At 39.4% G+C, this 72,089-nt stretch overlaps 1 protein-coding gene, 1 long non-coding RNA gene and 2 pseudogenes across 3 annotated transcripts; all 4 read left to right on the top strand.

Annotated features, from left to right (window-relative positions):
• Positions 1-6,664: 6,664 nt before the first annotated feature.
• On the top strand, positions 6,665-9,985 carry LOC145133952 (uncharacterized). Its single transcript, XR_013718841.1, has 6 exons — positions 6,665-7,103; positions 7,504-7,575; positions 7,887-8,718; positions 8,838-8,918; positions 9,369-9,437; positions 9,529-9,985. It is a non-coding gene; the product is annotated as an uncharacterized LOC145133952 (long non-coding RNA).
• Positions 9,986-10,662: 677 nt separating this feature from the next.
• On the top strand, positions 10,663-10,992 carry LOC145130145 (G-type lectin S-receptor-like serine/threonine-protein kinase At4g27290 pseudogene; annotated as a pseudogene).
• A 42-nt stretch (positions 10,993-11,034) lies between these two features.
• On the top strand, positions 11,035-20,120 carry LOC145130144 (G-type lectin S-receptor-like serine/threonine-protein kinase At4g27290; annotated as a pseudogene).
• A 15,617-nt stretch (positions 20,121-35,737) lies between these two features.
• Positions 35,738-39,666, top strand: LOC145129803 (G-type lectin S-receptor-like serine/threonine-protein kinase At4g27290). Of its 2 annotated transcripts, XM_079064616.1 has the most exons (7): positions 35,759-37,101; positions 37,842-37,979; positions 38,091-38,248; positions 38,337-38,547; positions 38,624-38,861; positions 38,951-39,101; positions 39,195-39,666. In XM_079064616.1, exons 1-7 carry the CDS (start codon positions 35,820-35,822, stop codon positions 39,480-39,482), a joined length of 2,466 nt encoding a protein of 821 aa, XP_078920742.1. In that variant the 5' UTR covers positions 35,759-35,819; the 3' UTR covers positions 39,483-39,666. The 2 variants fall into 2 exon arrangements, with proteins under 2 accessions (XP_078920743.1, XP_078920742.1); XM_079064617.1 differs by lacking the exon at positions 39,195-39,666 and having other exon boundaries at positions 35,738-37,101; positions 38,624-38,847; positions 38,951-39,100.
• Positions 39,667-72,089: the final 32,423 nt, after the last annotated feature.

Genomic DNA, 72,089 nt, shown 5'->3' with positions numbered 1-72,089 from the left:
TTCGCCAAACCCATTGGTGTACTTAGACCCCGTAAAAACAAATGTACGTGATGTGGATTTTGGGGGATTTACGTATAAAGAGTTTCTTTTGTGGCTTACGAAATTAACCAATGGAGCCTGTGATAATGTCTACTACTGTATGAGAAAGGAAAGCTTGTGTGAGGGTATTAGAAGAATCGCATGTGATGCTGATTATTGGGAGTTTGTGGAAACTGTTTATAGTCTGGAGAGTGATAGTCTTCAGAGTGAGTTAGATGTGTACATTGACCACCGAAATGAACCAATTCTTGATTGGGCTGATAACGAGTTATTAGCAGATGGTAAAGGGTATCAGTCGGATTATATGGATGAAGAGGATGACAAGGATTCTGAAGTTTCAATGGCAATGGAATATGAACATGAATGGGATGATGAAGAGGAACATACTTTTGATAAAACTGTTGGAGACCCATTCTTGGACAAACTTTTAGGGCATATTAGTGATGATGATGAAGAGGAAGCAAACAATGGGAAGCTTAAGGATGTTGTGTTCCCTGTCCATAATGAGAATCAAGAATGGGAGCAAATGGTGCCAGTTTTGGGTATGAAGTTTTCTAATCCATTGGAATTGAAGTTGTGTATCACCAACTATGCAGTCAAAAATGGATATGATTTATGGTATGAGAAAAGTGATCATGAAAGGTTATTGGTAAAATGTTGTAAAGGTAAGACAAATAAACAGGGTAAAGGTTGTCCCTTTAGGTTGTGGGCAACCTGGATGAGCAGTGAAAAATCATTCCAGATTAAATCTCTAAATGATATGCATAATTGTGCAAGAGTGTTCAAATTTGGGTCCATTGTTACCTATAAATGGATAGCAAAGCATTTCATGAATCATATACTTCAGAAACCAAAGATGAGTATAAGGAAGTTGAAAGCTAAAGTCAGCAAGAAATTTAATTTGATTGCAAGTGTTGGTCAATGCAGAAATGCAAGGAAGTATGCATTTCAGGAGATAGAGGGTACTTTGAAAGAGCATTATGCAAAAACATGGAGCTATGGAGAAGAGATAAGAAGGACTAACCCTGGATCAACAGTGAAGATCGATGTAGATGTCATGCCTGATGGAACCACATATTTCTCAAAGTTTTATGTATGTTTCAAAGGATTGAAGGATGGATGGATTGAAGGTTGTAGGAGGGTAATTGGACTAGATGGTTGCTAATGGATGGATTAACTTTTGGCTTATTGTACTGTTGTTAATGTTTTTGGCATCTTTGACTGGCATCTTTTAACTTTGGAATCTTTTGGCACATCTTTTGAAAACTAGTTGGAATAGCTTAAATGCATGTTTAAGTGTGTAACTATGTTATGTAAAACTTTTGATACATCTTTTGAAGTCAATGTTCCCTGGAATGTTTATAATGTATTACCACCTTTTGCATATCTTTCTAATACCATTTGTATGGTTTATAATTTATTACCATCTTTTAGAATATCAATTGTAATCACAATTCCATTACAGTGTAATCACAATTCCATTACATTGTTTGAACAATGTAATTCCAATGATTCACAATAACATTACAAGTTTTGTACACTACCATTCCAATGATTCAATTCCAATGATTCAATTACAATGATTCAATTCCATTAAAATGTTTATTACTATCTTTTATACTATCAAGTTTAATAACAATTCCATTACAATGTACAATTCCATTCCAATGATTGAATATAACCTTTTTCATTGAAAACATCACAAAAGCATACATAATTTAGTCATACTACATCATAATACATAATTTAAAACAACATTTTGACATACAAGAGAAACAAGAAAATTAATGCAAGTCTATGTGTAAACAATTTCCAATTGACTTTGTCAAGTTCTTGTTTATTCTTGTTCTTCTCTTCTTCAATCTTCATCCTGCATATGCTGATTTCATTCTCCAAGGTACAAATTTTCAAGGTAAGATTGCAGCTTTCTTCTGCTTTCATCCTGTAATGCCCTCTTCCATCTTTCCTCCCTTCATCCTCATCCAACCATTGCCAAAATTTACAGCTTGGACTTTTTCCATTTTTCAAGAAATTTATAAAAACATGTTAAATTGGAGGATGAAGAAGAAGTAAAAAAATATGAATTACCAGTGAGTTTTGACAAACTCTGAATTTCCTTCCAGGATTGTCTGGGGTTCTTGATGTCTTCACACGAGATGGCAAGTCGCAATCACATGGATGATCTGGTTGCAATTCGTCTTGTCGTTTGGAAGAAAAGGATGAGGAAGAAGATGCCATCGATCGATCTAGGGTTTTAATTAATAAGCAGTCGTATCTCACCTTTCTTATAATGTAAACACTTCTCAATGCCACGTATGTGATGAGTATTGTAGCGTACAAGCCACGTAGATGCCACATCACCCAAAACCTACAATAGCCGGTAAAGTTGGTTATTTGTGAACGGGTGAAACAAGTTAGTTGGGTAAATGAGTACAAAAAAAACAATATTACCCATATGTGAACATTTGAAATACTTAATTACCTTAATAAGTCAAATTCCCATTTTATGTGGGTAAGATAACTTTTTAAGTCAGACACTCAACATATATGTAGTATTTGAGTTCTACCTACTAATCTATAATCATCATTATTTATTTTTAAATTAGACTAAGATAATAGATTATTTTAAAAGAAACTTACAAAAATAAATATGCTTGTATTATAGTTTATTATATAAGTTATTTGGCTAACCCAAAAAACATTATTTTTTAACAGCGACTTAAAAGTAAATTATTTATATTTTTAATTGAAAACATACAATTTTTTTTCATCTCACAAAAATAACTGATTGACATTTAAAAAATGAAACAATAACATATTTTTACTTTTAAATCAAAATAATAAGGTATATCTAATATTAACCCAAAAACCAACTACACAATTTGTATTTGAATTTGGATTACAAGTACAAAGGTAACAAATCATCAAACATGAAATTTACCATCTCGACCTATTATTTCAACTATTTGTATTACCCTCATTTTAAGTATATTTTAAAAACTAAAAACACATTTTTATTTCAAAACTAAAACAACAATGCATGTTTACTATTATGTGTTGCCTGTCGAAAGTAAACTGATTATACATAAGAATATATTCTAGAAATAAGTTTCCGAAACAAAACAAATTACGGAAAAAACTATTTTTCGTTCTAATTTATAATCGTGATTATTTAATACTTTGCCCAATTTAACGAAAAAGTCATTTTTCATATTTGAACAATAAACAACAGATTATGTGATTTTCTCAAAATAATAAGACTTTTTTTGTTAAAAAAATTAATTGAATCTTTTCTAAAAGTTTGAGACTTTTCTTTAGATTGGCCATCATAATAAAAGATGAGTCCCGGTACGAAAAAAACGAACGGTCGAGACAGCCTGTAATACATCGAAGGCATATTAATCGTTGTTCAGGAAAAATTTACTAATCTCCGGAATGAAATTATTCGCCGCCCGCTGCATCGCGCGGGTAGCCTACTAGTATATATATATATATATATATATATATATATATATATATATATATATATATATATATATATATATATATATATTAAAAATTGTTACCACAATTCACTTGTTTCCATCTATGGGATGAAGAATGAAAGAATCTAAATTTACCTCTTATAAATTTGAAATATCATTTTTTCAGATTCAACATTAATCGGCTTTTTCATATTACTTTTTTTTAAGGTTATAGATATGTATTATGAACATCTATACTAATATTATCACTAACAAGATGCGGTTGTAGGTCATGAGCATCTTTTTTCTTTTGAAAAAATGATTGTTAATGATTTACCCTATGATTATAAGAATTAAAAATCCAATCCGAATATTATTATTAAATGCAAATTATATTGTTCAACGAAAATATTAATCACAAATTTCAAAAAACTTAAATATGTAATAACTAATAAGAATTGGATATTACCTTCTCTTGAAATTGAAGTGGGTAAAAGAGAATGCCGATAAATTCAATTGAAGTAGCCTATTTGCTGATGATTTGTAATTGCCGTAGGTATGCAATTGTGTTTGTTACTGTATAGGGAAATTGTAATTGCACAATACATAAATAGGCTATAGAATGGGCTGTTGGGCTTATGATGGATTTCTTTTGGACTTAAACAATTAAATGGGGTTTATTAGTAAGAAAGTAATATATACAATACAACTAATATAAGCAACATAAGAGAACATTAGGGGGGGAGCACCTGCTAGTCCCCCTATTGACTCCGCCCCTAACCATCACCACCACCATTACCTTATCAGCCTCCTATGGCCACCACAATCATACACAATCATGCTCTACGCGCCAACTCACCCCCTTCTCCCCTGAACCATCTTCAACATACCCTAGCGAAACCCTAGCCTACACCATAACCACCATAGACAATACGCCTGCTTTCACCTACACCTCAATGAAGACTCTTACGCTTGATGAACAGTGATTTCCAACCTTGCGTAGGTTACTTGTACGAGGTATTGTATTAGAGGGAAGCGGTGGGTGTCATATGACCAATCGTAGAGGTTAGAATCAGAGCCATTATGAAGGATGAAGAAGGAAACACTCGTACAGTCGTACTTTTTGTAATATATCCTTATACTCTCTGTTATCAAACATCAAATTTATAGGTTTTTAGGATGTCTTGAACTACTTATCATTGATCTCATGTTGACCTCTTGCATCTTCAGTGACGTGTATTTAGAATTCGAGTTACAGTTTTTGTTCTATGAGTTTCAGTTTATTGCTATACTTGGTTTTATGCGTAAAAGTATATATGTCAATATCCCCACCAAGTGTTTGGTAAAATGCCTAATTGACAAAATTATTTTCTTGATGCTTCTTGCAATACTTTTGAATGGTCCAGATCGAAGTTCCTCTCTAGCCCATTGCATCTGAAATCTTATAAATGGTCTGATGGTCATATTAACTACAGGAATTAGGGCATTTTACATTTTTTCCAAATTCTTTGTAATGCTGATTACTTTTGCAACTAGTCATGTAACAACGTAAATTTTCAAACTAAAATTTTCAAATTTTAAAACACATTTTTCTCAATTCAAACATCTCAAAAGTATTATAGTATCAAATCATCCAACACATATCCCAAAAACTGTATATATAACAAATCCAGGATCCTCTCAAAACATGACTCAAATCTCCGACGTGTGTACAATCAAGCCGGCGCCTTCCCGTGATCCTGAGAAGTACCTGAAACACATAACACATAACACGGTAAGCACAAAGCTTAGTGAGTTCCCCAAAATACCACTCATATCTCATCAGCCTCTCATGGCTATGCTCAGATAAGACACTCTGGTCAAATGTGTCTTAGTGGGACCCTCTGGTCCTACAACTCAGCTGGACCCTTCGGTCCCTCAACTCAGCAACTCAATATAATACACATCATACATATCACAAAAACAAATAGCAGGATATCTCAATACACAGTATATGCACATAAGACCCTCTGGTCACACATAGGTTACCACTCAAGGTAAGTATAGTGAGAAGACTCACCTCGTAAGAACTCGGATAATCTCGAACTCGAATCACCAGTCTAGCCTCCGCTTAACACAACGATAATTATCCCTAATTAATAAAGGCTCTTACTGAAGCTAAACTAAACAAACTCATAGGAGGGAAAAAGACCATTTTACCCCTCCATGAGCTTAATAGTCCACAAATTGAACAAACCCTAAAAGTCAACCGAAAGTCAACGGCAGGGAGTACGCTGCGCGTACCAACTCTCTACGCTGGGCGTACTCGGCTGCCATGCAGGCATCGGGGATGCTCGACCCCTACGTTGCGCGTACTGGGATTACGCCCAACGTACGTCCCAGTTTCACCCTACTCACTCATTTGGTCTTAATCAGTTAAGACCTTGGCTCATATCACAGATCTGGACTCCCTAATAGCTTTTACTCCATAAAGTCATTGACTTTAAGCCTTTGCATGGCTGATTAGGTCACAAACACTCAAAACACTCATCCTCTTTCCTCATTAAGCTCATATATCATGCATGACTTTCTTCTAACGTCCAAGATTGGATTTTTATGACTTTACTCCACAAAATACACTAAAAGGGGGTTGATCAAGGTCTCTGGAGCTCATTGACTCATAAAGTCTCCATCTTTTGGGACAAAACCCTAAAATACTCCATATAAATGCACAAATCAAAAGAGTGAGAAAGCTTGAAGCTTTATACCTCTATGTGAAGCTTTCCACACAGCTAAGCTCAGATCCAAAAGCCTGGACTCTCACTCCTTCTCCAAGGCTTCTTCTCTACTTCAAGAATACAAGATTACACTCACAAGCTCTCAAATGCACTCACAAGCTATAAGAACGAAGATTTAGGGTTAGGAGGGTTTGGTGTCTGGGAATAGTGGCCAGGAATGAGGCCATCATATCCTTTATATAGGGGACTCACCAACAATTAGGGTTTTCATTCTGGGCCTAGTACGCCCAGCGTACCCTCTGGTACGCCCATCGTACTAGGTGGTCTCCGCGTCAAATGCACGCATATGAGTACGCTGAGCGTACACTCTAGTACGCCCCGCGTACTCATTTACCACCTTTTCTCTAAAAAAGGCCAAAATGGACAAGTTCTCAAAAGATCAAGGTTTACAAGGTATACCTGGACTTGGGATGTTACAAGTCAAACAGATACTTTAAGCTCAACACTTTCATAAAATAATAATATTTTGTGTAAAGTAGAGGATTGGAGCTGATGATGCCAATGCTCCATAATCAGTTTAATAGGTTTACTATATAAATTTGACTTTTGTTATTTTACACAGATAGTTATAAATATTGGATGTTGTGTAGTTTTTCCATTGTCTTCAATCAGAGGTCAGAGAAATTGTGGATGATCTATGTTCTTTGAGCCTTGGATTAATGATGAAGATGGTAACAAAGAAAGTGGAGAAATATGAGATTGGCCGAACAATTGGTGAAGGCACATTTACAGAGGTCAAGTTTGCAAAAAACAGACTGGTGAGGCTGTTGCTGTTAAGGTTCTGGCTAAAAGCACAAAACTGGAGCATTAAATGGTGGATCAGGTTTGATTTTAACTTACAGTTGTTCTCTTCTATACAAAACCTTACATAACGTATCCCAAAAACACACCTGTTAGATATATTGTAAACTAATCTAGTAATCTTGCTTGTATCTCATAGATGGTTCAGTCTTCCCTCTTTTCTGTTTTATGTATTTTCACCTGCATTATAACCATGGACTATGGTCTTTTAGCTTGATTTGCATATTAAAAGAGAGATCTCCATTATGAAGATAGTGAGACATCCTAATATTGTGAAACTGCATGAGGTTTAATTGACATCTTGAAATACATTTCAATTACAAAAGTTTCAGTTATGTTCTTATTACTATGATATCATAGCAAATACATATCCTGTTATGATATCTAATTTTTTTAATGACATGATCCTTTCCTTTTGTTAGGTTTTGTCAAGCCATACAAAAAGATATATGATACTGGAATTTGTCACGGAAGGAGAGCTCTTTGGCAGAATCGTAAGCTCTACTTTTGATAGAACAGTGATACACCTCAATATTCACTTACATTACAACATGAACCTAGTTTTTCTCTCACAAGCTATTAAGTAATAAGCAATTAAATTAATCTTTTGCTCATAAGAAATACCAATATTGCTAATGAAATACTCTTGTATTTTTATCAATCTCCTAATGACCTGATTAAACTTATGTAACAAATACCAAATCATTGAAGGTCATATTCCTTTAAATGTATTAAGTAATTTCCTAATACTAGTTTGATGCATAAACACCTAAACTACCCTTGTAACCCTTCCCTTGGTTGACAGGTTCACAAACAAAAGCTTGAAATACCCACACGCTGCTAATGGAGCATTGCTGTCATCAGTTCCAGTCCTCTACTTTTTAGGCCTCATTCCTGAAAAAGGATGTTCTTCCGTTGTATCAAAAAATATTAATGTAAGTAAAAGCCCAAAATATTTCCTTCAAGACCTTTTATGATGGCGTAAGTGTCACATATAATCTAAGTTTTGATGCACATTAACAGAATATGTTGTTGAACCAGTTCTATTTCATTTGATATATGTTAAAATCTTGGTGTAGGTTTCTTTTAATACAAAGTCGATCAGACAAGAATTGCATTTTTTTGCCATATCTCGTCTATAAAGATTCATTTTTCGCTTGTAAAGGGTGATTCCAACCATTCTAGGAACAAAACCAAAGGCATTCAATGGCCATTCTACCATACTCTTGAATAAAGATATATAATCTTGATTATTAAAATCAATTTCAAAAGACAATGCTGCAATACAAAGAAATGACATAATACACAAATAATGAAAGTATGTTGTCATTTCTTGCATTTAGCATTAAATATAATGAAATTCGCTTGCAGGTTTTAGTAGATGAAACAACAGGTAGTTCCAGATGTTTGGCTTGTTCTATATTATATCTTACGGATCCATTATAACGTGCAATCACACATTAAAGTTAATGAATATTGTGATTTCGGTGAGAATGATATGGTTTTATTTTATGATTACTTCACCATTTTAGATGCTGATTTTTAATTGTTGAAGTCATTATAGCCGGCTGCAAGAAAAAAGAATGGGAAAATATATAGGCAAGTGTGTGAAGGTTTTAGATATGAACCAAATAAAGGTATATCTTATTGCCAAACTTATTAGTTTAAGCACATATATTAAAGTTAAATATCGTATTATTAAATGAAAATAGGGTTAAATGCAAGAAATATCAGCATTAATCTTTTGCTACTGCAGCTGCCGACAACAATCTCAACTATTGATGATCTTAACTACCCAGAGAAGACAATTACATATGTATTCTTGGCTTGTTAGAAGGTATTCTCTCCCACTATTGATATCTATTACAACATTCTACTTTTAAGTATCAAAAAAATATTAAAATATGATTTCAGTTTTTTTGGTATTGGCTATTTGCGTTGTACTTCCATTTTTCTTATTACAACATTGTACTTTTCTAAACTATTTCTTATTAGGGCATATTACATTGTACTTTTCTAAATTATTTCTTATTACGACATATTGTACTTTGAAATTTTTACACCCATTTTAGCAATTGGTTATCGGTTTAAAAGTAGTAGGTTCTCCATTGCTATAATTTGATAGATATTATAAGTACAATGCCCAAATAAGAAATAACAAAGAATTGTAAAGTACATTGCTATTTCTTGCATCTGCCCTTTCATTCTTAAGCAAATGAATAATTTTTCACTTTTGTCATCTATAATGCCATAATAAGAATTAGTAAACGCTATGCTATGCATGCAGGTTCTGCAAGAACGAACAAAGTTAAAAGTTCAAGTGTTGCAAGGCAATGGTTGTGATGAGCTGTTGAAGGTAAATCCTTTTACCATAAGGGCATTTTTGAAAAAAAAAAATCATGAAAATCAATAACTCCAAATAATGTTTGGTGGTATATGTTGTGCAGATAATGGACTATCCTTCCCTGCCTCATTTCTGCAGAAGATCAGGGTCAGACACTACTCATTAGACCATCCTTTTCATCAAGAATTTTACAGCTACATAAAGCAGCTATCTGGAGTCCATGAACCAATTGAACCAACAAAACAAGGGTCAATGCATCATGTTGAAGTACCCTTGGGAGACAAAACACTGGAATCCAAATTGAAGAAGCTTCGAAACCATAAGAGTCTCTCTGGGTCCTTTCAGAATTTCAACATTGGCGATTAAGGTCCCTCAATCTCTATGTTAGTGTTTGGTGTGGTTCAGTCCTTAGTAGCTTAAAGTATATTGTTGCAGTATTCTTCAAAACATATCAGATACAATTATCTCTATTTATACCCAAGAAGGTAAATTATTTCTACATTTCATATTTGTTTCAATAAAAAAATCAATTAATTGGGTTACTTGTTTTTTATAACCGGTTTGGTTTAGTCCCGATAAGTTTTCTTTTGAATTAATGTAAAAAGGAAAGAGGCAATTTATACCCAAGAAGGATCCATGTTCATTTTAATGTCGTCCCATTTAACATATCTTCCTGGCTGATTAGGCTTGGTTGGAATGGAATTATATAACAGGGTTTGTAATTGGCTGCTGAATAGGGTTGGAATGAAATCATGTGAACAAGGGTGGAATGGCTGGAACGAAATCTTGTGAATGGAATAGAAAAAATATGGTGGAATAAGTGACATCAAGTACGGTTTTATGGTGTAGTAGATAGTTGTATGTCATATTGGATGACTTTGATAGGATTCATATAGAGTACGGTTAAATAACCGTACTCTATTAGGCATGTAATCCAATACACCCCTCTACTAATATGGGCTCAAACTATGTACTATATTCATAATTTCAACCGTATTACATTAACCTTTTTTCTAGTAGTGTGTGTTTAAAGTCACCAAAGAAGGAATCCTGCAGATTCACAGTGGTGCTAATAATGTCATCTGGTCATCAAATGTGACATCGGTCTTTGCCAGGAATATGAATCCTGTGGCACAGCTTTTGGACAGCGGAAATCTTGTGGTGTGGGATGACTATAGAAACAAAGAAAAACTGATCTGGCAACATTTTGACTATCCGTGTGGCACTTTGCTACAGAATGAAATTTGGAAAGGATTTGATAACAGGAATAGAGAGGTACTTCACGTCTTGGAAGAGCCCTGATGATCCTTCTACAAGTTTGTATAAATTCTGGGTAGACACAAATGGATATCCACAAATTTTTCTGGGAGAAGGTCAAGGTGAAACCTTGAGGCTTGGACCATGGAACGGTGTTAGCTTTCAAGGCATTCCTGAGGAAAGCATGAATGCAATTTACTCCACAGAATTTGTTGTGAATCAGAAAGAAATATATTATATCCATAAACTTAAGAGTACAACTGTTCAGAGGCTTCTTTTGGCGTGGGACGGCATGGCACAACGGTTGTAGTGGATCAAGCGAACCAAATAATGGGTCGTGTATGAAAATGTAATGGTTGATGCTTGTAGTTGTTATGGACCATGTGGTCCTTTTGGAAGCTACAGCATGAAAAGTTCTCTCCCTTGCAGTTGTTTGGAAGGTTTTGAACCAAAAGTCCTAGAAGAATCGAATGCAGGGGATTGGTCGAGTGGCTGTCAACATAAAATGCCATTGGATTGTAGGACTCCGGATGTCTTCCATAAAATTTCAGGAGTGATTTTTCCGGACACACGACGTTCATGGTACAACAATAGCATGTCCCTTGAAGAATGTGAGATGACGTGCAGAAAGGATTGTGCCTGTACTGCTTATGCTAAATTAGATATCGCAAAGGGTAGAAGTTGATGCTTGCTATGGTTGGATGACCTGAGGAACATTAGAGAATATGATGATCATCAAGAACGGTACATACGAATGTCAACCTCTGAGTTAGCAGGCACACAAATTTTATTCTATATATAACAGTGAAAGTCGTTTGTGAGTTGTGGAGTGTGATGGTTGGGCCTCTAGTAGCATTGTCCTCTGAATTATCGTGTTATATTATATTTTTATGTCAATACATACCGACGGAAGGCAAACGGGCAACAAGCTGCTCCGCTAGCCCTTTTTGGATGGCAAAACTAATTCTTTTGAAGAAACCGTTTGTAGATCTATGGGATATATATCATTACTATGCATGACCTGTTGGACTCTGTTGAGGAGCTTTACACAGTCAGTACTATAATTAGCATGGATTAGACTATCCTGTAGGTTGAATGCATTTGGTTTTGAATTGTAATCTACTAAGCTTACTAATTATTTTATTCATTAGCAAAAGAAGAATTCAGCTTCCACAAGAAGGAGGTACTTGCGGTGGTGCTCTTAGTTGCGTCAGCTGCACTGCTTCTGTCTGCACTAACATATGAATGTAGAAAAAAAAAAGAAAAGGCTTCATAAAAAAGAACAAGGTCAAATAAGTCATTCATTATACTTCCAGAAATGAAACATTAAATGTTTTCCAGACTGTGAGTTTTGGCAGATTCTTGTAAAAAAGAAAAATTGGAAATGAACTTTTTCTTAAGAAGTAGTACACCTGTGATAATGTAACATCCGGATTTTCAGGGACATTATTGTGTATGTTAATCTTGAGATTTAAGGAGGGGCTCGACGAGTTGAGGGACCAACTCGCCGAGTCGAGTCGAGATTGCCGCGTGGATTTAATGAATGGACTCGACGAGTCAGAGGAGGGACTCGTCGAGTAGGTGCTGGGCAGAGAAACCCTAATTTCCCGGGTTTGGGACCTATTTAAAGGCATTTATAGCCTCAATTGCAGCTACCTTCCCCTGAGAGCAAACCCTATTTACTATTGTAGCTAGAGAGTGAGAGAGAAGCTCATATTGTGGTTCTTGGTGCATTTCTATGGAGAAGGATGAAGAGCTTCTTGACGGGGAACAAAGGAAGGCAGTGGATCTGTGGTATTGAGTGTTTCAGCTGCTAAGAGAAGGTACAAAGTTCTCATCTTGTTCATTCCTTGTACTAGATCTCATTTTGGGAGTTTTAGGGCTTTGCTTCCATTCTTTTGAATCTGAGTCGAATGAGACCTGGTTGTGGTTGGAAACCTCAGATCTGGACCTCCTAAGGTCGTTAGAGTCTAGATGTCTTAGCTTTAGTGGTCCAAATGAGGGTTGATGAGCAAAAACCTTCATGAAGAGCATGTATTGGCGTTTTGAAGCAATAGCATCATGTATGAACGTAAAGATCTAAGCTTTACGTAATTATTGAGCGTTGGGATGATAGATCTATAGTTTAGAGTGATAGATCTGGTTGAAATCATCTGAATGAGAAATCAGATCAAAGGGACTCGCCGAGTCCATGACCTGACTCGACGAGTCGGCAAAGGTTTGTCTCGATGGATTGATTGTGCGATAACTCGGCGAGTTGGGGGTCAACTCGACGAGTTGAGCTGGACTTTTGAGGCTTCTGAGGATACGAGGGGACTCGACGAGTCGCAGGAGTGCACTCGACGAGTCGGGTCAAACTTGGACTATTGACTCGAGTTTGACTTCTGTTGACCATGGGGTTTTGGTCAACATATGTGATGGAGACCTTGGAGGGGGTAAAATGGTCTTTTACCCACTTTAATGAGTTAGAAAGAGAAAGACCCGCCTTCGATTATCTGAGTTGTGAGAAGAGTATTAATAAGAGATATTCATCCTTTGTGTTAGGAGGAGACTAGTTCGAGATCCGAGCGCGAGGTTATTTGCTCACCTGCTAGCCGAGGTGAGTCTTCTCACTATACATTACCTAGAGTGGTATCTATGTGTAGACCGAAGGGTCTTGTGTGCTATGTGTATGTATGAGATTATGTGCATTGTGATATATGTATGCAATGTGTTGTATAGACCGGACCGGAGGGTCCAACGATATAGACCGGACCGACGGGTCCAACGATATAGACCGGACCGAAGGGTCCAACGATACAGACCGGACCGAAGGGTCCAACGAGCTATGACCGAACCAGAGGGTTCAACGAGCTACGGGACTGGAGGGTCCCGCTGAGACACATCGACCGGAGGGTCGTACTGTAGCCTCGAGTGGCGTATGTGTTGTATGTGGTATTTTGGGGAACTCACTAAGCATTTATGCTTACCGTGTTATGTGATATGTGTTTCAGGTATCAGTGAGGGTCGTGGGAAGGCGCCGACATGATTTGTACACACTGGCAGAAGATTCTGTGTTGAGATACTGGGATATGTTTTATTGTGATGACATTGATACATGAGATTTTGAGAATATTATATGAGATTTATTATGTTTGAAAAATGAAAAATTGTTTTAAAATTTACGTCGTTACAGATAAAGATCTTACGAGTGATCAGATGGAAAACCTTGATCAGATTCCATTTTTTAGCCTTCATAAAATAGTTGAGGCTACTAATAACTTTGATTGGAGAAGGTGGTTTTGGTCCCGTTTACAAGGTAACTTGTTGATTCTTTAGAAATAAAACGCAATACATGTTTATTAACAAGGGAATATCTTAATCGTAAGATCCAATAATTATTTGTATGGTGTGTTGGAAAACGGGCGAGTAATCGTTGTAAAGTGTCTCCCAGAAACATCCCAACATGGATTTGATGAGTTCCAAAATGAAGTCATTTGTATTGCCAAACTTCAGCATCGGAATCTTGTGAAGCTCCTTGGATACTGCATTCATGGAAATTAAAGGATTTTAATTTATGAATACTTGGATAACAAAAGCCTGGACTCATATTTCTATTTGGTTTGTGTCCCTCCGATGCCTTACTTTCACATTTGTAGAAACGCATGGATTAAATATTAAATTGTTCACATTTGGCAGATGAAACCAAAGGTTCAATGATGGACTGGCCTCAGCGCTTTTGCATTATCCATGGTATGTTGGTGATCAAGCCAATGGAACAGTAAACAACAAAAACAAAGCAGGGGTAAAACTGGAAATAGGCAGCCGAATGATTCACTTTTATTGAATGAAGACTAGCAACCTAATGATTGAGTTGCTGTACAAGGAAATTTCGACTGATAGATTGTAACTTCTAATTGATGCTATTTATACTACTAAACATGAACTAAAAATGAGAAATAATAGGAACAGTCAATTTTCCAACGGTCATGACTTCCCATGTGTTTTATTCCTTCCTAATTAACAGGTCAACCTTTGACCAACATTTCTCCCCCTCAAGGTTGACCTTTCTCCTTCAGATTTTCTATGCCAATTTGTGCTCTCATCTCCGCAAACTTTATCCTTGGCATTGCCTTTGTCAGAACATCAGCCTTCTGTTGATCTCCACTCACATGCTCTACTTGAATATGTTCCCTTTCAACACACATATGAATAAAGTGGAACTTTGTGTTTATGTGATTGCTTCTGCCATGGGATACCGGATTTCTTATGAGTGCTATGGTGGATTGGTTGTCAATTAACAGCTTCACCTTCTGTTCTTTCTTTCCCATCAGCTCACTGAACGGGTTCCTTAATCACAGTCCTTGACATGCAACTGCAGTTGCAGCCATATACTCGGCTTCACATGAGCTAAGTGCCACAGTTTTCTGTTTCTGTGATGCCCATGTTATGAGGTTTCCTGAGTAGTAGAAAGCTATTCCAGTGGTTCCTCTTCTATCTTCACAATCACTGCTGTCACTGTAACCCACGAGTCTTCCGTCACCTCCCCTGTGGTACATCAGTCCATACTCTGTTGTACCCTTCATATATCTCAGGATATGTTTTATAGCAGTATAATGGCTTTGTTTGGGATTTTGCATAAACTTGCTCACCACTCCAATATTGTAGTTAAGGTCTGGTCTTGTGTGGACCAGGTACCTTAAACTTCCAACAAGCTTCCTTGTTGCATTCACAGGTTCACCATCTTCATCTTTGGTTAAATGGAGTTTTGGCTCCATTGGGTACTGAGAATTGTTGCAGCCTTCCATGCCCGAAACCTTTAGGATCTTTTCAGCATACCCCTTCTGTGTGAGTATTATACCATCCTTATCCTGTGATACTTCAATTCCCAGGTAATAAGATAGCACTCCCAGATCACTCATGTCAAACAAACATTTCATTTTATTCTTGAACTCATGGATTCCCTTCTCACTTGACCCAGTGACTATAAGGTCATCTACATATACACCCACTATAAGAATCAAGTTGGGTTTATGTACCTTATAGACGGCTTGCTCATGAACACATCTGGTGAATCCAAGTGACTTGAGTGATTGGTCGAGTTTTATGTTCCATGCCCTTGGCGCCTGTCGTAACCCATACAAGGCCTTATGAAGACGATACACCCAGCCTTCCTTGCCTTTGACCGTGAATCCAGTGGGCTGAGTTACGTAAACCTCCTCCTTAAGGTCTCCGTGTAGGAACGTTGACTTGACATCCAGGTGATGTACAAGCCAATTTTCTTTTGTCGCTACCGAGAGGATCAGTCTTATCGTCTCCAGCCTGGCCACTGGTGCAAATACTTCGTCAAAATCGACACCCCTTTCTTGAACATAACCCTTGGCGACCAGGCGAGCCTTGTGTTTGAGTACTTCTCCAGCTGCACTCCTTTTTAACTTGAATACCCATTTTTGCCCTATGGCCTTGCGATTTGGGGGCACTTTGGCTAAGGACCAGGTTTTGTTCCTTTCAATTGACTCCAATTCCAATTTCATTGCCTAATTCCAAGCCCTTTTAGCCACTGCTTCTTCATAGGTCGTAGGCTCATCATCAACCAACAGTAGCTCCTGGTCTCTCTCATACAACTCTTGTATTTCAGCCTCGTCTAATCTTCTTGTGTTCTCGTAAATTTCATTGAGTGATTGAAACCCTTTCGCTGGTGTGTCGTCATATGAGGCTACAGACCCATTTTCTGCCGATGCTTGACCTGGTGATGTTGATCGCGACTCCAATCTGTGCGCGCTTTGCTGTGGCGTATTTTCAAACGATGGACTGTGAGTTTCGTGGTTTAGGTGAGAGTCACCATGTAACGACGTCAGCGGGTCTTCAATCACGTTATCTGCTGAATCAACTTCTTGGGCTGGTTGGGATTAGGCTTCCATACCTGTCACAATATTGGTCCAATAAGGGGTTGTAAGAGGCTCCCCCATTGACTCGTTATTCCAGGCCCAAGGTTTTGCTTCGTTGAACATCACGTCTCTGGCTACTACAATCCGTCGACTACTGGGATTATACATACGGTATCCCTTAGTTCCTTCTTCAGTTCCCAAATACACCATAGCCTCACTCTGATCACTCAATTTTGTTAGACCACGCAATTTCTTGACGAACCCTACACACCCAAAGACCTTTAGGTGTGCTAAGGATGGCTTGGACCCCTTCCAGGCCTCGTATGGAGTTACATTTTTCAGAGCCTTCGTCCCAATTTTGTTCTGTAGGTTTACCGAGTGTCGTACTGCCTCGCCCCAAAACTGATCAGGCAGTCTCATGGCTTTGAGCAATGATCGAGTCATCTCGAATTGTTCTATTGCGCCTCTCCACAATGCCATTTTGCTGAGGCGTGTGTGGAGTCGTCAATTACCTGTGAATTCCAGCATGTTCACAAAAATTAGCGAACTGGGTGGAGTTAAACTCGCCTCCCTGGTCAGTTCGTAACATCTTGATCTTATACTAACTCTCTCCTTCAACTTGTGACTTGAATTTCTGGAACATGTTGAATGCCTTGTCTTTGGTTTTGATCAGATAGACCCACATGTAGCGTGAGTAGTCATCCACAATCAGCAGGAAGTATTGATTACCTCCTTTTGTTGCAGGTGTAATTGGCCCACAGAGGTCCGTGTGCAACAACTGGAGTGGGTCTTTTGCTCTCCACTGGGTTACCTTTGGGAAGCTCTGTCTTGCCTGCTTGCCTACCATACATGCTTCACACACTTGTGATGGATGAGTCAACTGGGGCATACCTGTCACCATTTCCTTACGTGTCATTTCTTCATGTAACTTGAAGTTTATGTGGCCCATACGTGCATGCCATAGCCATGAGTCATCGTCTATACTCATGGCTAAGCATACAGGCTTTCCAGGTGTAAGCTTTATTTTATAAAGTCTGTTCTTGGATCTCTGCACCTTCATAACTAAGCTTCCTACTTCATCATACATTCTCAAGAACTCCTTCTTTATCCCTATGTCATACCCCTCTTCAGTCATTTGTCCCAGACTTATTATATTACTGTGCAGGGCAGGAATATAATACACGTCTGGGATGACAAATTGGTCACCATTCTTGCAATCAAATATGAGAGCACCTTTTCCTTTGATCGGAACCTTGGACCCGTCTCCGAATCGAACCGGCCCCGTTACTTTCTCGTCAAGTTCATCAAATAAGGCCTTGCTTCCGGTCATATGGTTACTAGCTCCATTGTCTAGATACCATATGTTTTCTTCATTATTCTCCTTGAGTTGGCCTGGGTAGACTTTTTCTTCATTCAAAAGGACCACTTTGGCATTCTTTTCTCCACAAACAGTCAACAATAGAGTCGGTTCCTCTTCATCAGCAGCCAAGTTTACTTCTTGGTCCTGCTGTTTCTTTGCCTTGCACTCCGATGCATAATGATGCTCTTGGCATTCATAGCATCTTATGTTGCTCTTGTCACAAGGCTTCTTGTTGGAACTGCTTGCTTCCTGTCGTGAGTCACCATCCCAACGCTCACCTCTGCCACGTGACGAACCTCGCCCTCGTGAGCTGCCTCTTCCTCCCCGGTTGTTATTTCCGCCCCTTCCTCGACCACCTGGTGAGTTTGGCTTGCTTGGACTCCGATGGATTGTTGAGCCTTTTGCCTTGGCAAGTAGCAGGGCATTATCTGCCTGTGTGCTTGCTTTCCAGAGCCGGAGCCTGTCTTCATAAGCCTTCAAATGCCAAATTGCTTCTTCAAATGACATTGATTCCATGTCACAAGTTTGCTCAATTGATGCCACCAGGTTTATAAACCTTTCTGGGACTGTATCAAACAGCTTTCTTACCAATTCTTCATCTCCCAATATTGCCCCTGCACTCCCAAATTTAGAGATCATAGCTGAGATCTTCCCTGCATATTCATCTATAGATTTTGTTTCCTTCATTTGGAGTGCTTAAACTCACTCTTTAGTACCCGCAACCTTTCCTTTTGGACCCTTTATGCACCCACATACCGTGACTTGAGTGAGTCCCAAACCTCCTTGGATGTCTTCTTCTTGGCAGCCTGTGCAAGTATTTCCTCTAGTATAGACTGGAAGATGAAAGCTCGAGCCTGCTTGCTCTTCTTCTCATCCACAACCACACCGGTTGGTGGCTCAATGGCATCCCATAACCCATGGGCATCCATGATGGCTTCCATCTTTATTGACCGAGTATTGTAGTTTAGTGATGTCAACATTGGGCACTGTAGAGTGAAGGGGCTGTCCTTGGACTGATTGGATGATGATGGGGCTATCATATTGTTGAATCGAGGATACTTGGGCATACAAATGATCAGGATCTGTTGAGGCTCTGATACCAAATGTTGGTGATCAAGCAAATGGAACAGTAAACAACAAAAACAAAGCAGGGGTAAAACTAGAAATAGGCAGCCGAATGATTCACTTTTATTGAATGAAGACTAGAAACCTAATGATTGAGTTGTTGTACAAGGAAATTTCGACCGATGGATTGTAACTTCTAATCGATGCTATTTATACTACTAAACATGAATTGAAAATGAGAAATAATAGGAACAATCAATTTTCCAACGGTCATGACTTCCCATGTGTTTTATTCCTTCCTAATTACCAGGTCAACCTTTGACCAATATGGTATAGCTTGAGGTATTCTTTATCTACATCAATATTCCCGCCTTCAAATCATCCATAGAGATCGTAAGGTAGGTAATATATTGCTGGACAGTGAAACGAATCCAAAAATATCAGACTTTGGCCTTGCTCGAAAGTTTGTAGGACAAGATGCCATGGCTAAGACAAAGAAGGTGGTTGGAACACAGTAAGTTTCTGTAAAACATTGTCCGAAACAAGGGAACAAATACAAACAAATGCAAAATCCCACTAATCTTTTTTTATATTAAATAAACTTGGTTGCAGTGGTTACATTTCTCCTGAGTATGCAGTACATGGTCGTTTCTCTATGAAGTCGGATGTATTTAGCTTTGGTGTTGTTGTGCTGGAGATTGTGAGTGGGAAGAAAAACAGAGGGTTCTCTCATGAGGCTCACTGTGATAACCCTCTTGGACATGTAAGTTAATCTTGTAAACTAAAAAGGATTAGAAACTATTTATTCTTTAACATCATCCTTTAGTATATTTTTTTCTGAAATTTGGTTTCATTCAGGCGTGGAGACTATATAAAGAAGACAAGTCCATTGAACTCATGAGTGGATCTTTACGCAACTCTTGTGTCATGTCTGAACTACTACAATCAATACATGTTGGATTATTGTGTGTGCAACATCATACATAAGATAGACCAACTATGTTGTCAGTAGTTTTGATGCTGATTAGTGACGGGGCATTTCGTAAACCTAAACAACCAACTTTTTTTACTGAAGAAAGTTACCATGAACTTGACTCTGTTAATTCAGCCGATGAATACATGCTAACGCTATTGTATGCTCGATAGAAGCCATTTGCCCGTGCCAGATGTACAAATACCTGTTGTGAATTGCTAGCTCTTTTTATCTCCTTTTTCTTGCTTTAGTTTTGCTCTTTCCATATCATTCTCATGGATTGTGTTTTTTTAATGATCAAATTTTATTAACTAGCAAGGGGCTAGAAAAAAAAATTCTTAGAGGTGATGGGGTTATAATACCAATCAAGCAACGTAGTTTTAGAACTCCCAATTTACTATAAATCCATAAAAAAGCAAAGTTAACACCTCATCAACCAAAAATCTGTTGAGTTGTGAAGCCTACTCTTCCCTTTGACCTTAATTTCTTCCAAGGTCTATGTTGCAGTTGCAGTGTAATTCTGCAGTGCAACATATGCGGTTCAGAAAGCCTGTTCAGTTGATGAAGTTTTATGGGGTTGGTTTACAAGTAGGTTTTTACGTCAACTTATCATTATAAATAGATCTCCTTATACATATGTAAACTCAAGTAGAAAACATATGTTTGACGAATACAATTTACAAAATATATTTCTAGTTTGTCTATGGATTAGCCAATCACTCTGATGATTGTGTGAACCATGTTAAATGTTTTTGTTCTTTATTTTTTTCCACATCTTTATTTTGTATTGTTGTGTGTTTATCGATTCTTGATCCTAAAAAAGTCTAATAAAGAAAACTCTAGCGCCTAGTATAGAAAACTTTGCTAGAGTGAATCGTGTAAGGTCCTGAAAAGGATCTTTACCAATGATCAAGCAACAAACAATCACAGATAAAAGAATAAGAAGAAAAGAAATCGAGCTTGCACACGTTTATATTCAGAAAAACGTCAGGTACAACTCGATGGAACACTCTGTAAACGCAATGGCATCAACAACTGCACAATGACCTACACCTCTGCTATTTATACTAGACAGGACCGCAAACAGGGTTTACGACCGTAAACTGGGTTTACGGCCGTAAACGTGTTTACGGCCGTAAACTCTGTTTACGGTCGTAAACACACTTTCCAACAGTAAACACCTAAACAACTCACAAAATGTATTACAGACTCATACTGAACTATTACATTGAAAGCCGAGACCAAACCACATTAACTGGACCTTTCAATCTCCCCCTTGGTTTGGTGCTAGCTTGGACTCAGCTTTTGTCGACCACCAACACATCAGATTTTCCCATAGCTCCGTTCCACATCTCCTTCTCGATAATCTCAGCAACCATCGAAGTGTATTCCTTTGCAATGGGCTAAAAAATGTCTTCAGCCACCTTGATCTGATGAATGGAGAGCTGATGTATGTCCCACTTGCCAAATTGAAGCAAATCCCTCTTGTCATACAAGCGGATACAATTGTCTTTAAGCTTGATGACAGCAACAGCAACAAATTCGTCAAACACCCAGTATTGCATGGATGCAAGAGATCCATCTGGATAATTTTGAAGAACGGGGATCTGCTTTACTTGAGCAGTAGCGGGCCACATCACTGACCGAAGAGGCTGACTTGTTTTGGGATCAATAACGTTAGGGTAAATCTTGATAATAGACTCTGCAGTCTTCATTGAAGGGAAACCCTTAGCTACTTGATCTTCCAAAAAAGATTTGAACTGAGTCGCCCTAGGATTGTTTGATGGATTTGAGAAAGGAGCTTTAGACAGCTCCGTAAGATCAATCCTAGTAAAGGAATGAAAATCGTGAGCATCTTTGTATAATTCAGTATTGCCACTCTTTCTTCTCACCATAAACATATTCATAGTGTCATGAAATCCCCACGAGATGATTCCTGACCTATCACCATAAACGTCTCTGAAACGATGTTCGCCCAGATCCGTAATGGTGATCTGTGGTTGATCCCAGGGGGCATTATGATCTGCGCTCCTTGTGAATAGAAGTTGACCCTTTTCAGCTGACTTGGCCAATTTAGCGCGTTTTAATGCCATTACACTTGGAGCCTGAGCCGGTTCTTTTTCAAAACGGTTAACAATGGTGGTCGTCCTTGTAGGTTGTGGAACTATGGGAGTATCTTGATCAGGAAGATAGATCTTTGGCTCGTCAACAGATGACTTGAATTTGTCGCCAAAGTTTTCTTCCAGCTTCTTCTTAAGATCGTAGTAGCTGGCAGTCAACAGGCCGAAATGCGTCTGAAGGTCAGTAATTTGCTTCGACTTCAGAGCTTTGTCTTCGATAAGTTCGGCCACTTGAATATTGAGCTTTGTATTCTCAGTCTGAAGGTCTGCGACCTTGATATCCAGCTCAATGTTTCTCTGATCTAAATCAACATTTTTCTGATTCAGAGCATCGATCTCTTTCTGGAGTCCAAGAAGTGAAGGATTCTCTTCTCCTGAGCTGCCACCCCCAATAGAAATTCCTTTGCCATGTGAGGGAGGCGTTGTGAGTTGTTCTCTGGCCAAAAGCCTGGCTAACTTAACCGAGGCAGCATCATACTCTGGCCTGGGAGGAGAGAAATCCGTGGGGAAGGAAGAACCACCAGCTTCATAGAAGGTACTAGGACCTTCACTGACAGGTTCAGATGAAACGATAATAGGAGTTGTTGTTGGTGGAGCTGTAAAACTTTGAAGTGTATCAGAGTCAAGAATTCCCTGTCTAGGGTCAAGTCTTCGTCTTTTTGTTGGAGGTTGAGAGACCTGTGTAGTTGGGTGATCACTTTCCAATGGCTCAGATGTAGGTAAAACACTATCAAGGGGAGGAATCCCTAACACTGTTACCATAGGAATTGCTATTTCCGCCGTTGGATTGGTAGGAGGAGGCGTGACTTCGAGAACGTCTTCTTTTTCCCTTATCTCCGTTGTTGGATGAGCAACTTCATTGATATTTTCAAGCAGTGTGTTGAGGTTTACGCCGGTCATGAAATCTTCATTGCTACCGAAGTTGAGAGGAATTTCATCGTTATCGAATCCTGTGAGATCGAGGCCTTCGTACAAATCAGTCTCCGTTCCAGACCCCTCATTGTAATCTCCTTGTACCTGAACAGATGTCAATTCGTGTTCCTCAGCTACTTGAGCATTAGCAACTGGAGTTTCTTCTTCATCATGATCTGAAACTGTGATGACATCTTCAGAAACAACTCTCTCGGAGGAAGTGGGCTCAGAAGACATCTTGTCAGACGTTCCATGAGATTCGGAAGATTCATCTATTTCAGCAAATTTTCTGAATTTCACGAGAGGATGTAAGCCTTGGAAGACGACTTTGCCCTTTCGATTCTGCTTGATGAGACCAATCGTATGTGGGCCTAATGACTTTATATCTAGCTTGTCACCATTTTTGATCATCTCTGGGAATTGGTTGTCGATGAACATCTGAATAAATCTCGGATATAGCAAGAATGCATCTCTGGTCTCCCGGCTTATAGCATTGATATTTACCAAGAACTCATCCAAAATTAACTTCGAGAAGTTGAATTTGATGCCAGCAGCCAGTGAAACGATTGCCCCTGTGTTCCTGAGAGAGATTTCATTAGCTCCTAATCTCCTTCCCGAGATACAGCTCACGAACACATGCGCCAAAAATCTCCAGTAGGGAGGCAAAAGCTTCTTCACCGTGGGAGGGTAGATGCCCTCATATCCCATCCTTTTGAGAACCTTTTGAACATCATCAATCCCAATTTCAGTAGGAAAATCGGGTTGATCATTGATCAGCAATGTTTCTCTGATATACTGCTCAGTGATTATGATCTTGCATCCTTTAACCACAGCTTTAACAACGAACGCACCATTGTCTTTTGACATCTTGGCCGTCTGCCAGAACTCCATGACAATGTTCTGATAAATGATTGGATTCACAGTGATGGCACAAGCCAGGCAGCATTCTCTTAGTCTGTAGATCATAGATCTGAAATCTCCATGAGCAACAGGAGGTTCATCCAACACAATTGCCAGGTTATGCATGTCAGCAAACTTAAGACTCGCCATTGATCTGCACTAAACCAGGCCAAGTAAGAAAACAAAGTGTTTAAACAATTAAAGCTTTAACTTTTCTTAATTAAACAATTTTATTTTTGCCTTAAAAAAAATTATTTTGATCAAAAAAATTGGAGTTTACGGTCAATATTGGTCAAACATTGAGTTTACGGTCCAAAGTGGGTTTACGGCCGTAAACCCATTGCAATGGTCACCTGACCGTAAACTGAGTTTACGGTCGTAAACTCAGAGGAGTTTACGGTCGTAAGCCCAAAAGGAGTTTACGGTCGTAAGCCCAGAAGGAGTTTACGGTTCTTGAATCTCCCCAAACCGTAAACCCTCCCCAAACCGTAAACGCCGACGAACACATAAACGACGATTAATCCTCTAGTTTCAGTCGAATCGATGAACAAATAGCTTTTCCCCAGTCGGTTTTAGCATACCTTCGAAGTGAACTTACTGATTTTGCAAAATCTCACAGAAAATTTCGAGGATGAGAGAGAGTAGAGAGAGAAAGAGTTTGCGGCCGCAAGGAGAAAAGGAAGGTGAAAAGGGTTTACAGCAGTAAACCCAACCTTTTATACCTCCTTAGAGTTTATCTGTCTCCCACACAGTATTATGCACAGTCCAAATCCCGATTAAATTTTCAAAAATAAAACTTTTTGAGGGTATTAAAATAAAAGTAAAATTAAAATTAAACTAAAAAATAAAATAAACTAATTTCTAAAATTTAAGAATTAAAAGATTTAAAAATTAAATTTTTGATAATTATAAAAATAAAATTAAAATAAAATAAAAATAAAATTAGAATAAACACATACAAAATTTATCTCAAAATTCACTGAAAATTATCTTGCGACACTGGGATCAAAGTTGTTAGACAGCCTTACTCCACTTGTCGGTACCGTCTATCTTCACGTCTTTGTCTGGTTGATCGCCGGTATTGTGGTCCACTTAAACACGAAAAATTGTGACAAAATTAGGACATACTATTAATTATAAGACAAAGTGATCCTAAGTTCCTAGATACTATATCTTAAGGACCATTCAGCTGACGACGACCAGGGATATTGTTGTCCACCTAAATTGAGCAGCAAGATCTACAGACAATCTGTAAATGTTCAGTTTTAGTTGTACCAGAACATGTTTCCCGCTTCCTGATATGCTCCAGTAATCAAGGACTTCCAGAATACTCCTTACATCGGGTGAACAGACAATTATTAAGATAGAAGATAGATTTAGAATGCATATGCTATACACCCAGGTCAGATCTCTTCCAATCACGCAGAGGGTGGAACATATGACTAACTGAAGTTTTAGAGGGATTGAGAAGTAGAATGGTGCATATACTGTGTACCAGGTCGGATTGTGAGTCACGCAAAGGAGACAGTATATGGCTAACAGATAGAAAGAATTGCATAGATAGAAGATGCAGAGAAATAGAATTGCATATGTTACAGTCCAGGTCGGATTTTGAGTCACACAGAGGAGGTAACATATGACTAACAGACAGATAGAGAAAGAAAACAATTTCCTACAGACCTAATTCATCGGAATTCACCAGTCACCCCATCAATACCGGAATTAAGGACAGAATCCGCACATCGAGGAAAAGTTAATCCACGGTTCCAAGTACAAGTTCTTTAATGTAACCAGTAGATTCCCGTGTTTATCTCCCTGCTCAACCTATCCGAGCGTCGTATTGTCAGGCTAAACGGATCTAACTAGGTCAAGATTTGTCAAGTCTATGAATTCCTTAAGTTCAACTCTGCCTAGTCATGTCCATTTAGAATCTTTCGTGCCTACCAACGCATCAAACCCAGAGCATAGACCCTTCAACTTTGGGTACGTTACGCAGACTCAGATTGCCTGTTATCACTTGATAATATCACTTCCCAGTACTATATCAACAAGCAAAACTGAAAGCGACAATATTTTTGATTTTTCTGAATTTTTAATGTTTTTGGATTTTTGAATGTTTTCTGAAAAAAATAAAACAGAAACAAGATGTTTTTGGATTTTTTAATTTTTCAATTTTTTTTGGTTTTTGTTTATTTCTCCCCCTAAATTTGTGCATGGGTGAGAATGAAAACACTAAAATGCGCAAATTTAAACTAACCTAATGAATAAAAAAAATTTAATCCTCAAAACGAATCATTTTTAAAAATCCCACAAGCACATTAAATCGAGCTTTGTTAAAAGGCTTGGTGAACAGATCCGCCACATTATTGGCAGTGGGAACCTGTTCTAGCCTAATGAGCGAGCGCTCATAACAATCTCTGATAAAGTGAATTTTGATATCAATGTGCTTGGTCTTGGAGTGTTGGACAGGATTTTTAGTTATTTGAATTGCGGCCTCATTATCACAGTGAATTGGGGTTTCTAGATAATTCAAACCGTAGTCCAACAGCTGATGTTGGATCCAAATAACTTGAGAACAGCAGGCAGATGCAACAACGTATTCCGCTTCTGCTGTTGAGGTAGAGACGGTATGCTGTTTCTTGCACTGCCACGACACCAGCCTATCGCCAAGGAATTGGCACCCTCCTGATGTTGATTTCCTGTCAAGCTCACAGCCTCCATAATTACTGTCAGCAAAACCATATAAATCAAATTCAGAATTTTTTGGATACCAAAGACCCAATTTTGGGCTGCCTTTGATATACCGAAAAATTCTTTTGACAACAATAAGATGAGAGAGTTTAGGATTAGCCTGATAGCGAGCACATTGACAAACTGCAAACATGATATCGGGACGACTTGCAGTAAGATACATCAACGATCCGATCATCGATCTGTAGTGTGTCTGATCTACGGATTCGCCATAAATATCTGGATTCAGCAGGGGTCTTTCAGCCATTGGTGTCGATGCAGGTTTTGCGTCTTGAAACCCAAACTTCTCAAGAATATCCTCCACATACTTAGCTTGGTGTAGCAGGATTCCGGTTGAATTTTGTTTGACCTGAAGCCCCAGAAACATGGTCATTTCACCTAGTGAACTCATCTCAAACCGCTTTTTCATCACTCCTTCAAACTCTGTGCAAAGCTGTGGACAGGTAGACCCGAAGATAATGTCGTCAACGTAGATCTGGACTAGTATCTGATCATTACCAACATGCTTGATGAATAAAGTTTGATCAATAGTGCCGCGAGAGTATCCATGCTCGAGCAAATGCTTTGTTAGAGTCGCATACCATGCTCGAGGAGCTTGATGTAACCCATACAATGCCTTGTCCAACTTGTAGACATGATTAGGAAACTTGGAGTTAACGAACCCAGGGGGTTGATCAACATAAATTTCTTCCTTCACCTTGCCATACAAGAAGGTAGTCTTGACATCCATTTGGTAGACCATGAAGTTCATGTAGGAAGCATATGCGAGAAAGATACGAATAGCCTCCAATCGAGCCACGGGAGCATAAACCTCAGTATAGTCAAGACCCTCAACTTGTTGAAACCCGCGAACCACCAACCTTGCTTTATTGCGCACTATTACACCAGAGTCGTCTTGCTTGTTACGATAGACCCAACGCGTGTCAAGAGACCTTTTGCCCTTCGGTAACTCAACCAACTTCCAAACCCCGAGCTTTTCAAACTGATTTAGCTCTTCATGCATCGCATCTACCCAACTGGGCTCATTCAAAGCCATGTCAACGTTCTTGGGCTCTATTTGAGATATAAAGCAAGAATAGAGACATGCATTGACATCTCCACTCTGACTTCTGGTTTTAACTCCGTCACCCAGCTGGCCAATGACGTTATCGATCGGATGATCGCGTTGAATTCTTGAAGGAATGTCTTGGCTGATATCATTGAGTGAAACAGGAAGAGTGTGAATGTTGAAACCTCCATCATTTGCTGATTGATCCACATTGGATGCATCTGCTACAAACTCATTAGCAATTTATTCAGGAAAGAGTAGTTCCATAAAAGTTGGATTGACAGCGGAAGCATCTCTAGACATGAACTCTCTTTCAATAGGGGTAAGAGGTGTAGCATCAGCATCAGAAGTTCCATCTTGAACTTTAGACTCTGGACTATCAGGTTGGTCAGATGACTCCCCCTCAGGTGGAGTAGAGGACTCCCCCTCAACCGTTGGAGGTCTGTAAACAACTTCTTCGTCTTCGTCTTCAGAAACAATCTTCGAACCAGAAGAGGATCCATTTGAGCCATATGAAGACACATTTAAGGATTTGAAAAGCGATGTGTAATCAAATAACCAGTCAGGACCCACTCGAGCGTCTGTTTCATTCTCCTCCAACCAGCGCACGTCATAGGATTCAATAATCTGCTTAGTCTTCTTGTTGTAAACCCTATATGCGGTGCGCGCAGCATATCTTATAAAGTAACAATCATCGGCTTTGGCATTGAATTTAGGGTTGGATTCCAAGTGAAGAAGGGTGCAAGGGCAGCCAAATACACGGAAATGGCTGACTGAAGGCTTGTGTCCATAGAGAATCTCGTATGGTGTCTTCATATGTGCTTTGTTGATTAGAACACGATTCTGCACGTAGCAAGCAGTGTTAATCGCCTCGGCCCAAAAGAAAACAGGTAATTTTGAATCACAAAGCATTGTCCTTGCAGCGTCTTTTAAAGTTCTATTTCTCTTTTCAGCAACGCCATTTTGTTGAGGCGTGTGAGCAGAGCTGTATTGACGCACGATCCCCTTCTCTACGCAAAAATGGTCAAGAACCGCATTCTTGAACTCAGTTCCATTGTCAGTACGAAGCGCCTTCACCTGGTTGTTGGTTTGTTTCTCAATCATCACAATGAACTTCTTTATCAGATCAGCAACCCCCGCTTTGTTGGATAAGAAAAAGACCCACGTAAAACGAGAGAAATCATCGATCACAACTAGACAGTACGAGCTTCTGTTGATGCTCAGGACGTTGACCGGACCAAATAGGTCCATATGCAATAGTTGGAGCACCTGACTGATTGAGTTGACTTGCTTGGGCAGGTGTGGTTTTCTATGATGCTTTCCTTGGGCACAGGACACACACTTCTCAAATGTAATAAAGTCTCGGACAGGTAAGCCTCAGACCATCTCATTCTTAGCAAGGCGATTCAGGTTTTTCGCGTTAGCATGACCGAGTCGTCGGTGCCACAACATTGCGTTTTGTTCGGAGACTTTTGAAAATAGGCAAGTGACTTGTTCAGGGATGTTGCTGTTTAAGTCAATAATGTAAGCATTCTCATCCCGCTTAGATTTGACAAGAATCCACTCTTCCGGGATGACAATGCCTGGCTTGAGAATCATGCATTCTTTATCGGTAAAATGGGTAGAATAGCCTTTGTCGCAAATTTGGGAAACACTCAACAAGCTGTGCTTTAACTCGGGAGCAAAGTTGACATTCTCAAAGCTTAGCACTCCATTTGTAACAGTTCCTCTTTGAGTAATATTGCCACCATCTCCGCCCGCGAACGAAACATAACCCCCATTAAAAGATTGAATGTCGCTCAATTGGGAGATGTCTCCAGTCATATGCCGGGAGCAGCCGCTGTCGACGTACCAAGGACGGACGACATTCCTCCGCAACTGTCCCTGCAAAATGAGCGGGGTCATTTAGATTTGGGAACCCAGGTCATCACTGTCCTGGGTTTCCTTTTCGCTTTCTCTGATTTATCTTTTAAAGATTTCAAATTAGGATCCTCGTTCCTAATCACTTCAGAGGATGGAGATGATGGATTGGAAATTGATTTGGGCATCCAATGATATTTAGGTCTTATAACATTCTCAGGTGGTTTTGAAAAAGGTTTATTATGAGTTTGCACAGAGCCTCTGGATGTTCTACCCGAAGTGGTTGAAGATCCAGAATTGCTTTTTGACGAAACCGATCTTGGCGGAGCCTTGTTCGATTTTGGCAAACTATTTTGAGCTTTGTTAGGAAAAACCTTTTTATTCTTTTGAAAAACAACCCTTTTTCTGCTTCGATCATCTTTCCAATCATCATTTCGAGAACGAGATCTTGAGGATTTTCTAATTAAAGACCTTCCTCGAGATTCGTTCTCTCCTCTTGGTGACAAATAGTTCACAAAGATCCTATTTTGACAATTCCTAGCTATATGACCACCAACACCACAATTAAAACAAATCTGTTTATTATTTGAACTTGTACTACATTTCTCAGATTTATTTTCTTGACAGACACTCTTACTCTTCTCAGAAGAACATGCATGAGAAATAGGTTGTGAGATAAGTGAGGGTGCCTCAGATGGTGTGACTTGTGGAATTGATGGGTTTTCATGAGAATCACAAGCATCAGAATTACCAAACAATTCATCAAACATATCAAAGAAATTGAGTTCAACAGTAGCAGATGTGGAAACATCACATGAAACATTATCAGTCTTAACATCAGAACCACAAACATTTTCATTTGAAACAGAAATATCAGAATTAGAAACTGAAACAGAAACAAATTCTCCAGCTGCAAGCTTTGCCTGATCTAATGGTTGATCTGCAGGGGAAGTAGAAATGTCAGTACTTTCAACATTAATAAATCCTCCTGAAACGAAACCAGATGGCTTGCCATAAACCATAAACGGTTCATTGGCAATCTCATCCTTGGATAAGGGTTGATATTGATATGTATGATTATAAGGAGGAGGTACACTATCAAATCCTAAACCCTTTGACTGATTTCGTTTGAACTGCATGCAGTGATCGATCATGTTGGCAACTACCTCGCTTGATCCATCAAATTTTCTAAAATCAAAATTTGCAGTTTCAAATTGTCCTTTTAATGTATCAAGCTCGGTAATTAGCGCATCATTTTGTCTTGTAACATAATCATAAAGCTCACACTTTTCACTGTATTCTGTTTGAATTCTCTTAAAGTCCTTTATTTTTGTCTCTAACTGGGCCTTAAGGGGTTTCTGTCCTTTCCTAAGCTGATAACCCTCATATCTAAGGTCCTCTACTTCTCTACGTAATAATTGAATTTCATCATGAAGAAGTTTAACATATTCATTACAAGCCTAAGAACAAGACGATAGATTTACCTCACTTTTCCTGGGCTCGGAAGTAGAAGACACCATTAGAGCAAACTGCAACTCCATCATTTCTGCTTCGGGATCAACTGCATCATTCTTCAAGGAAGCATCATCAATCTGAGCTAGGTGAGCATTTTCTGGCCCTGAGATATTCAAAGCCTAAATCTGGTCCTCCTAGTCAAAAGACTGAGCGACCATAGCAGTTTCACCATTAACTGCACCACCTGCACGGTTGTTTCCCACTACAACCATCGTCCTGTTGTTGTTCGTCCTACGATCTGGTTTTGGACACTCACGAGCAAAATGACCCGGCTCGTGGCAGTTGAAACATCGCAGCATGTCCTTGTTGAATCCCACCTTCTTGTCAGCATTCATGCCCCAGTTGCTCTTCCCTGTCTTCTTAGCAAACTGCTTGCCCCTGAAAACAGCCATAGCAATCTGCCATGTAATGTCCATCTCTTCCACATCTTCAGGATGAATCTGATCCAGGTCGGCAAATGACAGTTGGGGTGGAAGCTCTCCAGCTACAAAGGCATTGTAGCAGTTAACAAGCCCAGTGGCTAGAGCCAGATTTTCATCAGTGTCTTTAGTGTTTGAGGAAGAGGCTACAACAGGCACATTTGGAGAGGGAACAACTTGTGGAGTGATAAATGGCTGACTTTGTGGAATGGATGATGCAGCAGCAAAGGTTTGAATCTGAGGTTGTTGAGCAGCGAACACTTGGCCTGAGGAAGTCATGATTGATGAGAGAGCATTGTTGGATAGATTCTAAGATTCGCAGTAGAGTACGAGTTCACATGGTTAATTTCTCTCTGTTTTTCATCAATATCACAAGCTTTGATGATCGCCATGATTTCAGCAAGAGTAAGGCGGTTTAGATCCTTGGTCTTCTTAATCACAGCAACATTCATATCCCATGATCTAGGAAGAGCATTTAGAAGCTTCTTGTTAATCTCTGACTTGTTCAAGAAAATCCCAGATATGTTCATGTCAGTGGTGAAAGTTGTGAACCGCTGCAGCTGAGCCTCAAGAGTCTCTCTTGGAATGTAGTTGAACATATTGAACTTTTGTCTCAACATGTCTTGGCCACTCTCCTTCATATCTTCATTGCCCTCATATACCTCAATTAGGGCTTCCCACAAATCTTTAGCTGAAGTGTACTCTCGGAACCCTTGAGCAATATCAGGAGATAATGCCATGGTTAGAGTGGCTAAAGCCCTTTCCTGCTCTTCAACTTTCTCAAACTCCTCATCAATGTAGTTTTCAACAGCCTTGTCAATCACTTGGCCTCCGACTGTCATAGTGATTCTAACAGGGCCTCTGAGAATGCTTCTCCAGACTTTGAAATCCTTCATTTTAATGTATTTTTCAATTTTGTACTTCCACTCAGGAACACCATCTACAGACATTAATCTTGGAATACGCGTAGTAGTGCCCATGACAGTATCAAGTTCGTGAAAATGATTTTGACTTTGAGATTCCATTTAAAATTAAAGCAGATTGAAGTCACAAAAGAGTTTAAGGTTGATGATGATTACGACCGTAAACTGGGTTTACGGTTGAAGAGTTTACGACCGTGAACTTGGTTTACGGTTTGAGTGATTACGACCGTAAACTGGGTTTACGGTTGAGCTGTTTACGACCGTAAACTGGGTTTACGGTTGATGAGTTTACGGTTTGTACGTTTACGGTTTAAGCGTTTACAGTTAATGAAGCTTGGTTTACGGTTTTCGAAGATTCACAGTTTACGGTTGTTGAAGATATTGAGTTTACAACCGTAAAAAGGGTTTACGGTTGGCAGTAAACTCCCAGAAAGCCTTCAAAAACACGTTTTTGCAGTAGATTCAGTTCCTTTAACCACTAAAACACTAAAACCAATCTTCGAACAATAATAATATCAGTTTAAGCACCCCAAATCTCGATTGAATGAAGCTTTGACACCGGTTTTTGCTCTGATACCAATTGTAAGGTCCTGAAAAGGATCTTTACCAATGATCAAGCAACAAACAATCACAGATAGAAGAATAAGAAGAAAAGAAATCGAGCTTGCACACGTTTATATTCAGAAAAACGTCAGGTACAACTCGATGGAACACTCTGTAAACGCAATGGCATCAACAACTGCACAATGACCTATACCTCTGCTATTTATACTAGACAGGACCGCAAACAGGGTTTACGACCGTAAACTGGGTTTACGGCCGTAAACTCTGTTTACGGTCGTAAACACACTTTCCAACAGTAAACACCTAAACAACTCACAAAATGTATTACAGACTCATACTGAACTATTACATTGAAAGCCTAGACCAAACCACATTAACTGGACCTTTCAAATCGTGTTATCTTTGTAATTAAAAACCATCCGGAAAGGTGAATATAATTGATGTGGGGCATATAGAAGACTTGACAGAAGAACCTTTATGGATGAATGGAAGAAAGATAAATTGGGCCAAAAGAAACCTATTGGTCAAATTCGAAGAACATATCTCATTTCGATGAATGCCCGGAAAAATTGAAATAATGAATAATATTATTCAGATTTTAAGACGAAAGAACTCATTCTCCATCATTATATAAAAATCTCTAATATTTCGAAAAAATTGAACTTACTATAAGTAGTCAGGGATAGAATAATTGAGGGAAATTTCTGAAGAATATTGTGAAAAATGAGTGTCAAAAAACGACATAAATTTGCTAATTATCCATCACTTTTGATTCCCTGTTTCATTGTTTAGACCTTTGGTTTTTAGTTTCCCCCCCCCCCCCCCCCTTTTTTTTTTGCTTATTTTCTGGTTCATTTTTTTCGGCTTCGATTGTCAAATCCAACAACCTTATTACCTTGATTTCCATAAGTCACGTCATTGATAAGCATTTTTTTTAATAATCCAACAACCTTTGTATGGGCTGTTTTAATTTTTTCTGTTTAGCAAAATCCAAGTTTTAAATCAGAAATATTCAAATGTTCAAATATAAATTTGGCCCCAAAACTTAAGTTTTAACAAACTTTGTTAAGTTGCAAGGGTGATACAATCAATACAAAAGTAAAATTATAAATGAAGTTCTTCTATAAAGTTAAAAGTCTTCTAAAATATACAAACATCACTAGTCATCTAATCTGCATACATATCAAAATAAATAGTTAGGTGTTGTTTGTTTTTTCTGAGGCAATATGTCTGCAGTCTGCGGACCATATCTGTAGACCTCTGCAGTAGAAGAGGTGGACCAAACGTCTGCAGTCTGAAAAAATAAGACTGTTTGTTTTTTTAACATCTGCGGGCTACTAAAATAAACTGATTTTATTAAACTTCAAAGTGATTTTTTAATATTTTTATGACTTTGTTATAAATAATTAACAAATGTAGATCAACTTTTATATATTATTGTATAAAAAATAAAAATAAAAATGGTATGAATTGACGTATATATTTGATAAAAAACCAACAACTTTGGTTGCAAAGTTATAACTAAACATTATAATTAGGGATCAAAGAATTTGATACATAAATGGATGGATATAAACTTCGATTTTTTCAATTAAATCCATTAAAAACGTACCCTAAATATTTTCTCGAGAAATTGACGATATTGTATTAAATAATGTTTTACAAAATTTGGCAAAAAAATATAAGAATATATATTATGATTTTTTTTCATATTTATATAAACAACTTCAACGACTATTATTGTAATAAATATTTATTTATAAATTTGTCAAAAATATCATGTTTGTATCGTCGAACGTTTTTTTTAAGTTTTGTAATTTTTTTTAAATTGTTTATCATTAATAAAGTTGGAAAAAATATAAATTAAAAAAAAAACTTAAAAAATTAAAGATATATGCGTTTTTTTAGGCTAGAAGATGTCTGAAGATGTTAGAAGACTCTGGTCCACATCTGCGCCAAGAAGAGGGCGCGCAGACATTTTTAGGTCTGCAATCTTCAAAAAAACAAACAGTCTGCGAAGGCTAATGTCTGCGCGTGGTCTGCACGGCACAAACAGAAGAGGCCACGCAGACAAAAAACAAACTCCACCTTAGTGTTGGAAACCCTAGTGAGTATAGCGGCGGAACCAATCTATTGTCATGGGTAGCACAACCTTCAAAATATTAATAACTTGCTTATTTTTTTAAAGATATGTCACTAAGCACAACGATTCGGCACAATCCACTTGTTTTCTAGAAATATTATATATTAGTTAAATTAAATTAGTAATGGACTTTAGATATTATTTAAGTTAGATCGGTAATACTTAAGCGACGGTTTAGCAAGAAGGAGATAAAACATCAATTATCCGTCACTAATTACGTAAATCCATGTGATACTCGGTTTTTTTTGTTTTAGTGAATTTTCATTTGCAAGGTAATATGGTTATAACTGGCGACGGTTGTAGTCTTTCGCTGATTCTAATTTTTCTAGTCAATATAAAATATCTTTTTTGCCAAACATTTTTCAGCTAAGGACTTTTTGGATAGCGTTAGCCGTGTATCTTTCCCTTATATTTTACCAAAATGTAAATAAATTTCCTTCTATACTTCTTGGCTAAATTTTAGGATAACCTCCAATATAATCAGACTTTGGTTTCGAAGTTTTAGGGATAAAGAATATAATCAGACTTTGGTTCCGACGTTTTAGGGATAAACTGTAGTCAACTCAGTGTATGACCTACGAAATTAAACGTGTAAAAGTCACGTTTTCAAAGCTGACGGCTTCAAGTCGATAGTTTATTTAAGTTTTAATATTCAAAATTCAATTCAGGCTTGCGTACGTCTACCACCCACCATTTCCAAGAACACATCATTCTTTAATGGAGCTTTATCGCATTATCCTTCTGTTGATCTTCTGTATCATATTCTTTATCTTGTCATGTTCTGCTGCAGTTGATAGAGTATACATAAATCAACCAATCAAAGATGGCAACACCATTGTTTCAGATGGTGAGACGTATGAACTGGGGTTTTTTAGCCCAGGAAAGTCGAAGAATCGATATTTGGGGATATGGTACAAAAACATATCACCTTGTACAGTTGTCTGGGTTGCTAACAGGCAGACACCAATAAAGGATGCATCTGGGATGTTTCAAGTCACTACAGAAGGAGTCCTGCTGATTCACAGTGGTGGCGATAGTAATACTGTCATCTGGTCATCCAATTTCACCGTATCTGCAATGAATGTTAATCCAGTGGCAAAGCTTCTGGACAGTGGAAATCTTGTGGTGTGGGATAACTATAGAAACAAAGAAAAACTGATCTGGCAAAGTTTTGACTATCCTGGTGACACAATCCTACCAGGAATGAAATTTGGGAAGGATTTGATAACAGGAAGAGAGAGGTACTTCACATCTTGGAAGAGCCCTGATGATCCTTCTATAGGTTTGTATAAATTTTGGGTAGACACAAATGGATATCCACAGATTTTTTTGGGAGAAGGTCAACGTGAAACCTTGAGGCTTGGACGATGGAATGGTGTTGGCTTTCAAGGCATATCTGTGGAAAATATGAATCCTATTTTCTCTACAGAATTTGTTGTCAATAAGAAAGAAATATATTATAGATATAAACTTAAGAGTACAACTGTTCAGAGGGTTATTTTGATGTGGGATGGCATGGTACGAAGGTTGCAGTCGAACAAGCGAACCCAAGAATGGGTCGAGTATGCAAATGTTGTAGTTGATGCTTGTAGTCGTTATGGACCATGTGGTCCTTTTGGAAGCTGCAGCATTAAAAGTTCTGTCCCTTGCAGTTGTTTGGAAGGTTTTGAACCAAAAGTCCCAGAAGAATGGAAAGCAGGGGATTGGTCGAGTGGGTGTCAACGTAGAAAGCCATTGGATTGTAGGACTCCGGATTTCTTCCATAAAATTTCAGGATTGGTTTTCCCAGACACACGTCGTTCATCGTACAACGAGAGCATGTCCCTTGAAGAATGTGAGATGATCTGCAGAAGGGATTGTAATTGTACTGCTTATGCTAATTTAGATATCAGAAATGGGGGAAGTGGATGTTTGCTATGGTTTGACGACCTGCTGGATGCAAGAGAATCTGATGATCATCAAGAACTGTACATAAGAATGGCAATCTCTGATTTAGCAGGTATACAAGTTTTAATCTATATATAACAGTGAAAAGTCTTGAGCCTATTGAGAATGTTGTGGGGTGTGATGGTTGGGTCTCTAGCAGCAGTATCCTCTAAATATCGAAATCTATATACATCAAAATTAGTTATTGTGTTTATAGTCGCCATAGTTTATTTAGTCCATGTGTTGCTTGTTTTTCGTTTCCCTTAGAGTCAGTACTAACATTAGCCTGGATTAGACTATCTTGTGTATTCTAGCTAATCCTCTTAGCCGGTAAAACTTATTAGACGTACATGGATGAAGATCTAATTCAACCTAAGAGCATCTACAATGCAATGTTCAATGGAAGAGTTGAATAATGTAGCATGCCTAATTGGCATTTAATAAATTAAACCATTGTGAGATGCTTGTTGGCGTTCAATGGATGTGAAGTTAAATGACCATTGAACTCTTCAATGGGAAACAAGAAATCTTTAATTATTAATTATGTCATAAATTAGATTTTATAAATATATTCCATTAAATTTTATAAACTTCATTGTAGAAGAATTTTGGTAAAGTTGAATGATTAGTAGAATTATGACATGGAAACCCTTTTATACTCTAATGAACTCAATGCATTGTGGATGTCCAAATAAGAATTACCTTATACAATAATTTATAAGGAATCTTAACAAAAACAATTGTCAGTATTATCCTACTGGTTGAAGGTACTTGGTTTTGAATTGCAACCTTACTAATTGTTTTACTCATTAGCAAAAGGCCAATTCAGCTTCAACAAGAAGAAGGGAGTACTCACGGTGGTGCTGTCAGTTTCGATATCTGCACTACTTCTCTCTGTAGTAGCATATGCCTGTAGAAAGAAAATGAAAAGGCTTCATAAAAAGGGACTAGGTAAAACAAGTCATTGATTATTCTTCAAGAAATGAAATATTAAATGTTTTCAAGAGTATGATTTTTGGCAGATCCGTGTAAACATGAGAAATTGAAAATGTACTTTTGTAGGAAGCAGGGCACATACCCTTGACAAAGATCATACGACTGTTCAGATGGAAAACCTTGAAGAGCTACCTTTTTTTAGCCTGCATAAAATAGCAGAGGCTACCGATAACTTTAACATTAATAATAAGATTGGAGAAGGTGGTTTTGGTCCGGTTTACAAGGTAACTTGCTGATTCTTTTGAAATAAAACGCAATTCATGTATGTATTAACAAAGGAATATTAAAATAATAAGCTCCAATATTCTATAGGGTGTGTTGGAAAATGGGCGAGTAATCGCTGTAAAGCGTCTCTCAGAAACATCTCAACAAGGACTTGATGAGTTCCAAAACGAAGTCATTTGTATTGCCAAGCTTCAGCATCGGAATCTTGTCAAGCTCCTTGGATACTGCGTTCATGGAAATGAAAGGATTCTAATTTATGAATACATGGATAACAAAAGCTTGGACTCATTTCTATTTGGTTTGACACCCTCTAATTCCTTATTTTCACAGTTGTTGTAGCAACATTCATGGATTAAGTAGTTAATATTTGGCAGATGAAACGAGAGGTTCATTGCTTGACTGGCCTCAACGGTTTCGCATTATCCATGGTATTGCTAGGGGTGTTCTTTATCTACATCAAGATTCCCTCCTTCAAATAATCCATAGAGATCTCAAGGCGGGTAATATCTTGCTGGACAGTGAAATGAATCCAAAAATATCAGACTTTGGCCTCGCTCGAAAGTTTGTAGGACAAGATGTCATGACTAAGACAAAGAAGGTTGTAGGAACACAGTAAGAATCCGTAAAACATTGCCCAAGACAAGGGAATACAAATGCGAAATCCCACTACTCTTTTTCTAATTAAGTGAACTTGGATGCAGTGGTTACATTTCTCCTGAGTATGCGGTACATGGGCGTATCTCTATAAAGTCAGATGTATTTAGTTTTGGTGTCGTTGTGCTGGAGATTGTGAGTGGGAAGAAAAACAGAGGATTCTCTCATGAGGCTCACAGTGATAACCTTCTTGGACATGTAAGTTAATCTTGTAGACTAAAAAGCAGCAGAAACTATTTTTTCTTTAACCTCATCCTTTTGTTTATTTTTCTGAAATTTGGTTTAAATCAGGCTTGGAGACTACATAAAGAAGACAGATCCATTGAACTTATTAGTGAATCTTTACGCAACTCTTGTGTCGTGTCTGAAGTACTACGATCAATTCATGTTGGATTATTGTGTGTGCAACATCATGCGGAAGATAGACCAACTATGTTGTCGGTAGTTCTTATGCTGATTAGTGAGGGGGCACTGCCTCCACCCAAACAACCAGCTTTTTTCACCGAAGAAAGTTACCATGAAGTTAATATTGTTTCATCCCTAGAGGAATACACGATTACACTTTTGCATGCTAGATAGAAAGCATGTGCCCATGCTGATGTATAAATTGTTGGAATAATCCGAATTTGTTTTGGAAACATTCCTTATTTTATTTTTGATCTTTGTTGTTACTCTATTCTAGTATTAGACCCAATTTCAATTTCCTTTTTGTATAAATAATTTCCTTTTATTATAAGTAGGGTTAACCTTTGATGTTGATTCATTCGGAACTTCTTTTGCTTTTTTATAAAACTTTGCTATCAAGCTTTTAGTTTCTTCTATGTTTTGTCTTTTTTTTTTGTTCCTCTTTTTCTCGGTTTTCCATGTGGCTAGAGGAAGAAACCTGTTGGGTGACAACAAAACAAGTTAAGCACTCCAGACAAATTAAAAAAAAAACAAACTTCGGTGAACTCACAATACTTGTGAAAAACGTAAATTAAAAGAACACGATATTTAACGTGGTTCGGTCAAGGTGACCTACGTCCACGAGCGAACGAGAGAGAGAGAGAGAGAAAGAGAGAGAGAGAGAGAGAGAGAGAGATGATTTTATTAACTTTCTGGAACTATTATGAAACATCCCAAAAATACAAACCGAAAATTTCTTTTTAAAATCATTTATATCAAAACCATAAGTCATCCATCATCATATAGAAAACCATAAATCGTGTATCTCAAAACATCGTGTCAAAATACTGTATCAAAATAATATGAAAATATCAGAGTCTAAACATCCCAGGCTGAAGCTGTGGTGTGTGCCATGCGATCATCCCGAGCCCTTCCCCTTGCTAGTGGAAGTACCTGAAACCAAAACTGAAAACTATAAGCACGAAGCTTAGTGAGTTCCCCAAACTACCACATACCATACAAATATCATGCAACTAGGAGATACAGGCCCCACCCACTCTCATGCAGATTCGAGCCCCGCCCACACTCCGCTGTCTAGGAGATTCGGGTGCCGCCCACACTCTGCTTTCTAGGAGATTCGGGCCCCGCCCACACTCCGTTGTCTAGGAGATTCGGGCCCCGCCCACACTCCTCTACTAACATGTATACAAATATCACACAGACAACAAGTATATCTACCAAACAATCACATATCTATACTCAAATATTACTATAAGCATCGGGCCCCGCCCACTCTAAGCTACTATGAGATTCGGGCCCCGCCCACACTCAGCCACTAACATATCACATATACGGGCCGACCTTGGTGCCGTAGACCCGTTCGTACTGAAGGAAACTCACCTCGCAAGAATGACTGCTGAAAACTCGAGTGAGGAATCCCTGTCTGCTGCTTCGGCGACTCTCCATCTATCAATTCCATAATAACACTTAATCAGAATCTGCTAATCCTCTCTTAGGGTAAATGACCATTTTACCCCTGGTCAAAGTCAAAGTCAATGTCAACTCCCAGTCAACCCAACACGGCGAGTCCTTGAATGCTTAAACTCATGGTCAACTGATTCAACTCGTTGAGTCCCTTAACAGACTCGTCGAGTTCTTGCTGTCATAATAATCGGGACAACCCACTTCAACTTGTCGAGCCCTTCCCTGGACTCGGCGAGTTCCCCTGTCTGATTGAGCCATCTCAATGGATTAAGCACCTACCATTCAGATCTATGTTCCAAACTTCATCTACATACTGGAAGTGCACTCTTAAGGGTAAAGTTTCCAACTTTACCCGTCCTTAGTCCTTCCTAATGGGTTTAACCCAAACCCTAACTTCTTTAAGACATAAAACTTGGTCCACAAGCCATAATACCATAAACCAAAGCACAATATACTAGATCTAGGCTCTTATCATCTGTGGGACACATAAAGTCCCGAGCTTTCCCCCCATGCATGGTCTTTTAGGGCTAAAAAGGCCATGTTCTTGCATATAAACTTGCATGGAGTCTCCAAGGTCATAAAGTTTGCACCTTTATGCCATGGAACCCTTCCTAGACCCCAGATCTGAGATACACATCACTTGGGATGTCCCAATTCCAAGGGCTAAGTTTCTTGAACCGATTCCTTCATAAAATGCAAACAAATAGATCTAAGAGAAGAAGGATCAAGTTAGGGACTTGATTATCAGAAAATACAGTAAATGAAGTGTAGCTCCTGGATCTACTTCTTCCCCTTTGAGCCTTCTATCTTCTTCTTCTTCCACAAGCTTCAAAAGGCACAATAACACTCAAATTGGCAAGAACTAGCTCAAAATCACTCAAGGTGGATTAGGGTTTCGAGATTAGGGTTTGAAGGTGATAGAGTCTGGGGTGGAGGCCATATATGATGTAAATAGGGTGTTAAACCTAAAGATTAGGGTTTCCTCCTGATGGACCTACTCGTCGAGTCCAGGCTTCGACTCGTCGAGTAGACCACTTAAACCCTGCATCCAAACTGGCATCTACTTGACGAGTTAGGGCTACTAAATCGTCGAGTAGCACTTACAAAATGAATATTTTTATAGATTAAATGTGTACCAGGAACAGGGCGTTACAATTCTCCCTCACTTGTTTTAGACTTCGCCCTCGAAGTCTGCTGCATCTGAAAACAACTCTGGGTAGTGCTGCCTCATCTCCTCCTCGGGCTCCCATGTCCACTCTGAACCCTTACGGTGCTGCCACTACACCTTCACTAACTTAACCCGCTTGTTCCTTAGCTCCTTCGTCTTGCGATCTAGAATCACTACTGGTCTCTCAATGTAGTTCAGGCTGTCATCAACCTGAATATCCTCAAGGGGTACCACTGTTGAATCATCCACCAAGCACTTCCGTAACTGGGAAATATGGAAAATGTTGTGGATCTGACTGAGCTCGGCGGGAAGATCCAGTATGTATGCTACCTTGCCCACCCAGGCTATGACTCGGAAAGGGCCGATATATCTGGGGCCTAGATTGCCCCGCTTCCGGAATCGTATGACACCCTTCCAGGGCGACACCTTCAGGAGAACCATGTCGCCCTCCCGAAACTCCAAGTCTGAACGCCGCTTGTCGGCGTAAGTCTTCGGCCGACTCTGAGCGGTCTGGAGCCTGTTGGATCCGCTCAGTGGTCTTGAGTACTACCTCCGTACTCCCCATGACCCTCTGACCGACCTCATCCCAACAGATTGGGGTCCTACACTTCCTTCCGTAGAGCATCTGGAAGGGAGGCCGGTCTATACCGGCGTGGTAAAACGGACATCTCGGTCTGACACCACCGAGACAGGCACTCCATGATGTGCCACTACCTCTCGAACATAAATCTCGGCTAACTTCTCGGCCGAGATGCTCTCCTGGATCGGTATGAAGTGGAAGCTCTTGGTCAACCGATCCACGATGACCTAAATCGCATCAACCCTACGTGAGGCCTCTGGTGCTCTGCCTTGACCTTCCTGCAGGCCAGGGATCTCTCTACGTACCAGGCATCTCTCTACGTACCAAGCTAATCGGGTCGAAGATCTCTGTACATCTTCTTCGCCCCGGGACGGATGGAGAACCTCGACTTATGGGCCTCATCCATCAGAACCTGCCGTACTCTGCCCCAGTACGGAACCCAGACCCTCCCATGCAGGGTCAACAACCCTAGGCTGTCATAATCAAACGAGGCCACCTGGCCCATAATTCTCTCGCACTTCTGATGCTCCTCCTTCAGGCCCTCAACCTGCACCTCTCTAATCTGCTCCAATAGTACACCTTCAGGAGAACCATGTCGCCCTCCCGAAACTCCAAGTCTGAACGCCGCTTGTCGGCGTAAGTCTTCGGCCGACTCTGAGCGGTCTGGAGCCTGTTGGATCCGCTCAGTGGTCTTGAGTACTACCTCCGTACTCCCCATGACCCTCTGACCGACCTCATCCCAACAGATTGGGGTCCTACACTTCCTTCCGTAGAGCATCTGGAAGGGAGGTCGGTCTATACCGGCGTGGTAAAACGGACATCTCGGTCTGACACCACCGAGACAGGCACTCCATGATGTGCCACTACCTCTCGAACATAAATCTCGGCTAACTTCTCGGCCGAGATGCTCTCCTGGATCGGTATGAAGTGGAAGCTCTTGGTCAACCGATCCACGATGACCTAAATCGCATCAACCCTACGTGAGGCCTCTGGTGCTCTGCCTTGACCTTCCTGCAGGCCAGGGATCTCTCTACGTACCAGGCATCTCTCTACGTACCAAGCTAATCGGGTCGAAGATCTCTGTACATCTTCTTCGCCCCGGGACGGATGGAGAACCTCGACTTATGGGCCTCATCCATCAGAACCTGCCGTACTCTGCCCCAGTACGGAACCCAGACCCTCCCATGCAGGGTCAACAACCCTAGGCTGTCATAATCAAACGAGGCCACCTGGCCCATAATTCTCTCGCACTTCTGATGCTCCTCCTTCAGGCCCTCAACCTGCACCTCTCTAATCTGCTCCAATAGTAGAGTAATCACTGTCATCCTCAGACAGATTTCTCGGATCGGAGTCGCTACCGCCTTGCGTCTCAGGGCGTCGGCCACTACATTGGTGTTGCCCGGGTGGTAAAGGATCTCACAATCGTAATCCTTAACCACATCTAACCACCAACGCTGCCTCATGTTCAGATTCGACTGATCCATGAGGTATCTCAAACTCTTGTGATCCATGTAAATGGTACAACGGACCCTATAGAGGTAATTCCGCCAAATCTTGTGGGCGAACACCACAACCCCCAACTCTAAATCGCGAGTCGGATAGTTAGCCTCGTGAGGCTTCAGCTGTCTCGAGGCATAAGCTATCACATGACCCCGATGCATCAATACTACTCCCATGCCTATGATCGAAGCATCACAGTAAACTACGAAGTCGTCTACACCTTCTGGCAGAGTGAGAATCGGAGCCTCACACAATCATTGCCCGAGCGTCTCAAAGGCTGTCTGCTGCTCAGGTCCCCAGCGAAAAACTACCTTCTTCTTGGTCAGTCGGGTCAACGGAACTGCAATCTTGGAGAAATCCTGAATAAATCTCCTGTAATACCCTGCCAGACCCAGGAAACTCTGAATCTCAGTTGGAGACCTCGGAATCTCCCACTGCATCATGGCCTCTATCTTGGTTGGATCGACCAGAATACCCTTCTCGTTGACAAGATGCCCAAGGAACTGCACCTCGCGCAACTAGAACTCACACTTGGAGAACTTCGCATAAAGTCTCTCCCTCCTCAGTGTCTCCAGCACCTCCCTCAGGTGCTCCTCTTGCTGCCCCTGAGTCTTGGAGTAAACCAAGATGTCATCAATGAAGACTATTACACACCGATCCAGCATCGGTCTACACACACGGTTCATGAGGTCCAGGAACATGGCTGGAGCATTGGTGAGCTCAAACGACATCACCACAAACTCATAATGATCATAGCGAGTCCTAAATGTTGTCTTCTGCACATCATCATCCCTGGCTCGCATCTGGTGATATTCTGATCGTAGATCAATCTTGGAGAACCAAGATGCTCCCTGAAGCTTGTCAAACAAATCATCTATCCTCGGAAGTGGGTAACGGTTCTTCAACGTCACCTTGTTCAGCTCCCGGTAATCTATGCACATACGATGTGACCCATCCTTCTTCTTCACAAACAAGATCGGGGCTCCCCATGGTGAACTGCTCGGCCTGATGAAACACTTGTCTAGCAGCTCTTGCATCTGCGTAGACAACTCCTGTATCTCGGGAGGAGCCAACAGATATGGTGCCTTGGCTATTGGAGCCGCACCAGGGACTAGCTCAATCCTAAACTCAACCTGTCTCTCTGGAGGTACCCCGGGTAAATCCTCCGGGAATACATCAATGTACTCTCGCACTACCGGTACATCATCAACTGTCGCTTTACCCTTATCCCATGTATCCATGACATAGGCGACATATCCTGTGCAACCCTGCTAAAGGTGGCGCCTTGTCCTCGCTGTTGAACATAAAACCGGTCCGCGTTGTGGCCTCTTGCCATGGATCACTAGCTCTCCCCCACTTGGAGTACGAACCCTCACTAGTTGCTACTCACAGTCAATCACTGCCCCATTGGAGCTCAACCAATCCATACCCACTATAACCTTATTCCCACGCAGGGGAATAGGAACCAGATCCACTAAAAACTGCTCATCGAATAACTGTAGTGTACATCCTCTATGAACCCTCACAACCCTGACGGTCCTATCATTGACTACCTCTACATCAAGTGGGCAATCCAGCTCCCCCGAATCTCTACTAAATCGGTTGCTAAGTGCGAGCGACACAAAAGATCGGGTAGCCCCGAATCAAACAATACCAGAGCTGATATTCCGTTCACTAAGAACGATCCTATAGGCAAACACAAAAACATGAGTAATAATCAGAAATAATAAAGAGATAATGGAGAAGATACATACCCGTAACCACATCAGGGGCTGCACGTGCCTCCTCTGCTATCAACGAAAAGGCTCTGCTCTTCGCCGCTGGCGCCTCTGCCCGGCCCTGACGGCCGAATGTACTCCTCATAGTGGTAGGAGCGGGTGCCACCACCTGTCCTATTGATGCTAGACTCGGACACTGGGACTTATTGTGTCCCCTCTGATTACAATGAAAGCAAATCAGATCAGATGTTGTGATGGTGGTGGTAGTAGCAGTACAATCCCTGCCGACATGTCCAGTTCGGCCGCATTTGAAGCAGCCCGAAATATCCGCCCTACACGGCCCCTCATGACCCCTGCCGCACTTGCCACAGCGGCCTCGGCCCTGCTGGCCCTTCCCTCGGGAATCTACCTTGGGCTTTTTGCCCGAGCCCTCCGTGCTAGACACTGCCTCTTGTCGATTTTTCATATAATAACAGTTACCACACTTCAATCAAAATGCCGCTATATGAAGCATTATATGGGCGCAAATGTCATACTCCATTATGTTGGCGTGATGTTGGAAAGAAAATCCTTGGTGGTCCTGAAATGATTCAAGACACCACTGATAAGATTCAAATTGTATGAGAAAGAATGAAAGCGACCCAGGATCGACAAAAGTCCTATGCCGAAAAGAGAAGACGACCTATAGAGTTCCAGGTGGGTGATTTCGTAATGCTGAAGGTATTCCCCTGCAAAGGAATTATGCGATTTGGGAAGAAAGGAAAATTGAGTCCCAAATTTCTTGGCCTTTCAAAATCATTTAGAGAATCGGTAAGCAAGCATATCGTTTAGAATTCCCCGAAAATTTGGCAGGTATTCATGATGTGTTTCATGTGAGTTATCTGCGTAAATGTTTGATGCATATATAACGAAACGGCTCCGTTATCCGAGGTGAAACTGGATAATAAATTAAGATATGTAGAAGAGTCCGAAGAGATTATAAACGAGAGAACGGTTGATCTACGTAATAAAGAAGTAGAGTTACTGCTTATTAAGTGGAAACATCATCGAGGCCCAAATTATACTTGGGAAAATAAGAATGAGATAAGAGCGAAATATCCCCATTTGTTTAAATCGTTGTGATTTCGGGGACGAAATCATCAAAAGGAGGAGGTATTTGTAAGATACACGTTCAGTTATCGTGTTTTGTTAATTTAAAAATGAATATTATTAAATATTATATGGTTTTGAGCATTGAGTTCTAACAAGATAGTTTTATGAGATTTGAAGTAAAACTATGTTTAGAATCATTCGAGAAGTATTGGAAGTCTTATGAGATTCCAATCAAAATTCAATTATCAAAATTAACAAAAATATAACATTTAAGTTGGAAATAAGTAAAACTAATGTTATTGAAAGTTGTAAATTATCTCGACAGAAACGTTTAGGCGAAAACCTCACTGAAATCCGAGTTATAACGAAGAAGTTATGACTTATTGAAGTTTCGCGACAGAACCGGCACGACGCCATATGACGTAAAAAGTGAGTTTACGATATACTACTTTTTAGCCTTTGTGATCTAAATGAAAGTCATAGTATTCGTTAAACCAAGAACTTTCATAAAAAGAACGTCAAAATCTGACTTCGTATGAGGAAGTTATGATTTTTCTAAGAATCGGCATAGTAGTGTGCAGCTCGAAATTCAAATTATAGATCGAACAATTTTTAGCTGACACAACCTAACGAGAATCGAAGATCTTGTCAATAGTAGTTCAACGGTAAAAAGACAGACGAAATCGGACGTCAGATGAAGAAGTTATGAATTTTTAACGGACTTTTCCTGTCCCGGCCTGTTAAAAATATAATATTAAAAAGGAAGTCAAAATTAGCCGACGGAGTCTAAACGAAAGTTGTAGAGTATAATTTCACCTACGCGTGGAAATAAAGAACGTCAAAAATGGAGTTAGTATGCAAAAGATATGAATTTCTGAAGTTCGGAACACAAACTTCGAGGTCTGACCAAACTCACGACGTGAGCAAGTATGGCTCACGACGTTAGGTAATTGATCGACACCTCTCAAACCTAGAAGACACGCGGAAAACCAACGAGCTGATCGGGATCGAGCTCACAACGTGAGCTTATATGGCTCACGACGTGAGAGTCGGATTTTCAGCCTATAAATAGAGGGCCAGCCCTCTTGCTCCCGTTTACACAAAAACGCAACCCTCTCTCCCGTATTTATGATTTTGAGCAATTTTCCCGAGCCGACGATCGCTAGCTGCTGACAGTGTCTAGTCATATTCTACCGGCAAAAACGCACTTAGGGGGTAATTTCATCGCAACATTCAGTTTTTTCACGGTGAGTTCAATATAGGGACAATTGTATGTTATGTGTTATATGTGCAATGTGCTTTCCTGTGTTATTATAGTATTGGATTCGTATACCTTTGGCCATGTAGAGCATGTCTCATATCACTTTGGTATTGGCTTTGTGTCTCTGGCCATGTAGAGAATGACTCGTATCACTATGGTATTGGTATTAAGCCTTTGGCCATGTAGAGCATGTCTCGTATCAGTTTGGTAATGGCTTTGTGACTTTGGCCATGTAGAGAATGACTCATATCACTTTGATATTGGCATAGGGCTAGGTAGGGCTGAAAGCCTGTATATGCTAGCAAAATGATAAGCAGAAATGGTATTTTCCGTGTCTCTTGGGTTGGAGTTTTTATGATGTATATCATGTTGAAATCATTGTGTCTCATTGATCGTAAATCTTTGAATCAAAATCATTGGTTGATATGGAAATCCTGTCATATGATACACATTTACCTTTGTTGTTCTTTGTTCCTCTTTGCTTCTGTCATATTGATATATATATATATATATATATATATGGCATAACGTTATATTGTAACTGTTATTGAACTCACTAGGCGTCACCGCTTATCCTTCTCAGTGTTTAACTATTGCAGGTGATAAGCATCCAGTATAGACATGTACTGTTGGAAGATTTAGAATAGTTAATACTATTACTTTTGTACTTATTGCTTATGTATGTTTACGAATTGTAAATTCCTGGGTAGTTATGTAATTTATATATATATATATATATATATATATATATATATATATATATATATATATATATATAACTTTGTAAAAACCTCGTTAGTCGGTTTGTATCCAGTCTTTTGTAATAAGACCATTTATGTAAAATATGTTTATGAATATGCATGTAGCATGTTTGGAGTAATAATGTTAAGTATGAAAGGGGTCTTTCAATCATGGTATCAGAGGAGTAGTTTAAGTGAACTAAATACCACATATTTGTATTTAGACTTAAATCGTCGGAAGTTCAATATATGAACGGATTCATTGTGAGTATATGGATACAAAGCGTAGGAAAGACTTAAGTAGGGTATATGCCTTAATTAATATTATATGCTAATTGAATTGTTATATCATGCCTTAGGTTGAATACCTCATTTGCTATAGTGTGCACTAGCATACTTTAAGGGAGATGCCTTATATGCTAATATGTGCTAAAAGATAAATAATATACCCGAAAGCAGCACGACTTGGAGATACGTGGTGCCACTCTTTCTCTTCCGAAGCATCCATGTGGCGATATAACTATTTCTGTTTCTTCTATTCCATCAGATCGATCTGATCCTAGCAGACAAGTACAATCTCATAATACCTTTCGTGGCTGCGGTAGGTCACAATCTTTTTCTCTTCAGTCACCATCGTGTCGAAAATGTGGAAAGAATCACCAGGGTCAATGTAGAACATAAAAGGACCGGTGATTTGCTATGGATGCGGAGAAAAGGGTCACACGAAGCCCGTTTGCCCGAGGAAGAATGTTACATGCTATGATTATGGTGTTACTGGCCATAAGAAACATTTCTGCCCTACTCTTATTAGCCAAATGATAGGAAGTCAAGCTTTTATTCAACAACTGGTGGGTACTTCAACTAAAAAGGAGGAGGTGCCAAAAGCTAAAGAGCGGGCATTCCGGATTACCACAAAGGAGGCACGCGAGGACCCGAATGTTGTGACTAGTACATTTCTCGTTAATTCTAGACCTGCTCACATCTTATTTGATTCTGATGCCTCAGATTCTTTTGTGTCTCATGAATTTGCACGTTCTTTTCAAATTGCTTACTATGCACTCGCCCAACCGTTTCATGTAAATACCGCGGGAAGTGTATCAATACTTGCTGATAAAATCTTTAGAGATTGTGTCATAGAAATAGAAGGATATAAATTTTCTTGTTAACCTGATTCCTATCTTCTTTCCCAACTTTGATATCATTCTCGGCATGAAACTTTTCAAGATGATAAGGAGACTTACGATAGTTGACATCGATAACTTCATATATATAAACGGTCGAGGGATATCGTAAAATAAAACCTAACAAGTGATACCGTAAATAGTGTACTAATACCTATAGAGTGGTGTTATACATTCAAACTATGTTTGATGAAATAATAACACCTTTGGAGGAATGTTGTGTGTTTGAAATACATTCGGATGAGATGAATGTTTTGGCATAATCGATGAAGATGTTCCACTGTTGACCAGATTGAAGCAGTGATTGTTTACTAAGTTAGAAGAGCTGAAAATGGTGATAAATACTTTCGATGATATCAAAATTGAGGTAGTGCAGGATTAAAAAGAATTCAATTAAGATTTAAGAAAAGGAAAACAGAGTTTTCAGACTCAATAAGCCAATACATTGTCTAACGTTGTAATGTAGTATGCAGTTCGAGTGGTGTGGTAAGAGCTGATTTGTACCTTATACAGGATGCTTGGAATTAGTATATAAATATACATAGTGACAATTGACTTCTATCACATCTTTATGAAATTTCTATAGTGTGTTAACCTGACTTTAACATACAAGATTAGAGTAGTAAAATAAGTCATTGGGTGGTAAAAGGCTGAGTAACTTACTTGTCTAAGTAAGGTAGAATGCTTAACTGAAAAAGAAATACACCCATAGAATTGCACCATAAGAGATGTTGTTGCCAGGAACGACGGTGAACCAAGTTGAAGCTAGTAGAACATGTTGAGATATAGCTAAAATGCAGATTGACTCTTATGAAGTAGACATGAAAGATATACAAATGAGAAGCAGACCTTCTAAGATCAATGACGATGTCATGGAAGGATGATATGCATGGAAACTTTCATGAATTAGAAAATGATACAAGTAGTTGGAGATCATTTGTCTCCACACTATTAGAGTAAGTTCTGGTATAGTGTGCCTTGCAGAGTGGACACTACTCGAGAAAGAGTTTATATGAAGAATTTGGAAGTGAAATTCCTATCGACCTAGGAAAAGTATTAGAATATATTAGATTGAGGATATACGTGAGAAGGATCTTAAAAATGGCGAGTCTAGGAAATCCAAGATGTGTTTGATAGAGACGTGAAATCCGTAGTTGAGTCTAGGAAAAATTGTTGTACGTACTTGTTTGAACACATTCATGTGTGATAAGTTGCTTTGTGAAAACTTTTGAATGGTGACTTGGAAAACTGTATGAGTAGGTGTGAATAGTAGTAGAGGCCTATACTACTAGAAGCACATGACTCACACTTGGATCAAGGAAAGTCACAAGGTTACCAAGAAGCTAGTAATCGATTCCGTTTTTGTTCAAGTATGTCATTACCTTCATTTCGGTGATGACTAAGAAAATGATTTTCGTTCAGACCTTAATGGTCATAAAGAATCGAGTCTGACTAATATAGATCTGAGAAGTGAATTGATTGGTTTAGAGAACCATGTTCTTTTTAGTGACGAAACTTCATTCGGAAGATTGAAGAAGGTGATGGTCGAGGTAGTCGATAGAAGTATAAAAACCTTCATTAAAGGATTAAGAAACCATTAACTAGAAATGCTACCTACTATGAAGATATCACATCACATTAAAATATGAAGGAAGATTTCTTCCATGATAGTATTAGACTAATAGAGACAAGAGTCTGCTTTGTTGTGTGTCTTTTGCGTTATGAAATCTATGGTCATTAGAATATGACCATTCGAGTTGTTGCTGTAACAAAAGTGAAGACCTTATCTCGGGTTGCTCTCAGCACAGCTTATCATCCCCAGACAGATGGTCAGACGGAGAGAACAATCCAAACAGTAGAAGATATGCTTCGTGCATGTGTCTTGGAGTTCGGTGGGTAATTAGAATAAGTACTTACCTCTTGTCAAATTTTCATATAATAATAGTTACCACACTTCAATCAAAATGCCGCCATATGAAGCATTATATGGGCGCAAATGTCATACTCCATTATGTTGGCGTGATGTAGGACAGAAAATCCTTGGTGGTTCTGAAATGATTCAAGACACCACTGATAAGATTCAAATTGTACGAGAAAGAATGAAAGCGGCCCAGGATCGACAAAAGTCCTATGCAGAAAAGAGAAGACGACTTATATAATTCCAGGTGGGTGATTTCTTAATGCTGAAGGTATCCCCCTGGAAAGGAATTATGCGATTTGGGAAGAAAGGAAAATTGAGTCCCAGATTTGTTGGCCTTTCAAAATCATCAAGAGAATTGGTAAGCAAGCATATCTTTTAGAATTGCCCGAAAATTTGGCAGGTATTCATGATGTGTTTCATGTGAGTTATCTGCGTAAATGTTTGATGCATATATGACGAAACGGCTCCGTTATCCGAGGTGAAACTGGATAATAAATTAAGATATGTAGAAGAGCTCGAAGAGATTATAAACGAGAGAACGGTTGATCTACGTAATAAAGAAGTAGAGTTAGTGCTTATTAAGTGGAAACATCATCGAGGCCCAAATTATACTTGGGAAAATAAGAATGAGATAAGAGCGGAATATCCCCATTTGTTTAAATCGTTGTGATTTCGGGGACGAAATCCTCAAAAGGAGGAGGTTTGTAACATACACGTTCAGTTATCGTGTTTTGTTAGTTTAAAAATGAATATTATTAAATACTATATGGTTTTGAGCATTGAGTTCTAACAAAATAGTTTTATGAGATTTGAAGTAAAACTATGTTTAGAATCATTCGGGAAGTATTGGAAGTCTTATGAGATTCCGATCAAAAGTCAATTATCAAAATTAATGAAAATATAACATTTAAGTTGGAAATAAGTAAAACTAATGTTATTGAAAGTTGTAAATTATCTCGATAGAAACATTTAGGCGAAAACCTCACTGAAATCCGAGTTATAACGAAGAAGTTATGACTTATTGAAGTTTCGCGACAGAACCGGCACGACGCCATATGACGTAAAACGTGAGTTTACAATAAACTACTTTTTAGCCTTTGTAATCTAAATGAAAGTCGTAGTATTCATTAAACCAAGAACTTTCATAAAAAGAATGTCCAAATCTGACTTCGTATGAGGAAGTTATGATTTTTCTAAGAATCGGCATAGCAGTGTGCAACTCGAAATTCGAATTATAGATCGAACAATTTTTAGCTGACACAACCTAAACGAGAATTGAAGATCTTGTCAATAGTAGTTCAACGATAAAAAGACAGACGAAATCGGACGTCAGATGAAGAAGTTATGAATTTTTAACGGACTTTTCCTGTCCCGGCCTTTTAAAAATATAATATTAAAAATGAAGTCAAAGTTAGCCGACGGAGTCAAAAAAAAAGTTGTAGAGTATAATTTCACCTACGCGTGGATATAAAGAACATTAAAAGTGGAGTTCGTATGCAAAAGATATGAATTTATGAAGTTTAGAACACAAACTTCAAGGTCTGACCAAACTCACGACGTGAGCAAGTATGGCTCATGACGTGAGGTAATTGATCGACACCTCTCAAGCCTAGAAGACACGCGGCAAACCTATTAGCTGACCGGGATCGAGCTCACGACGTGAGCTTATATGGCTCACGACGTGAGAGTCGGATTTTCAGCCTATAAATAGAGGGCCAACCATCTTGCTCCCGTTTACACAAAATCGCAACCCTCTCTACCATATTTATGATTTTGAGCTATTTTCCCGAGCCGACGATCGCTAGCTGCTGACAGTGTCTAGCCAGATTCTATCGGTAAAAACGCACTTAGGGGGTAATTTCATCGCAACATTCAGTTATTTCACGGTGAGTTCAATATAGGGACAATTGTATGTTACGTGTTATATGTGAAATGTGCTTTCCTGTGTTATTCTAGTATTGGATTCGTATACCTTTGGCCATGTAGAGCATGTGTCGTATCACTTTGGTATTGGCTTTGTGCCTCTGACCATGTAGAGAATGACTCGTATCACTTTGGTATTGGTATTAAGCCTTTGGCGATGTAGAGCATTTCTCGTATCAGTTTGGTAATGGCTTTGTGCCTTTGGCCATGTAGAGAATGACTCGTATCACTTTGGTATTGGCATAGGGCTAGGTAGGGCTGAAAGCTTGTATATGCTAGCAAAATGATAAGCAGAAATGGTATTTTCCGTGTCTCTTGGGTTGGAGTTTTTATGATGTATATCATGTTGAAATCATTGTGTCTCATTGATCGTAAATCTTTGAATCAAATCATTGGTTGATATGTAAAGCCTGTCATATGATACACATTTGCCTTTGTTGTTCTTTCTTCCTCTTTGCTTCTGTCATATTGATATATATATATATATATATATATATATATATATATATATATATATATATATATGGCATAACGTTATATTCTAACTGTTATTGAACTCACTAAGCATCACCGCTTATCCCTCTCAGTGTTTAACTATTGTAGGTGATAAGCATCCAGTATAGACATGTACTGTTGGAAGATTTAGAATAGTTAATACTATTACTTTTGTACTTATTGCTTATGTATTTTTACGAATTATAAATTCTTGGGTAGTTATATATATATATATATATATATATATATATATATATATATATATATATATATATATATATATATATATATAATGTGACAACCCGAAATTTCTATTCTGTACAACCATTCACTTCAATAGAAGTCAGAACTGTTCCTGCTAACTTTCAAGCTTTTTGGAGTCAGTTTGAGTGTTTTAAAGTCAGTACTTCAAGAGATAACTGGAGAGAGGATACTCTAGGGTTTATTGTGCATCAATAAAGTCTTAAAACTCCAAGAGTTTGGAGTTTACGGCCCAAACATGGTGTTTATGGCCGTAAACTCTAAGGAGTATAAATATGACACTTAGTCATTTTTATCACTTTTTCACATTTTCAAGACTAGAACTCGAAATCCTCTCAAGTATCATCCTAGTTTCCTTCTTGATCTTCAACTTTGTAAGTGTTTCTTGCCTTAATTAGTTTATCTCTTACTTAATCTAGTGATCTTACATGATTTTATCCATGAAAGCATTCCATTTGTGTAGATCTTCAAGTGTTCTTAGTTTCACCAAGAACACACACTAGTGTTCTTGGACTTTAAACACCCTTACAAGCTTCTATATTGTAAGTACTCTTACCTTAGCTTGTTATAGGCTTGTTACACTTGTTAAACAACTAGAAAACAACAAAGAAACCCAAGATCAAAGGTGTTTACGGTCAAGGCATGTTCTTGAACCGTAAACCCTAATGAAAGGGCCATTATGAGCCCTAGTCCCTTACTAAGCCTTGGATACTAGTCTAGATCACTACCTTGAAGTGTTTAGGACCTTAAACATCAAAAAGACCAGAACCCATAGAGTTTACGGCCGTAAACTCATGGAGAAATGGTCCATGGGCCGTAAACTCTATAAAGTGGTACAATGGTGCCACAATCACTTCCTAAGGCTTGGACTTGACTATAAGATGCTTAACATTGACTTATAAGACCTCAAAACACAAAATGGTAGAAGTTACCATGGGTTTACGGCCGTAAACCCATTGGGACCGTAAACCCAAAACCGTAAACTCCAAAAGAGTTTACCCTTGGACATTAAACTCAAAAGCAAGGCCCTACAACCCTTAGATGCAATCCTTGGTGCTTATAGCACTTGAATCAAAGTGTTTTCCATGATTTAGGGTGTTTTTACTTGATTAATTAGTTGTTAAATAACTAATTGGATACATATATGTGTTATTATATGTAAATTAGGATCCGTGTGCGTGTTCAAGTCTTCACCTGACACTTAGCATCCTATACCATCCGTTCATCCAAACTACTCACTACAGGTGAGTTCATACCCCTTAATCAACCTTTTAAATGATTTTAAATGCTTTAATGGGGGGGGGGGGATACAAGTTGAACTATTATAGTTATTATATCAATCACATGTGATTAATAACTACCACACAAGTGGATTTCTTACTTTTCAAATTGTGTTATAAAACAAACTACTTCAAACTCTTTTACATGTCAAATACTTTTATTAAACTCTTTTAAACTTATATTCTGTTAAATGTGTATCTATATAGATATAGTTATATAAGTAGGATTGAAAGGACTTAGGACTGATAGCTTACCTTACCTCCAGTTCCTTGTTTGGTTGTGGACTTAGGGTATCAGTTGTTTGTCCAAAGGTCGTTTGAATCCTAGTTATATATTATGTATATGTATATAGATATAAAAGTTCCTTCTTTCTATTCAATACCCTTGGGTAGCAAAGGTATACAAACATGTTCATACATACAAACAATGTTACTAGTAAACTATAATAGGTGTAGTTTAGGAAGTTACTAATACTATTACTAGAACAATGAAACATACAATGAGTCAGTTCATACATGAGTCAATACATGCTAGACAGAGAGAGAACATACAATACAGCTAGTACATACTATACATTATACAAGAGAACATACTATTATGAGAAACAGAGAGAACATACATACATACTAGACAGAGAGAGAACATACAATACAGTTAGTACATACTATACATTATACAAGAGAACATACTATTATGAGAAACAGAGAGAACATACATACATACAAGACAGAGAGAGAACATACAATACAGCTAGTACACACAATACATATACAAGAACACTACTACAGTTATGTGAGCCACGTAACGGGGCATGACATCACCTGTCATGGCTCGTTTTGTATCCAGAATCTCCTTAAGTGGAGAGCGTTGAGTTTGTGTATAGATCTATAGTGGATTGACTATCCTACACCTTGCTGCTCGCTACAGTGGGACTTGCAAGTCTACGGGTGCCAAACGTCATTCCTTCCGACATCTTACATCGTGGTGTTTCTAGTCGGTAGTATGGTACAGGCCGATCACATGGTACTTTAAATAACAATTGGTTTAAGGTAGTTAGTACAGCAGTAGTTACTTAATACAACACTACAATACTATTTTATTTCCCATTGCATTCACTTTGTGATCTTCACACAATGAACAGTAATGTAAAAACTATATTTTTGGTTAATGATAGTCAGATTTGGGAAAATACATACTCTTACAAAAGACACACATACAAACACTTGATGCCTTGGTAGAAGGCTACTGTTAGTAGAAAAACATAGGGTTTTCCAGGAGATTCAAACATTTTACAAACATTCACAAACTTTTACAAACTTACACATCGCATACTTACAAACACTTTCTTACAAACAATGACACTAAAATACTTATGATCTCACCAGCTTTAAAGCTGATCAACTCTTTCAAAATAACTTGTATTCTCAGGTCGCCAATAGACAGGTACCGGTGCCAGGTTTTGAGAAGATGGAGCTCGTTCAAGACTCATCTTTTATTTTGTTTCATATTTTTGGTGTCTATTAAACTAAACAGAACACACTTGTATTAAACTATATTATTAATGTAATGGATGATGTTGTTGCTTGTTTACTACTATGCATTGTTGTGATACTGAACATGACGTCCTCCACCCCCGAACGTTTCCGCCGTTCCGGTTTTGGGGTGTGACAGATTGGTATCAGAGCCTTGTTTATAGTGAATCGAGTATATCAACCTATAAAAGATATACAAACTATAAACAATGCGGGATTAAAAATACTCTGATAAAGAGTTTATACTTTTAAATAATAAAATATTTAACCAAGTATACATACCTGCATTCATACTAAAATCAGTGTCACTAGGACAGAACAAAAGTATTATGATTGTTGGGCAGCACAAGTAGAGTTAGAGACATATAGTCAAATCTGGGAAGATATAGCCTGATCAACTATATTATCCGAGGAGTGACTAGCATGTGCCTAAGTGTGGTTGTGAGGTTGCAGCAAGTCTAAAAACTTACCAACAATACCACAATGAAAACCTTAGAACAAAACATAAACCTAAAATACTATAGGAGTATTTTGTGTTTCTATAAATTACTTATGTGCTTAATTCTTATATACCTTTTCTCGCATAGATATCATGGTTGGATTCCATATCCCCGGAGACCCGTACTATCCCAACCACGGCAATGCAGGATGGCTTGGAGAAGAGCCAGGAGATGATCACCCAATCCCTTTGGATGATCACCAAGCCGAAGGCTTTTCTGATGGTTCTGACTTAGAGCCAAAAGTCAACAACCTACCCCCAGTAGCTCCAAACCCAAACCCTCGTCCCGCATTTCAAGGACTCACACCTCTGTGGGCCACAAACTTGAACAGATGGAGTCACGAGCAAGGTCAGCCGTTACCTTACAACGGAGACCGAAGCTTCTATGACTTAAGCGAGGGAGGTTCAACTGATCGAGTCCTGCCCATCATGGTCCGTAGGATTGCTCGGAACACCGAGCAAGGTCGAGCAACTATCGACCAAGTGTTGGAGATTGACGCCAACTCTGGCGTTAACACGGTCCGTATTCGCCAACTCGAGGTAGCTATGGAAAGGGTTAGGATAACCAATGGGACTCTGCAGCAACAGCTAGCTGCATCCCAAGCTGAAGTCAGGGAACTTCGAGCTCAGCAAGTAAGATCCGACAGGCGCATGAGGGACATAGAACGCCTTCTCTCAGAACCAAGAACTCACTCTAGTAGTTCTCGTCGCAGATAGAGTCTCCTCGACTTCTCTTTTGGATATAACTTAGTTTTTGTAAAAACTCTAGTCTAATTTCCTATCTTTGTTAAAACTTGGACTTGTTAGGTCTTGATTAGGCCGTAGTTCTGTCAAAATTTTCCCATCTTGGTTGATGTAAGACCTACTTCTAGGTCATTTTTCCCAAACTTGTTACATCTGTAATTCCAGTGTTATTGACAGATATCTAATCTCATGGAAATTATTATCCAAATGCTTTCATCTGTTAGTACTAAATCTACATTCAATCGTACTATTCAATTGTGTTGTTGGGCTATGGAGAGTTAGTCCATGAGTCGTTCTTATTAAAGTCTCCCTATTAAATTCTTATCAATATCTTCATCTTTGTAAACTTATAGTTACAAGATGCCTCCGCGTCGATCAACGAGACGCGATCCTCCGATAACTGCAACACCACCTGCTCCCCAAATCGATACGGCAGCTCTGAATGCTGCTGTAGCTGCGGCTATGGCTACAGCCATGGCTTAATATCATTCCACCAACGCTAGTGGTGTAGAAACGCCTGTTCATTCGACCCATGGTGAAGCTCCTGTGCGCTTGAGAGAGTGCTCCTATAAGGACTTCACCAACTGCAAGCCACTGTCCTTTAAAGGGACTGGCGGAGTCATTGCCCTCTCGCAATGGTTCGAAAAGACGGAGTCGATCTTCGAGATCTGCTCATGCCCGGAAGGAAGCAAAGTCAAAATTTCTGCTTGCACCTTCGAGGCAAAAGCCCTGACATGGTGGAATATCCATGTCAAGTCACTATCTCTCATAGTGGCTAATGCTATGGGCTGGGAAGCTCTGAAAGAGCTAATGATTGAAGTGTACTGCCCGAGGGGCGAAATCCAGAAATTGGAGGAGGAATTGTGGAGCCTAACCATGAAAGGCTCTGATATTGTGACATATACCGCCAGATTCTGCGAGCTGGTGGCCCTCTGTCCCAACATGGTTCATACAGAGGGAAAGAAGATAGAGAGATTCATATGGGGGCTGGTGCCTCCATTCCAGGGGAATGTTTTGGCTTCAAACCCCACTACATTCGATAGTGCCAAGCGATTGGCACAACGGCTTATTGACCATGGGGTCCGTACCCCGTCAACAACAACAACCCTGGCCATCTCAGAACCTGCCAAAACCGCTGATTCCAAGCGGAAATTCTGGGATGACAAAAAGAAGAAGAAGCCTGCCAAAAAGCAGCAGGTCGTGGCAGTTCATGCTGCGATAGCACCTGCCACTGCTGCTCCGGTAAATCAGTATGCTGGAAGTATGCCCAAGTGCAACAAATGCAACTTCCACCACATCGGAGCCTGCCGAAAAATACAGTGCTCTAACTGCAGCAGGAAGGGGCACACTGGCCGTTTCTGCAAGGCTCCAGCAAAACCAATCACCCAAGTCCTCGGCGCTGGTGTGTGCCAAGCTTGCTACGGTTGTGGCGAGGTGGGCCACTACAAAAGGAACTGCCCAAAGGCAGGGAACGCCGGTGGAGTGGGAAGAGTTCTGGCCATAGGCCACCATGAGGTGGTTGCCGACCCCACCGTGGTCGCTGGTATGTTTCTCCTCGATAACTCTTATGCATGTTTACTGTTTGATAGTGGAGCGGAGAGGAGTTTCGTGAACCAAAAATTTGCTCATTTACTTAAGCAAAAATCACGAGCACTTAAAGAACCGTTCACTGTAGAAATGGCTAATGGAAAGACGGAGAGCACTAACAGTATATACATAGGGTGTACCCTGACTCTAGATAGCCATTCATTTTCGATCGACCTCATGCCGGTCTCAATTAAAAGTTTCGACGTCATTATCGGCATGGATTGGTTGAGTCTACATCGTGCCAACATCATGTGTTATGAAAAGGCTGTTCGCCTTAATCTGCCGTCTGGCGAAACTCTAGTAGTTTATGGCGACAAACCAGACACTAATCTTCGCCTCACCTCGAGCATTCAAGCCCAGAAATTCTTGCGAAAGGAATGTCGCGTATTCCTTGCTCATGTTGTAGATGTGAGCCAAGAAACGAAAGACATTAAGAACATTCCAGTAGTACGCGATTTTCCCGATATCTTTCCAGAAGAACTCCCAGGATTACCTCCACAACGTCAAGTCGAGTTCCGAATCGACTTAGTTCCAGGGGCTACCCCTGTAGCCAAATTGCCCTATCGTCTAGCACCTGCAGAGATGCAAGAACTGTCCGGTCAACTTAACGAACTGCTCATCAAGGGCTTTATAAGACCAAGCTTCTTACCCTGGGGAGCTGTCTTATTCGTCAAGAAGAAAGACGGATCGTTTCGTATGTGCATCGACTACAGGGAGCTCAACAAACTGACCGTCAAGAATCGTTATCTCTGCCGCGTATAGACGATTTATTTGATCAACTGCAAGGGGCGAACTTCTTTTCAAAAATCGATCTAAGATCCGGATATCACCAACTACGAGTGCTAGGGGAGGATGTCCCGAAGACAGCCTTCCGAACTCGTTATGGGCACTACGAATTCGTAGTGATGCCGTTCGGATTAACAAACGCGCCCACAGTATTCATGGATTTAATGAATAGGGTGTATCGTCCTTACTTGGATCAGTTTGTCATCGTCTTCATCGATGATATACTTATCTATTCTCGTAGTAAGGAGGAGCATAGTCGACATCTGCGACTAGTCTTAGAAACGCTGCGTTCGGAGAAGCTCTATGCTAAGTTCTCGAAATGCGAATTTTGGATCCGAAGAGTCGAATTCTTAGGACACGTGGTTAGCGAAGAGGGAATACATGTGGACCCTTGCAAAATCAAAGCCATTGAGAGATGGTCAGCACCGAAGACGCCTACATAAATTCGTCAATTTCTAGGCCTCGCTGGCTACTATCGCAGGTTCATTCAGAACTTCTCCCGAATTGTGAAACCTCTTACAACACTGACCTAGAAGGGCGTAGCCTTTGACTGGGAAGAGAAGCAAGAGAGAGCGTTCCAAACACTCAAGCGAGCCTTGTGCACCGCACCAATACTATCCCTCCCCAAAGGGATAGAAGACTTCGTTGTCTATTGCGATGCGTCAAATCAAGGGCTCGGCTGTGTTCTGATGCAACGAGGTAAGGTCATCGCCTATGCCTCGAGACAGCTAAAGACACACGAGGTCAACTACACCACTCACGATCTCGAGCTAGGAGCAGTTGTGTTTGCTCTGAAGATCTGGAGACACTACATGTATGGTACAAAAAGCACTATCTTTACAGACCACAAGAGTCTACAACATATATTCGACCAGAAGGAGCTCAACATGAGACAACGACGGTGGGTCGAGCTACTTAGTGACTACGAATGCGAAATTCGTTATCATCCGGGTAAAGCCAACGTGGTAGCTGACGCCCTAAGTCGGAAAGAATACTCTGGTCGTAGAGTCAAATCATTGACTATGACTATCCATTCACACTTGCCCACGCAAATTAAGGAGGCTCAGCTCGACGCTTTGAAACCTGAAAATGTGGCGAGTGAATCCCTGAGAGGGATGGATAAGAACTTGGAATTCAAGGGTGGCGGAGCTTTTTATTTCATGGATCGGATCTGGACACCGAGACACGGTGGTTTCAGAGATTTGGTCATGACCGAGGCGCACAACACTCGTTATTCCGTCCACCCAGATTCAGATAAGATGTATCTGGATCTTAAAAAGCTATACTGGTGGCCTAACATGAAAGCATAGATTGCTACCTTCGTGAGTAAATGCCTTACTTGCGCCAAGGCCAAGGTCAAGATATACTATGGACTTCATAACCAAGTTGCCCAAGACAACGGGTGGACTTGATACCATATGGGTCATCGTCGACAGATTGACCAAGTCCGCACACTTCCTGCCTATCAAAGAAACAGACAAGATGGAAAAGCTTACGAGAACCTACATTCAGGAGATTGTACGACTGCACGGTGTTCCCATATCCATTATCTCAGACAGAGATAGTAGATTCACTTTGAGGTTCTGGCAGTTGCTACAAAGTTCCCTAGGAACTAGGCAGGACATGAGTACAACCTACCATCCACAGACCGACGGACAAAGTGAGAGGACTATACAAACCTTGGAAGATATGTTGCGAGCCTGTGTGATCGACTTTGGGAAAGCATGGGATACTCATTTACCCCTTGTCGAATTTTCCTACAACAACAGTTATCACATGAGCATAAAGGCTGCTCCATTCGAGGCCCTCTATGGCCGAAAGTGCAGATCCCCTCTGTGTTGGGCCGAGGTGGGTGATACCCAGTTAGCTAAAGGACGAGTTCCTGAAAGCACTCTCACGGGTCCGGAGATCATTCGGGAAACGACAGAGAAGATCGTTAAGATTCGTGAACGATTGAAAGCCTCTAGAGACCGACATAAAAGCTACGTAGATAAACGAAGGAAACCGTTGGAATTCCAGGTGGGAGACCGTGTTCTATTGAAGGTCTCACCCTGGAAGGGCTTAATACGCTTTAGAAAGCGTGGAAAGCTAAATCCAAGATACATAGGGCCTTTCGAGATTCTCGCTAGAATCGGCCCTGTAGCTTACAAACTTAACTTACCCCACGAACTCAGTAACATACATTCTACTTTCCACGTCTCGAACTTGAAAAAGTGTCTGTCCGACGAGACTCTTGTAATCCCACTCGACGAGATCGAGATCAACGAGAGCCTCAACTTCGTCGAAGAACCTGTGGAAATCATGGATCGGGAGGTCAAGCAAACGAAACAAAGCCGTATCCCGATAGTGAAGGTTCGCTGGAACGCCAAGCGAGGACCTGAATTCACTTGGGAGCGAGAGGATCAGATGAAACTGAAATATCCTCGTCTTTTTACTTAGTTATTTGTAACTACTTATTTGCTTAAACTCTAATTTTGGGACGAAATTCCTTCTAACGGGGGGATGATGTGACAACCCGAAATTTCTATTATGTACAACCATTCACTTCAATAGAAGTCAGAACTGTTCCTGCTAACTTTCAAGCTTTTTGGAGTCAGTTTGAGTGTTTTAAAGTTAGTACTTCAAGAGATAACTGGAGAGAGGATACTCTAGGGTTTATTGTGCATCAATAAAGTCTCAAAACTCCAAGAGTTTGGAGTTTACGGCCCAAACATGGTGTTTACGGCCGTAAACTCTAAGGAGTATAAATATGACACTTAGTCATTTTTATCACTTTTTCACATTTTCAAGACTAGAACTCGAAATCCTCTCAAGTATCATCCTATTTTCCTTATTGATCTTCAACTTTATAAGTGTTTCTTGCCTTAATTAGTTGATCTCTTACTTAATCTAGTGATCTTACATGATTTCATCAATGAAATCATTCCATTTGTGTAGATTTTCAAGTGTTCTTAGTTTCACCAAGAACACACACTAGTGTTCTTGGACTTTAAACACCCTTACAAGCTTCTATATTGTAAGTACTCTTACCTTATCTTGTTATAGGCTTGTTATACTTGTTAAACAGCTAGAAAACAACAAAGAAACCCAAGATCAAAGGTGTTTACGGTCAAGGCATGTTCTTGAACCATAAACCCTAATGAAAGGGCCATTGTGAGCCCTAGTCCCTTACTAAGCCTTGTATACTAGTCTAGATCACTACCTTGAAGTGTTTAGGACCTTAAACATCAAAAAGACTAGAACCCATAGAGTTTACGGCCGTAAACTCATGGAGAAATGGTCCATGGGCCGTAAACTCTATAAAGTGGTACAATGGTGCCACAATCACTTCCTAAGGCTTGGACTTGACTATAAGATGCTTAACATTGACTTATAAGACCTCAAAACACAAAATGGTAGAAGTTACCATGGGTTACCCATTGGGACCGTAAACCCAAAACCGTAAACTCCAAAAGAGTTTACCCTTGGACCTTAAACTCAAAAGCAAGGCCCTACAACCCTTAGATGCAATCCTTGGTGCTTATAGCACTTGAATCAAAGTGTTTTCCATGATTTAGGGTGTTTTTACTTGATTAATTAGTTGTTAAATAACTAGTTAGATACATATATGTGTTATTATATGTAAATTAGGATCCGTGTGTGTGTTCAAGTCTTCACTTGACACTTAGCATCCTATACCATCCGTTCATCCAAACTACTCACTACAGGTGAGTTCATACCCCTTAAATGCTTTAATGGGGGGGATACAAGTTGAACTATTATAGTTATTATATCAATCACATGTGATTAATAACTACCACACAAGTGGATTTCTTACTTTTCAAACTGTGTTATCAAACAAACTACTTCAAACTCTTTTACATGTCAAATACTTTTATTAAACTCTTTTAAACTTATATTCTGTTAAATGTGTATCTATATAGATATAGTTATATAAGTAGGATTGAAAGGACTTAGGACTGATAGCTCACCTTACCTCCAGTTCCTTGTTTGGTTGTGGACTTAGGGTATCGGTTGTTTGTCCAAAGGTCGTTTGAATCCTAGTTATATATTATGTATATGTATATAGATATAAAAGTTCCTTCTTTCTATTCAATACCCTTGGGTAGCAAAGGTATACAAACATGTTCATACATACAAACAATGTTACTAGTAAACTATAATAGGTGTAGTTTAGGAAGTTACTAATACTATTACTAGAACAATGAAACATACAATGAGTCAGTTCATACATGAGTCAATACATGCTAGACAGAGAGAGAACATACAATACAGCTAGTACATACTATACATTATACAAGAGAACATACTATTATGAGAAACAGAGAGAACATACATACATACTAGACAGAGAGAGAACATACAATACAGCTAGTACATACTACACATTATACAAGAGAACATACTATTATGAGAAACAGAGAGAACATACATACATACTAGAGAGAGAGAACATACAATACAGCTAGTACACACAATACATATACATGAACACTACTACAGTTATGTGAGCCACGTAACGGGGAATGACATCACCTGTCATGGCTCGTTTTATATCCAGAATCTCCTTAAGTGGAAAGCGTTGAGTTTGTGTATAGATCTATACTGGATTGACTATCCTACACCTTGCTGCTCGCTACAGTGGGACTTGCAAGTCTACGGGTGCCAAACGTCATTCCTTCCGACATCTTACATCGTCGTGTTTCTAGTCGGTAGTATGGTACAGGCCGATCACATGGTACTTTAAATAACAATTGGTTTAAGGTAGTTAGTACAGCAGTAGTTACTTAATACAACACTACAGTACTATTTTATTTCCCATTGCATTCACTTTGTGATCCTCACACAATGAACAGTAATGTAAAAACTATATTTTTGGTTAATGATAGTCAGATTTGGGAAAATACATACTCTTACAAAAGACACACATACAAACACTTGATGCCTTGGTAGAAGGCTACTGTTAGTAGAAAAACATAGGGTTTTCCAGGAGATTCAAACATTTTACAAACATTCACAAACTTTTACAAACTTACACATCGCATACTTACAAACACTTTCTTACAAACAATGACACTAAAATACTTATGATCTCACCAGCTTTAAAGCTGATCAACTCTTTCAAAATAACTTGTATTCTTAGGTCGCCAATAGACAGGTACCGGTGCCAGGTTTTGAGAAGATGGAGCTCGTTCAAGACTCATCTTTTATTTTGTTTCATATTTTTGGTGTCTATTAAACTAAACAGAACACACTTGTATTAAATTATATTATTAATGCAATGGATGATGTTGTTGTTGGATATAGTGTCTAAGTTCATAACTTTATTTGGTATGTACTTGACCCGACCCGGCATGGTCCATTTGGGTTGCATGGCATTGCAATACTTGGATAGACTAGATGAGAGAATAAGGCACTTATGATTATTAATATATTAGAAGTTCTAATATATTAATAATAGTATTATTTAATTAGTATTGATCAAGTATTAATCTAGTATTAATTTGGTGATCAAAGTGAGACTAATTAAATATATAGGGTTGATTATGACAATCATCAATTCTTTTATAGTGGATTAATGATCCATGGTTTATGGGTTTGGTTATAACCATATGGAGCTCCATGGATAGTCCATGGGAGTTACAAACCCATGGGTCATGAGAAATCAAGAGTCATGACAATTAAGGGCATTCATGTGTAAACCCTAACTGTGACAACACTATAAAAGGAACCCTATGGCTAGCAAAATCGTGACCTAGTGTTACTAGAGAGGGCATAACCGATTTTGAGTGCTAGAAGTATTATCTCAAGTTATTCCAAGTCTTGTGGTGTTGTGTGAAGCATTTGAGGCACAACATTTGGGGTGCTAGGCTCACAAAGTCTTGAAGGAATCCAAGCAACAACAAGGTATGTATTTCTACTAGTTTTTATGTTTTATGTAATCCCCATGCCATGCTAGTTAGGAAATAACCTTGAAAAAGAAATTTGCATGTATATAGAGACAACATAGATTCAAGGTTATTAGGGTTGCATGTACACTTAGGAAGTGTTAGAATGCTTAAAAACCCATCAGTGGTATCAGAGCCTAGGATTGTTTTCTGTATACTTGATGCAAAACTGCTTAAAAATCGAAAATTCTGCACTCTGACGACTGAACTCGCCGAGTCCATGGGGAGGACTCGCCGAGTCCATGAACAAATTCATTCTACTCGCCGAGTAGAATAATGCACTCGGTGAGTAGGAGCGTGCTGGGCAGTTTTTTCGAGTTTTGTTGCTGGAAATGGATTAAGATCATTATCCCAATCTGTTTTGGACTTGTAAAATCTGTTTTTCAAAATGATAATGATTATGTTAACCCATTTTACATGACTTTTATCAATTGTCAAGTATTGTATATGTTTATATGATTTTCTTGAAATTGCTTGACATGAATTTGTGTTCATAAGAGTTTAGAAGATCATAGGAATTATGTGTAACCACCATGTGTGTTTAATTCATGATCTTAATGGCTATGATGGTGTCCATAACTTGTCCTCAAGTTATGGATAACCAAAAGTCACTTCTTTTAATTATGATTAAAGAACTAAAGAGGTTTCATAAAATGAAGAGTCTTCATTTTTATGAACCATTAAAACTCATAAGTTACAAATTGAAGAGACTCGGAATAGTTTCAAATCTTGCCCTCAAGTTTTGGAATTTGAAAAGTCTTACACTTTAATACTTTAATTCCAAATTAAACCTTAGATTTTTAAAAAGTTTAAAAATCAACAATTATACTATTATTATAATTTTATTATATAGATATGTATAAGAATATGTCATTCTTACCGTTAGTAGGCCTCATTCACGAAGCCGGTCTATAAGGGGGGTATAAGGTTGTTGCCTATAAAATGGTGACTTAATGGGTGTCCACTCTCACCCACCGCTTCCTTGATCGGTGGAGGGTCGTTAGCCGAACGGGTAGGATACGACTTTAAATACTCGTTAAAAGTATAATGAATTATAAAGTAACTATACATTATAAATTCCCAATCTTAGTTACTTTAGGAAAATGTGAAATTGGTGCTAGCCCATAAAATTACACTTTGTACCTTACCAAGTCGTTAGTGGAGCGTGTATGGTTAACCGGCACACTAACATGGACTAGTAAGAGTGGCAAAGGGTAACTTAACTTTATTATAGATCGGTGGAGCGTGTGTGGTTAACCGGCACATCGATTAGGTAATATTGTTGAGGGTACCAAGTCAATTTGTATGGTTATTCACACCTTGTTTGTGATCCTCGGCATCCCAGTCACAAACTTGAGAGGGCACAATCGAGATTCAAACATGCCATTGAAAAGTTCAATGTATCTCAAAAGATCTAGGAGTTTCAAAACCAATAAAACCTAATAATAAATTATTTCGTTCTTATGGTGGAAATTGGTAAATCGTCATTTACCTACCTTCAAATATTTTATAGTATGGATTACGACATCCCTCTTCCAACTATAAATAGTTTGTTGGATCCTAGCCTTAATATTTCATTTGGGTGAATTATTAAGGATTCCTAATCTAATGAAACTTGTCTTTCTTTCCTTTCAGATGTCTTCCAACAATGCTTCTGGCTCAAACCCAACATGCTCCTTTTCCCTTATGAACTTGTGTGGTAAGGTCATCTTTGATGGATCCAATTTCAATGAGTGGATCAGAAACATCAGAATGATTACCCGCTATGAGGACAAAGAATATGTCCTCGATAGGGAGCTTAAGGTTGTGAGTGAAGCCACTGCTACTCCTGAAGAGTTTGCGGAGTTTGTTGCACATGAAAAGGATGCTACTAAAGTAGCATGCATCATGATGGCCACCATGACTCCTGAACTTCAAAAATCCTATGAAGATTTCTACCCCTATGAGATGCACCTGGATCTGATGGAAAGGTACCATCAGAGCGCGCGCCAGGAGAGGTATGAAATCATCTCCTCCATGATAACCGCAAGGATGAAGGATGGTGAACCCATCACCGGTCACTTGCAGAAGATGCAAAGGTTCGTTGACCGGTTGCTGAAGCTAAATGTTGACTTTCCTGAGGAAATGGCGATTGACATCATTCTCCATTCCTTACCTCCAAGTTATGATCAGTTTCGTATGACTTATCATATGAACAAGGAGGAAGTCACACTTAGCAAACTTCAAGGACTCTTAAGGACAGCTGAAAATGGCCTTAAGGGTAAAGCGGTTGCTACTTCTGCTCCTTCAACAGCCCCTGTTCTGGCTATTGGGCAGGGAAAGGGTAAGAAGAGGAAAAACCCTTCGAAGGGTACCAAGGGTAAGACTCTTGATGGTTCCTCTTCAAGTGGGACAAAGAAAGGTCCCATTACTCCTTCTTCAAACCCAAAGGAAGCACAGTGCTTCTATTGCCAGGATAAGGGACACTTCAAGCGAAGCTGCCCTAAATATCTGCAAGATGTAAAGGATGGGAAGGTTAAACCCACCCATGCAGGTATTTACACAATATTGTCTAATAACTCATCTAATGCTAATTCTTGGGTGCTTGATACAGGTTGTGGTATTCACATCTGTACTGATTTGCAGGCACTAAGAAGAAGTGAGCAAGTGGAGCACGGGAAGATAAACTTAGTTATGGGCAACAAGAAAGCATCACCTGTTACCAAGATAGGAATTTATTCTTTATTGCTTAATAATGGGTTAATGTTAGATTTGAATAAGTGTTGTTACTCGCCCGAAATGGAGAGAAATATTATTTCTTTTCATGGCTTGTACAAACAAGGTTTTTCATTTTCATTTGATAATAAAAATGGTGCTATTAATGTTTATTACAATGATGTATTTTACTTTAAAGCATTACCTTGTGATGGTGTATATGAAGCCATGAATGTTGTAGACAATCTAGGAAATAATGTGTTGTATATTGATTCTTCAGATAGCTTGGATAAAGCATCCTTGTGGCATTGTCGTCTTGGACATGTTAACAAGAAGCGCATAGGCCAACTCCAAAAGGCTGGAGTCTTGGAATCATTTGACCTCAAGTCAGATGATAGTTGCGAGTCTTGTTTACTTGGAAAAATGACAAAGTCACCCTTCACAGGTACTTGTGATAGGGGTGAAGGTTTGTTGGACCTTGTACACACGGATGTGTGTGGGCCCTTCAGAGTTGCTACAAGGGATGCTAATCGCTATTATGTGACTTTTACTGATGATTACAGTAGATATGGATGTATTTACTTAATCAAGCATAAGTCAGAAACCTTTGAAAAGTTCAAAGAGTTTAAGCAGGAAGTGGAGAATCAATTGGGCAGGAACATCAAGATGCTCCGATCCGATCGGGGAGGAGAGTATCTTAGCATTGAGTTCCTTGACTATCTTAAGGAATGTGGGATTGTCTCACAATTGACACCTCCCAGAACACCACAGTTGAATGATGTAGCTGAGAGGCGCAATCGAACCTTACTGGATATGGTTCGTTCCATGATGAGTCGAGCTTCGTTACCAATCTCTTTCTGGGGGTATGCCTTAGAGACTGCCGCCCATATCCTTAATCTAGTCCCTACTAAAAAGGTTGCCAAAACACCTCACGAGATGTGGACTGGGAAAGTTCCCAATTTGGACCACATCAAGATTTGGGGTTGTGAAGCTTTCGTGAGGCGTGAGACTCATGATAAGCTTGAACCTCAAAGTGAGAGGTGTATTTTCATCGGCTACCCACAGAGATCCTTTGGTTACCTCTTCTACAGACCCAGTGATAATGTGGTCTTTGTAGCAAGAAGAGGAGTCTTTCGTGAGAGAGAATTCATAAGCCAAGGGGACAGTGGGAGGCAAATTGACCTTGAAGAGCTTCAAGAGTCAAGTGGTGAAGGAACCTCAAATGCTATCGACCAACCTGAGGAGGAAACTCCTGTTGATCCGATAGATGAGTCTGTACCTCCAAGACGTTCCACTAGGGTGAGGAACACACCTGATTTTTATTATGGTTATCACATCACCACTGAAGGTGATACATTTATTAGTGATAGTACACTAATAGATTTGGATGAACCTAATAATTACAGGGAAGCCATGGCAGGCCCTGAGTCTGCTAAATGGAAGGAGGCTATGGACAGCGAGATTCAGTCCATGTATGACAATCAAGTTTGGAACCTGGTTGACAATGTACCAGGTCGTAAGACAGTTGGGTGCAAATGGATCTTCAAGAAGAAGACCGACATGGATGGGAAGGTACATACTTACAAAGCGCGACTGGTTGCAAAGGGCTTTACTCAAACTCCGGGAGTTGACTATGATGAGACCTTCTCACCGGTAGCTAAGATTAAGTCTATTAGAGTATTGTTGGCCATAGCTGCATTTCATGATTATGAAATATGGCAAATGGATGTCAAAACCGCTTTCCTTAATGGAAAGTTGGCTGAGGATGTTTACATGGCTCAACCAGAGGGTTTTGTTGATACAAGATACCCTAATAGAGTGTGTAAGCTTGATAAATCCATTTATGGATTGAAACAAGCATCTCGCAGATGGAATCTTTGCTTTGATGAGAAAGTCAAAGAGTTTGGCTTTTCTAGGAGTGAGGATGAGTCTTGTGTGTATGTCAGGGCTAGTGGGAGCATAGTTAGCTTCTTGGTGTTGTATGTGGATGACATACTTCTCATAGGAAACGACGTCCCAACCTTGCAGGAGGTTAAGTCCTGGCTTGGGAAGTGTTTCGCTATGAAGGACCTTGGGGAAGCTGCCTATATCCTAGGGATAAGGATATTGAGAGATAGGAGTAAGAGACTAATTGGACTTAGTCAAAGTACTTACTTGGATAAGGTGCTGAAGAGGTTCAGTATGCAAGATTCCAAGAAAGGAGAATTACCAATCCAGAGTAATGCCAAGCTGAGTAAAACTCAGAGTCCGAGTACAGAGGCTGAGATAGCTGAAATGAGTCATATACTGTATGCTTCCGCTGTGGGCTCGATCATGTATGCTATGACTTGTACTCGCCCTGATGTGGCCTTTGCTTTGAGCATGGTCAGTAGATATCAAGGGAACCCTGGCAAGGCACACTGGACA

The sequence above is a fragment of the Lactuca virosa genome, chromosome 8 (genome assembly GCF_052849685.1).
Source record: "Lactuca virosa cultivar CGN04683 chromosome 8, Lactuca_virosa_CGN04683_v6, whole genome shotgun sequence".
Lineage (NCBI taxonomy): Eukaryota > Viridiplantae > Streptophyta > Magnoliopsida > Asterales > Asteraceae > Lactuca > Lactuca virosa.
This window is presented reverse-complemented; position numbering and strand designations above follow the sequence as displayed.

Bases quoted from the DNA above. Each gene is read 5' to 3' on its own strand.
- LOC145129803 (XM_079064616.1), top strand. From the start codon at position 35,820: ATGGAGCTTTATCGCATTATCCTTCTGTTGATCTTCTGTATCATATTC. The intron at 37,102-37,841 runs GTATACAAGTTT...TTTACTCATTAG, and splicing joins GGCAATCTCTGATTTAGCAG to CAAAAGGCCAATTCAGCTTC. The intron at 38,862-38,950 runs GTAAGAATCCGT...ACTTGGATGCAG, and splicing joins AAGAAGGTTGTAGGAACACA to TGGTTACATTTCTCCTGAGT.